At 35.6% G+C, this 72089-nt stretch overlaps 4 protein-coding genes and 1 pseudogene across 11 annotated transcripts in view; 2 read left to right on the top strand and 3 right to left on the bottom strand.

The window, feature by feature from the left end:
• The first annotated feature begins 257 nt into the window (after nt 1-257).
• On the top strand, nt 258-1642 carry LOC132166112 (transcription factor MYB93-like). Its single transcript, XM_059576877.2, has 3 exons — nt 258-390; nt 491-620; nt 862-1642. Exons 1-3 carry the CDS (start codon nt 258-260, stop codon nt 1592-1594), a joined length of 996 nt encoding a protein of 331 aa, XP_059432860.1. The 3' UTR covers nt 1595-1642.
• A 15433-nt stretch (nt 1643-17075) lies between these two features.
• Nucleotides 17076-18432, top strand: LOC132165997 (protein SENSITIVE TO PROTON RHIZOTOXICITY 1 pseudogene; annotated as a pseudogene).
• A 12990-nt stretch (nt 18433-31422) lies between these two features.
• Nucleotides 31423-32642, bottom strand: LOC132171817 (uncharacterized). 3 transcript variants are annotated; one of them, XR_015909491.1, is made up of 3 exons: nt 32465-32555; nt 31927-32097; nt 31636-31726 (listed from the first exon to the last, which is right to left on the bottom strand). XR_015909491.1 is itself a non-coding variant. In XM_088511928.1 (2 exons), the coding sequence occupies exons 1-2, from the start codon at nt 32588-32590 to the stop codon at nt 31508-31510; spliced, it is 345 nt and encodes a 114-aa protein (XP_088368054.1). In that variant the 5' UTR covers nt 32591-32642; the 3' UTR covers nt 31423-31507. The 3 variants fall into 3 exon arrangements, 1 of the variants encoding a protein (XP_088368054.1); XR_015909492.1 differs by lacking the exon at nt 32465-32555 and adding an exon at nt 32244-32348; XM_088511928.1 differs by lacking the exon at nt 31927-32097 and having other exon boundaries at nt 31423-31726; nt 32465-32642.
• Nucleotides 32643-45538: 12896 nt separating this feature from the next.
• On the bottom strand, nt 45539-66134 carry LOC132165494 (putative LRR receptor-like serine/threonine-protein kinase At5g10290). 2 transcript variants are annotated; one of them, XM_059576085.2, is made up of 13 exons: nt 65847-66134; nt 58915-59015; nt 56813-56942; nt 56586-56657; nt 55513-55656; nt 55335-55406; nt 55136-55201; nt 52961-53025; nt 52712-52855; nt 51613-51954; nt 47503-47897; nt 46542-46857; nt 45539-46147 (listed from the first exon to the last, which is right to left on the bottom strand). In XM_059576085.2, the coding sequence occupies exons 2-12, from the start codon at nt 58991-58993 to the stop codon at nt 46579-46581; spliced, it is 1788 nt and encodes a 595-aa protein (XP_059432068.1). In that variant the 5' UTR covers nt 58994-59015; nt 65847-66134; the 3' UTR covers nt 45539-46147; nt 46542-46578. The 2 variants fall into 2 exon arrangements, with proteins under 2 accessions (XP_059432068.1, XP_059432067.1); XM_059576084.2 differs by lacking the exon at nt 45539-46147 and having other exon boundaries at nt 46268-46857.
• A 1511-nt stretch (nt 66135-67645) lies between these two features.
• LOC132165486 (leucine-rich repeat transmembrane protein kinase family protein) overlaps nt 67646-72089 on the bottom strand; it is a 12607-nt gene continuing 8163 nt past the window's right edge. For 3 of the 5 annotated variants that reach the window (XM_088511626.1, XM_059576073.2, XM_088511625.1), the window contains 2 exons: nt 71014-71408; nt 70202-70834 (listed from right to left, as the gene is read on the bottom strand). In XM_088511626.1, the coding sequence (XP_088367752.1) occupies nt 70520-70834; nt 71014-71408 (710 nt within the window). In that variant the 3' untranslated portion in view covers nt 70202-70519. Of the gene's footprint in view, nt 68000-70201; nt 70835-70983; nt 71409-72089 lie in introns of those variants that run through there. The other 2 variants (XM_059576074.2, XM_059576076.2) reach the window with 2 other exon arrangements.

Consider the following 72089-nt stretch of genomic DNA (forward strand, 5'->3'; position numbering starts at 1 on the left):
TGGATAGAAAAGGCAGGATACAAGTGTCATTGCAGGAAGAAGAAAGGGTATATCTATATGGTTGTTTTTTAGCAAATGGGAAGCAAGCACGTCAGCCGCCTTCATTAAGTATGGCCTGGGAACAAGAGCAAAGAGTGTGTATATATATGGAATAGAAAGCTGGGGAGTTTTAGGTTGGATTTAAGGAAGGCAATCCAATCTTAAGATCAAGGTTGGATTTAAGGACGGCAAAAAGAAGAAGATCATAGAAAGTCAAAATGGGAAGGCCTCCTTCTAATGACGACAGTGGCCTCAAGAAAGGCCCTTGGACACCTGAAGAAGATCAAAAGCTTGTCAAATATATCCAAAAACATGGACATGGAAGCTGGAGAGCCCTTCCCAAACTTGCAGGTATGGAGATATATATCCATGAGTACACCTCTCCCAACTCTCTCTTCTCTCTATCTCTCTCTCTGATCTCTCAATTGAGTCTTCTTTGTGCTTTTTACAGGGCTCAACAGATGTGGGAAGAGCTGCAGATTAAGATGGACCAACTACTTAAGGCCTGACATCAAGAGAGGGAAATTTTCCCAAGAAGAAGAACAAACAATTCTGAATCTCCATGCCGTTCTTGGCAACAAGTAATTTTCACCAATATCCATTTGCTTTATAATTGGAATATATATATATATATATATATATATATATATATATATATATATATATTTTATGAATGATATCTTTTGTCAATATATATATATATATATATATATATATATATATATATATATATATATATATATATATAAGGAAATATAGATCAACTAGTGAATATCAGAATATATTCTAACAACCTCTCTTTTTTAATTTTTTCCTCTGCAGATGGTCGGCAATCGCAGGCCACCTGCCTGGTCGGACGGACAATGAAATCAAGAATTTCTGGAACACCCATTTGAAGAAAAAGCTTATTCAGATGGGTTTTGATCCCATGACTCACAGGCCTCGAACCGACATCTTCTCAAGCTTGCCTCACCTTATAGCCCTGGCTAATTTGAAAGAGCTTATGGAGCACCACTCATGGGAAGAACAGGCTGTGAGGCTTCAAGCTGCAGAGGCTGCTCAAATGGCTACGCTTCAATACCTTCAAACTCTCCTCCACCCTCCTCTACCTTCTTCCACAAGCAACTTAAATAGTACTACTTTCTCTCATGACATGTCTTCAGAGACTAGTACTATTTATAACCTTTTGAGCTCACTTTCTTCAATGAAAGATCAAGACTTTGGTCTTGGAACTTCCACCCTTCAACCAATACTCCATGATGATTCAATTCCTTTCCTTCATTTGCCTGACTTGCAATCACCATTAAAGAATGATAATAATATTATTGTTCAAGCTCCACCTCATGAGTTGACAGGGTTTAACCAAGGGGAATTAAGCTCTCCCAATAATTCTCAATGGCTTGCTTCATCTTCAAGCACTCCATCTCCTTCTGTGGCTCCACCCATGAGCAATTTAGGCGATGCATGCAGTACTTCAAGCTATGGAGGAGTGGCTCCTTTCGCTTGGCCTGAGCTTCTCCTTGAGTACCCTTTGTTTGATAATGAGATTTCTTAGTTTTAGATGTGTGTGAAACGTTTAATTTGCAGTTGCACCAACACTTTACTCTCTGTGTATTATTAGTTCGATATAAGCATATGATCTCTCTCTCTATATTTATACAGTACTCTTCCTTTTATGCATAAGCTTTCTCATGAACAGCCTGGTTCTAGAAGTACTTGATCCGTAGAATGTCGTACTCAAAAGGATGTACTTGAGATGAAATGACATTATGCTTGAGCAAAATTAGGTGGCAATTTGATCGCTCAAAGACCAACTAGGGTATGACTAGCTCGACAAAGAAAAAGAAGAAAGAGAAACAAAAGAGTGGATATGAAAAAAGAAAAAAGAAGGGCATGCATGTGCATTAACACAATGCATTATCACTTTCTTTTTCTCTTCTTTTGAATTTTATATCACACCTTATTATTCACTTAACAGTTAAATTTGATTGTGCTTATGTTATAAATATCACGTGAATTGTCATGTCAATTTATAAAAAAAATAATAATAAAAACGTATAATATTTCAAATTGATAAATGCGGTAAGATTATTACAGAAAATAAGATGATAAAACACCAAAAATGAGATGGTTTGATAACCCTTTTTTTTTTTTTTTTGTTAGCTCTCTCTTGGTCCTCCTTTCAAAACAAAAATATTAACAAATAACTTAAAACACTCACAAAATTTTAAAAACTAGGTAATTTGACTTTCATGTCACATAAATACATTTTTTTCAAACAAAAAATAAAAAATGCTCTCAAAAAAACATTAAAGAAAACAAAACTTTATGTTTTCCTTCAAGTCTTGATGTTCACACGGAAAAATTAAGCTTTTTATGTTTATTGTAATGTAAGCTTAATTATTTAATATTAGAATCCATTTATAATATTCTGGGGCAGCCATGAGCCAACCAATCTCGTGGAAGAGGGCTTCAAGGTCTATTTCACTTTCTTCTTCTTCTTCTTCTATAATAGAGAGAGAGAGAGAGAGTTGACCAAGGCATGCAATAACGTCAAAAAAGTGACGTCGAAGGATTCACAATTATAAGGGGGACCAAAGTAGTTAGGAAGAAAACACAAGTGTTTCAGAATTTTGTGAGTTGATGAAAGAGATAGTGGAGGGATTGTGGTGCTAACAGCTCTGCACTTTATGACCCTATTATTTCTGCATGCGTATTCTACACAATCATTATCATTTTTGGACCAAATGAGGCCACGTCCAACCCCATTGAAGAGAACGGGATAACAAACTAAATATATACAACACGAAACCATGGAAAATGTCGGGGCAACCACAGTCTAGTCAAACTTCATTTTTAGACAAATCTATATGTGTATATATATATATATATATATATATATATGCACACACTTGACTATATATAAGTATTTTAAGAAAACTTTTTTAGCTATAGATAAATATTTAACCATATATACATACATAATCATTGTAACTATATATTTATATATAAATTTGTAACTAAAAAGATCGAGGAAGGGTTCATGGCCCTTACCGGCTACTCTCTAATTTCTTCCCTTGGTGGTAGACCTTGAGGAGCTTCAGGGGTTGTGTGGCCACCCTGGTGACACTTGGGGTGGCCAAGACTACCCTCAAGTCATAAGGGGACCTCATGGTTCTGCTAGGGTGATCGACCACCTATATACAAAATGTTATACGTTTTTTTTTTTTTTTTTTTTTTTTTGAAAAACACATTGAATTCCTCAAGAAATAGTTATTCTTCTCTCTTTTTTTTTTTTTTTTAAAAGAAAAGGTGTTTCTCTTCATAAGAAAAATTTTCATGGGAATACTTATTCTTAAGAATGGTATGCACAACCAAACAAAAGAATAGCACTCAAGGGATCTAGTTTGCGTACAAAACATGCCATAAGTGACACAATTTGACAGATAAATTTAATTGTTTAGAGATTAATTAGAATATATGGTTAGTGGCGTGCAGACTGCCATTCAGTTTGCAAGAGATTTGTAATAAAAACAGTAATACACTTAATAACACTTGAACTAAGAAATTAAGAAAGGTTAATAATGAAAACAAGGTTCAAACTCAAACTTCTACTTGGATATCATGTTTGGACTTTCTATTTTGACGCTAATAGAAAAGGAATAAGAAGTAATAATAACTCGATCTATTAAAAAAAGTAACAATTAACATAATATAGATGGAAGGTAGATAAAATATTTGCAATTTTTTTTTTAATTTTTAATTTTTCAAATGAATAGGACATTTTCCTTAATATAAAAATTTTGAACACATATGATCAAATTTCATTTACACTTCAATATGCAATTATAAGTAAAGATCCATGTGCCTCGGACAATGCACTTACGCGTGTGTAGGACGTGATTTATTGCCTAGGCGAATTAGGCGGTCGCTTAAGGCCTCAATAGCAATAATATAACTAAGTTTCTTTTTTATTAAAAAAAAAAAAAAAAAAACACTTTAAGGCCCCATTTATGGCAAAGAGGTTAGTTAATACTCTTTAGTTAAGTCCCCAATTATGGTAGTAAATAGTTACAAAAAAAAAAAAAAATTGAATCCTAATTAAGATATTAAGACTTTAGAGGGAGGGAAAGAAAGAGAAAATTAGAAAGTAACAATAATATATAGCACACTAAATGTCTAAATTGGTAATTTCACTAAACTTAAAACTAACATGCATGTCGGCTAAGTTCCCTCAACAAAAATATGTCATCCGTTGAGGCTAAATGTCTCACAGAAGAGATAATTCTACATGTCATTTGGAATAAAAAAAGTGAGAAAAACAATTTTTAAATAATAAAAAAATATAAACTAAAGTTAATATTAGTAATTTATATATAAAATAGACTCTCATAATTATGGCCCATATCCATGGAGCCGGCGCTGCGCGTGTGACACACCTTAAATTAGTGTATATATATATATATATATATATATATATATTCCAAATTGCATTTAATCTAATTTGGCTTGGTTAAAAATTAATTGTATCAAGGATCCCATGAAATCAACTAGTAGGTGGTGACGTAGGGATGGGAACTAAACGGGCTGGATCAAATTAAAAAACCTGGCTTCCCAATATCAAAGTTAGGTTTGTGACAGATTTAGTATGACTTGATGCCATTATATATATATATATATATATATATATAGAGAGAGAGAGAGAGAGAGAGAGAGAGAGATTTGTGTTTACTCTTGTAATAATATGTTTTTCCAATGAGAAATACTTATTTGTATAACGGAGATATACGCAAGATGAACGACAAAATGTAAAGAAGTGTTAATCTCTTTTTGAATAAGAAAACGGGAGTTGGGAAGATCTTTGAAGTCCTGTTATTACACCAAAAGGGGGAAGTTTTAAGGCTTGAAAGTCAGTAAATTATCATTGTCATAGATGGGATAGTTAATTAATCAAATTTTATGAAAGAAAGCAAGGTTAATTAATTAATTTAAGATATCGATAATGACAAGAATGAATGAATTAAATAGTATTGTTAATTTATTATTAATTAATTAATAGTAATCTCTATAGGCCGGTAGAATAATGTTCTCACGCAAGAACTTTGACACAATGCACTATTTCCTGAGTGAGTAGGTGCAATTGCTTACTTTTCTAACAAGGGATTGACTGAAATTACTTCCCATTAATATCAGTAATTAAGGTTATTAATTTCTGCAAAGGGTAGAAGATGGGGGTGCCGTGTCACATAAATCAAAAATCTAATGGTGCTGGAGGGATCAATTAAGTCCAATTGTGAGTAAGCTATATTTCGAGCTGTTGTGGAAAATAGTGGAATTACATGATGATTAAAGTCAAAAGGGTCATGCTTGTCATTTGTCAAAGCAAAGGAAAAACTAATCCTACAATGAAAAACTTGTTAACAAGTCATAAAATAGAGCCCAAATGTTTACCACCTAATCCCCCTCTCTCTCTCTTTCTCTTTGGTTGGATGATGACCAAAGTTTCCATTATCATTGTATTTCCATCATAATTAACATCTAAAAGGTGCCTGCAGTTTAATTTAGTATTGATAGACTTATGTGCTAAGACACCATCAGATTCGACGGAGAAGGATCCTGTCCATTTCATTTGAAATGGAAAGGAGCGATTACTTATTTTATATGAATAAAATTGTCTTAAAAAAAGTGAAATAACAATTTTACCATTTTTAAAGTAACGAACCGGTAAATGAAGAGAATTCGAATTCCCATTAGACTTGGTGTCTGTTTAGGATTTCGTTAGAAAATATAAACTTTTAAACTTAGAAATAGTTTTTTAGGAGAAAAAAAATAATTTTTAAGCTTTTTTTAAAAGTGTGATTTTAAATTTCTTAAAGCAAAATGTCAAAAAATTACTTTCTAACTTTTTTACTAAACGAATTAATTTTTTATTTGACACGACTTTTATGTATTAAATGTATTTTTTTAAGTCTTCTAAGACAAATCCAAAAGGCTTATGTTATATATATGGCCTTGTTTCCATCACTATTATTTGATTTTAATTTGTTTGAAGTCTCTCTTCTCATTGTTTGAAGTAAAATAATGAAATTCAAATATACATTAAAGATTCCTTGTCATGAATAGATGGACTACAGACTAGGCGTGAGGAGAGCACAGATTAGGTGATAGAATTAAGAAAGTGAAAATATGTTTAGAGTTTGAATTCAAGGTATATATATATATATATATATATATTAAAAAAAATATTTACACATCTTTCATTGCAGTTTTAATATCTGATATAATTCTAATTAGTTCCTTCCTGTTAATTTTATTTCAAAATTATTGGTACAAGTAGCAGGTTTGTATGGGCCATGTATACAAGAACTATGCAACAAATATTTCCTTAACTTCAACCATGCATGCAAGCTATCTAGAAATGTGAACGGATGTCTTCAAGGGTAGTTCGATTGGCTAGAAAGCACGCCTCATGAAGCAGAGGTTATTAGAACTAATTTTTCTCTCTCATTTCTTTCTCCTTGTGCGGATATGTCAAAAAAAAAAAAAAACCGAAAAAGGATATGGTAAAAACATTAAAACATCTTGTCTCAAAAAAAATTTCGCCTAAGCGCATTCACAGTGATCTCACCAAATTTACTAACTAAAATAGCTAAAAAATCACATTTATTATTATTATTATTATTATTTTAGCTATCCATTTTTTCCAAGCACTCCCATGAGCTTCAATATTTTAGTTATCCATTTTCACTATTCAATTTAAATATTCATTTGTTTAACGATTTCTTTATTATTTCTCCAACAATCATATTTTTTTAATATTTGTATTTTCCTACCTGTCTTATTTTTTTATAGGGGTTATATTTTTGAATATTTATTATTTCCTAAGTGCCAAAATTTTGAGATATTTCTTTAATTAAAATTTTCCTCCTACCCGGTTGGACATGCGCTGCAAAATTGGGCCGCCCATTTATTTTTGTCCCCCGATGACCCAAAACCAAAGCCCACTTCCACCTGGACGATCTCTTTGTTGAAACTTGTCACATATCTGAGCAGAGAAATCAAAGAATTGATTCCATGCTTTTCTTTATTAATAAAAATAATTTTTTAGGTATTATATTTTTAATTATATTACCTTATAAGTAGACGTATAAAGAGATTAAAGAGAGAAAGTAAATAATCGATAAAAAAAAGAAGAAAAAAGATAGTCTTTTGGATAATTTATTGTTTTATATCTTCATTTTCTCTTGAACTTATCCACTAACTTTTTCATTATTTTAATTATAATTCATCCTTTAATAGTCAAATAATTAATTTTTTATTGTTGACTAAGTATTTAATAATTGGATCAAAACCCGTCTAATAATGCTCAGGATAATAATGGAATCAAATCAAAACTTGGATCATTGGATCGATGGACCTTTGTTGACATCTGATGCTTACTTGATGGACCTGCCCTGTTGCCCGCCGCTTGCTTTGATTTCTCGTCATACTTTCTTTTAATTTATTTGTGGAGAAAAACGGGAAAGTTGTGATCATGTTAACCATTTGTTTTCTTTGTTCCAAAATCAATTCTAAAAGCTCAACTTCTCTCATCTGATCTGAAATGTCTATATCTTTGTCTTTAAAAGCTCCACTTATCTCATTTATGTGGCAAGTCTTGGAACATCATGCACCAAAATGACAGTATGCTAGATATAATAGCTCCTTTCGGGTAGGAGAGACCACAAATACTCCAATCGGGACTGGAGATAAACCACAAATAAGCTTTAGCTTAATAATTCTCAATTGAATTTAAACTACAGCTACTATCCCCTATTTATACTAAAAGAATACTACTTAGAGGTGATCTAGTAAAACAAAATAACATAGACTTGCATAGGACTTAATAACTAGAAGACTAATACAAAAGAAAGAAGGAAAGGTGTGTTGTAGTAGGACTAGGCTTCTAGAATGACTAGCTAAGACTTCCACTTGCCCTTGGACTCTATTGCACGTGAACCTTCTTGGTGTGTTGTAGTAGAACTCTATCAGTTTACAATTAATCTTGGAAGACCTTTCAATTAAACAAGTACACAGTTTAACTCTTGTTTAACTCAGTGGGTTGTGGCTTTCAATCAGTTTTTGCTTTGACAAGACAAGATGTTCTTAGTGTATAGACTATCTAACAATTCTATCTCAATCGGATAAAAATAATTAAGGTGAAAAAAAAAAACAGAAACAATGGAAAAGGAACAACCTTTCTCATCAAACACCTTAAAAGATATTCACTCAAAGCTTTATCCATACGGCCTGATTAACTGAGTGAAAAGTATATATGCCCTCATCAACTTCAAAAAGAATAACACTTTTAGAACTGTCCTAGTCAAAAGTTTCTGGATTGGAAAGCAGAGGAGATTGTAAATCATAGAAGCAGCTAGCTATGGTTCCAAGAGTGGGGGCCATAATATAGACCCATAGACAGTAAAAGTCCCCAAAATAAGTTCGGGGCTTATACTCAAGGTAGTTCTGATATGTTTATGGCCATCGTGGCTTTAAAATGCATTGTATCAAGAAAGCTGCGAGTATACATATAAACACATCCTTATCTCATACTCAGACGACGTGAGACGCCACATTTATGCAGAACAGGAAGAAAATAATGTAGCCGTATATTATTGTGAAGAATCCAGTAAAAAGCACTTCAATCTCAACTATGCTGTATAATGGTTATTTCATCTAATCTATATGTATGCACCTTTATCTAGCACAAAACCGACAACATTGTCATTAACTAACAAAGCAGTTTGTCTGTCAGAAACAAGCTACAGAGCCAAAGGTCTATGGAAGTTGGTGCTTTTCTCTATACAAGAGCACCAAAAAGCCACTAAATCAATAAAATGTATACCTAAAGTTAAGAGCAGACGAAGAAGTTCTAAGAGACAAAAAATTTGATAGACTAGACAAATAAAAGCATAATTGAAATTGGTTTATTGAAACACATATGCAGATTGCACCACAATATACAGTATACAGGAAAAATACTAGCCTATATTGTTTAAAAAAGAAAAACAAAATAAAGCTAAAAACCCAACTTTTCAAAATCACCCCATATCTCACACTTTAAATCTTTCTCTAGTCTATTTCTTTATAAAAGCACTTCGAATCCATTTGAGAGGAGAGAAAGATGAGAAATAAAAAAAAAAAAATAAATAAAAAAATCTTTTTTTTTTTTTCTTGGCTTGTTGAGTGTCACATTATTCAACTAAATTGTGGCACTTGTTGGAGTATAGAACTAACAATGACCTCAAGCCGTCTTTCAGAAAGGAGCTCTATCTGTAAAAGAGGTAAAAAATGTCCGAAACCCCCTGGCCCTAAAGGACCGAAGGGATTTCAACACTCAAGTCAATAAAGAGCAAAAGTGAAAACTCTCTGGTAAAGAGAGTATTAGTAATAGTGTGTAGAGCATTAAAATTCTGCACCTTATGCCTTATATAAAAGCATGCAAAGCATTCTAGAGTTTTTTTAGAGTCATGGCTCTAGGTCGGTTGAATTGGAGGTAAGTCTATTCGGGCCCTTTCTATGTCGTGAACTTTAGGTGATTCCTAGGTCCTACAACACTAAACAAAAAGTCAAGCTAATTTGGAGAGCCAGATGTAGCTGTCTTTTTGGTAATTTTTTGCTACAGAGCAAGCCTAATTAGCTAAAAACATATGTGAATTGCAGCCTTTTGGTAGAAGTTTTTGATTTCTCTGTTTACATATCTTGTTATGTGATTTCATGGATTCTTTCTGCAGAAAACCGATTACCACATCATGGTGTCACCCAAAACATTCCCCCAAAAATGTCTCCTGTAGATTGTTTTGATAATGATCCTTCATATTAGCAATGAGATTATTACAAACCTTAATCAGCATAAACAAGACCAGATTTCTCTCCCTAGCTGTCCAGTAGTCCTTTAAGTGGACTGAAACATGAAATTAGCTGTCATTTTGGACTGGAAAACCATGTCTTTTGCCACATCTCAAACAAAGTCAGACTTTATATCCCCATCGCTTGCTGTGAACAAGAATGTAACATATTTTAGTTACAAATTTTAGTTGATCTGATGCCTCTACATGTTCTGCAGGCAAATGTCTAGAATGAGTAATTGGAGGACAATTTGTACTGGGTGACACCGCGAGCATGTATCTACCCAAAGGCCAATTTAACTTAGTAAAAGACAATCTCTTATAAAGCATCAAAAGTTCTTATTCAACGTGGGACAAAGTGAAATACACAAATAGAGAGCAAGTTGAAAATTTAAGAAAAAAGAGGGGAAAACTTTATTTAATTGAAATAATCTAACATGTCATGTCACAACAAATTAGCCTCCATAACACAATAAAGCCCACATTCGATTTGATGTTTAATTGTATTATGCACAAACGAATTACGTTCTAGCAAGAGTATTAGTGTTCTGTTTATGCAAGAACAGGACAGAGAAAGAGAGACAGCAGAAGAATTTTTTATACAGATTTTGCAAATGGGGTGGGCTAGTTATTGAAAAAAGATGCTTTTGAGATTCAGAAACCAGGATTTTGTTTTGAATTTTGGCTCAAAAGCAAGAAAAGCACATCTCTATCTTCTTTGATTGATTATATTAATACAATTTGTACTAAAGCAGTAGAGCATTATTCTGAAAGGGGAAGATTGCTCTCCAAAAGCACAGATGAGGTTGAGTGAGCAATCTTTTCATGGCAGGTATGGACGAAAATGTTCTTTGGAGTAGCTGCTGGCTGCTGCCACCCACCATTTTCTTTCTCAGATGCGTCATGCATGCAATCACCACCTTGTCTCTAGTATTAATTTTCTTCTGCGGATAGAACTCCAACACCTACTATTCAATTATATTTATTTATTAATTGATTCTCTTATATAAATCAGGACAATAATATATACAGTAATCGTCCTGTTTTCTTAATTATTGCATATCTGACTAGACTGACTTTTCCTACGTACTTTCATATCATATCTTACTCCATGCCAAAATAAATAAATAAATAAAAAGATGGTTCGAGTGTATTTTTGTATGTCCAATTATTAATATTCCACGAGAAGTTTACACCAATAATGCTGCAAAAGCCAAAAGGAATTTAAGTAAGTACAATGAATAATACCTTTGAGCTCAATTATAGAAGAACATAGAAGAGTCACTTGGGTCAAACTTGTGGCCTCTTAACATGAACCTCGATCTGCCAAGTTGTCAGTGCCAACAATAAAACAAACCAAAAACAAAACCCTTACGTTGCCGCACTGATCACTTGGCCTGAAATATCTTTGGCTTTTTTTTTTTTTTTTAAAAAAAAAAAAAAAAAAGAAAAAAAAGAAAAAGAAAAAAGAAATCTTCTATTGGACTAATGTAAAAATTAAAAAATATCTATTATATATATATATATATATATATATATATATATATTTGGAAAAATGCAAAATGGGTGATTTACAATTAGCTCATTGTGGTATCAAAATAAACTTAAAAATCCCTAAGGTATGCCAAAAAAATAATTTACTTCCTACAATCAAATTATGTCCCCCTAATCAGGTGGCCGCCAGCCGATCTTTCGACCAAATTCCCCTAAAAATCGTATGTGTGGGTCTCACCACATGTGGCTCACGCCATTCGAGGTGGCCTGTCTGCCTTGTAGCTAATCGAATGAGCAAATTTGACTTAAAATATGACACGTGTCATAATTTTGTTGGCTGTAACTTGTCACACTATCGGAATTTGTTAAGTAAGTGAAGACAAAATTTGATTGTAAAGTAAATTATTTTTTTTGGCATATCTTATAGACTTCTTAGATCATTTTTATACCATAGAGAACTAATTGTAAATCAGACAAATCATACTGACTGATTTTATATTTTTGTTTTTTTTTTTTATTTTTTATACTACTTTAGCCAATCCATTATTTTCGAAAGGTGATCTGTTTTTTTATTGATCTAATCTGTATAAATTGACAGTTAACAAACATTTGATTTAAAATTGAAGGAAATGACTCATCTAATAAAAAAGTTCTTAATTGAAGAAATAAAAAAATATAAATCCTTATTTGAGAAAGAGCCAAAAACTCAAACAGTTTGTGAGAATTCCCTCCTTATCTTTCGCTTTCTAGGAAGAATCCATTTTCTATTTGTCAAGGAGTGTGTGCAAAATGACGTGTCAGGCCAGCCTTTGCTCGTCATTGAGCTAGTCATGTCAGTCCAGCTTGCCAACTCATGAAAATGTTGTCATCCTTTTTTATTAATTTATTATTATTATTATTATTTAAAAAAAAAAAAGGGCAAAGTGCCTCGGATCGGGATCCCCAACAATGGGAGGAAAATGACTCATAAAAAATTTCTTTAATCTTGGTCATTCAATGTCATTCAAGAGTGTTCCTTGTAGCCTTTTTCCGCATTTAATTAGGAAAAAAAAAATGTCATTAAAGGGTCTACAACAAGTCACGTGTCTCATGGGTTTGGCCTTAGGGAGTGACCGAACCACCCCCTGTGGCCATGGGGATGGCCCCAACCGGCCCTCGAAGCCACCCCCATGGCTTAGCCGGCCACCCCATATTTTTTATTAGTTTATTCTATTATTTTGTTTTATATTATTTTGTAATTTAAAACATTATTTTATTATATTTATTATTAATAGGACACGTGGCATATTATATACCCCTTAGATGACATTAAATGGCCAAGATTAAAGAAATTTTTTATGAGCAATTTTTCTCCATTGCTGGGATCCCGATACCCCCAATTTGTTTAAAGTGGGATTATTTTTTATTTCATTATTTTATATTAGTCTCCGAAATCTTAAAGGAGGGATCGAAAGTACATCTCTTGTCCCCCTTCAAAGGAAGAAGTTGATTTCTCTTTGATATGAATCATATGAAACAACAAATTACAACAACTAAGGTTGTCACGTTCACTAATTTTCCGTTGCAAGCATGCTCCTATGTCTTTAAATCATTATACACCCGACAAATTATTAATTGGTTAAGGTTTTATAGTGCTGCAGTCACGTGTATATTTTATGTATGACAATTTTTATTATAATTTTTTTTTACCAAATTAATATGATAGTCTATGTTGGGCATGTGAGCCCAATACTTGATCATCAATCACCAACTCAAAAACTTTTAAACGGTTTTACATTGAATTCCTTTATAATCTACACCAATAATCGTCTGCATGATTCTTGACAAGAGGCAATACGCATGATGGGTCGTACGGTTATGGCAATATCCGTTGTAAAGAGAGGCGCCAACCATAAAGTAAAATGAGATTTTGGTCATCTTGCTTTCAACCTTATATTGCTTTCCATACAACTATTCTCTGTTACTTGCTCTGACAAGTTTTTTTACTAATTTTTTCTCTTCTTGCAGCTAACGATACTTCTAGTCGTTACCTTGGCACACAGTCAACTATTCTAATAGTCCATGTGATACTTATTATATTATTTACTAAAATTTAAATTATTACCGTCAACATGACATTCCATTGACTCTTATTTTCATAAAACGTGGATTGCCACGTAAGTTTTTAAAAGAATTATAATATCGGGCCAAAATGAAAGGAACTTAATAAAGTAATTAACTTATCACCATTGGATCCCTTCGATTGTTTGCTTAGAAAATAAAATAAAATCAAGAATACATTCGCCGCCTTGACCCTCAGGACAGAATATGTTTTAAAAAGTGTGATAATTCATACCAATTTTATTTTTTATTTTTTTTTTTAAAAAAATGCTAGTAATATGATGTCTAATCATGCTTGTTAGTAACTTTCGTAATCAGAGACCTTTATTTTATTTTATTTTTATTTTAGATGAATGATAAAAAGAAAATGCTATGATGTCAATGACTTTATTATAAAATAAAAAAATTTTAAAAATAAAATAAAAAATTTAAAAACTTACAATGTGGTGGGTTGTCACTTCAATGGATGCGCAAAGACTTGTAAAACCACAATTATTGATATTTTTTTAGTAGGAGATTATATAAAATATTACTACATTGCACCGATAATTGAGCCTATAACTAATACACTACCCCTTGATAAGTAGACATGTATTATATTACTCGATATATGCATTCGATTGAGCCAATAAAGAATGCCACTCACCTTGACCCACTTCCTAATCTTCTACTTCTTTGTAATTTCGAATGCCTTTTACAAGATTTGAATCCAAAAATTAGGTCATACAGGACTAGTGAAAAATTCAAATCAATCAATTTAGTGTGTTAAGATTTGATGTTTTTTTTTTTTAATTAATTAAATGGATCATATTAAGACTGATCTATATAGTCATTTACTCATAATTTAATATGAGTTGATCTCAACACGCGACATTTAAAACCTGCACAAACTTGACACAAAATTAACATTTAGATGTATAATTTTATACTCGATACTTTAATGTTAAGAAATCTATCATATTTTCTAGAACTGCTGAGACACAAAAATTAATAACGCAAAAAATAAACAATCACAAAATATAAAAATGTTCACACAATTTCAAGCTTCAGCAATGTTTTGCTACTTTCAAGAGAAATAATACAAGAAGCATCAGTAATACATTGAGAGGTACTGCTATATGCTGCCTTCCATTAAAATGATGCCACCTCAGATTATCTCAACTTACAAAATAAACTTGGTTGCACTAGATTATATACAAAAAAAAAAAAAAAAAAAAAAGCTTAGAAAATTGTCTCAACCAAAAAAAAATTTTCAAGCTTCACATCTGTTGCTCGAAGGACGCCACCACCTGCAGAGACGCTGCCCCCGCCCAGCTTCACCAAGCCCATGCAAAAGCCAAGGAGGAGATGGGGTGGCCGGCCAGCTACCCTAGATGGGCTGGCGTGGCCACCCCCAGGCCATCCGAGATGGCCACAGGGTGGCCGCGCGGTCCACGCCAGACCATCTGGGATGGCTCATCGGCCACCCCCATGGCCTGGGGTGGCCACGCCAACTCATCTCGCCGGCCACCCCAACCAGATTTGGTATGTCTTGTCGGCCACCCCAATCATGAGTCTCGCCATGACCCGCTTCAAAACTCGTCTGAAACCGTCATGACCTGCTTGAAACCGTCATGGTCCGCCTCAAAACCCATTTCTAATGGTATGTCTTGCCGGCCACCCCAATCATGAGTCTCGCCATGACCCGCTTCAAAACTCGTCTGAAACCGTCATGACCTGCTTGAAACCGTCATGGTCTGCCTCAAAACCCATTTCTAATGCCTCAAAATTCATTGTTGAATTCAAAACTAAAACGTAATGGTGAAAAGTGAATCCTTTAGGGGTTTTATCACTCTAAAGGCTAGAAAAATGAGCTCCGATGCCGGAGAAACGGCCAGACCCATGGGTCTGGTTGTGACCCGTCCCACCGATTAATTGGTTCTCAGTCGTGAGGATGAGGTTAGATTGTTTTAATTAGGTGTATTCAATAGAATTTTTTTAACTTGCTATAAGATGATGTGTCACTCAATTAATGGTTGGCAGAACATGGGGCTTTTACGCCTTCACTGAATTGAAGATATTCCCTAATACATTCCTACAAACCCTAATAAGAAGCGACTATAAATATGACTTCCAATTGAGTCAAAACACTAAATATCCCCCCAAAAAGAAAAAAGAGAAAACAAAAAAAATTTCCTTCCATGGAGGCTTGGACCGATACCATAGGTTAAACCGAGTCAAATGCGAATCAAATTGAATACAAAACCAAATTCTATATAGCCTCCGCTTAACACCACCCAAATGACAATTTGCCACCCAAAAGAAAAACTCACTTTATAGATGCAGCAGAACCATCGTGGAAGCAGCCGGAGACTTCTTGGCCCATTCTGCCATTGCTCTGCTGAAAATAATAATAAGAAAAAATAAATAAATTAAAATACTTGGTTGTTTATAAATTATAATCATACATTAACAAAGCGTCAAGAAAATGTCGGGTCCACTATCTTCCACTAACCTCGATATAATAAAGAAAAAGATTTATGATTGGTTGAGCGTGATGACTCGTCGTGTGACGATTGGTTCCTCACTTCCTCTCCCTAATTTCATGGCTCACACAGACAGCATTATGTGTGGAGCAAAGACCACGCTGAATCACTGATAACTGCGTCTTTTGCTTCTTACTTTCTTTCAACTCATCGTCGTATTTCAGCTTTACGTGTTTTTTTTTTTTTTTAATAATAAAAAATCTATTATTTATATATACAATTAATTATAAAGTTATATTACCTTAACGCGTAAAAGACCGCAATTAAATTAGTCAAAAGATTCGAAACTTGATCAATAATATTAAAAAAAAAAAAAAAAACATTATCACTTACTAAGTCAATTTCAAAAAACAACTCTAAGATTCCCCCAAAGGGTGATATGAGGCAACTTTTGACCCGTTCATTTGATAATGTCTTTTAGTAAAAAAATTAAAGGTATTAATAAATAATTTTATTTTTTACTTTTAATTTTAATTTTTTTAATTTTTTAATATGTTCACACAAGAGGAGAGAGAAAGATTCGAATTAGTGACCTCTATTTTATTAGGCGTGAAATACTTTTATATCACGTTTCCAGACAAATTGACATGTAAATTTTTGTATTTTATTTTTTGTTTTCAATAAATTATGTACATTGATAAAACAATAAATCCTACTCATTAAATAAATAAAAAAATTAATCTTTATCTTTTTTTAAATAATTTTTAAAAAATAATATTTACGGGAAAAAAAAAAAAAAGAGGAGAAAAACACTCCCTTAAATAAATAATTAATTGATACACATGATGGTAAATCTTCATTTCACTTTTCCCATTGGAGCAATATAAAAGGAGGATTAAGTGGGACCCACGATTTCATTATGAACAAAATGGCCATTGATGCATTTCACTCTCATGGCCCACAGCAGCTGTGTGATGTAGAAACCAGCGATTTGAACGGTTAGGATTAGCTAATCATGGAGCCACCGTGTCTCACACATGGTGGTTTTGTCTACTTGGCACACCATTTGGAGTATTTCCAATTTCCAAGTCTAATAAAGTCAATGCACGCAAGTTGATCTATTTCCGGTCCACCGCACTGTAACCCTCTCTCTATATCTCTCATTTTCGCTACCCTGGTACAAATCGAGAAAAAAGATGTTCAATAGCGGCGAATCTGTTCAGATTCCGGCGGAAAATTCCTCCGGCCAGGCTCGGGTCGGGGTCTCGGACCCACGCGTCCCGCTCGTGAACCTCTCCTTGGTACGAAAGAGGATGGATGGCCTGCAGCACTTCCTATCGGACTCGGTCAACCGCAACCAGCTGGTGAGCCAGGATCAGATGGACGTGGTCTCGTCAGAGATCGTGTCCGCCATCCACCAGATCATCGTCAACGGCGCCGCCCTCCTCGCCTGCACGCAACGCACCGAATCCGCACCATCCATCCCAACGGCCCATCTGAGAGTCCCGGCGGATTCCTCGGGTTTGTTGAAGGTCGAGTCTCTGGACGAGGAATTGAAAACCGAGAATTTGGTCGCCGAGTTGGACGATTCGGAGATTGTGGAGCTCGACGCGGTGGAATTACTCGCCGAGCACATTCACTTCTGTGACATATGTGGGAAAGGGTTCAAGCGCGATGCGAATCTGAGGATGCACATGAGAGCGCACGGGAACCAGTACAAGACCCCCGAAGCGTTGGCCAAGCCGGACCGGATGTGCGGCGAGGCGAGCCGCAAGACCAAATTCTCGTGCCCGTACGACGGTTGTAACAGAAACCGGCAGCACAAGAAGTTCAGGCCGTTGAAGTCGGTGGTCTGCGTGAAGAACCACTTCAAGCGGAGCCACTGCCCGAAGATGTACTCGTGCAATCGGTGCAACAAGAAGAGCTTCTCGGTGGTGGCGGACCTGAAGAACCACCTGAAGCACTGCGGGGAGGCCAGGTGGCGGTGCACGTGCGGCACGAGCTTCTCGCGCAAGGACAAGCTGTTTGGGCACATGGCGTTGTTCGAGGGCCACATGCCGGCAGTCGGGGACGAGGACGAGAGGCCCACGGACCCTCCGGCGCCGGTGGCGATGGAGGTGGAGGACGATGACGAGGACGTGGGTGTTGGGAAGGGGGTTGAGTTAGAGGCGGCGAGTTCTTCGGATAACGGGTTCTTCGATGGGATATTTGATGGGTTTGGTTCGATCGAGAGCTATGCTTTTCATGATGTGTTGGCTTCGCCGATCGGATTTGATGGTTATTGATTTTGGGTGACGGTAGGTATTATTATATCTTGATATTTTCTGTGCCTTGGTGCTGTGTAGATTTTGTGATGAGATATTTATGGAGTTCGTCTCTGTTGTTGTTACTTCTAATAAAATTATTTTTCCCATTTTGAGTTGCAATAAAGTTTTTGTGTTGGATAATTAGGTAAAAGTTTTGTTATGATTATTTTTAATCCCCTATGTTGGAAAATTGGAGCAAAATTATTATCTCAGAAAGTGAATTTGGGTTGAATCAAGATCCTCTGTTTCCCCAGCCCCTGTTTGGGTGATGGGAAACATGCTGGGCTATGAACATCCCCAACAATGTTGGCATGGATGCTGGAAAAGAGTACTAGGATTGCCATAGAATTTGGTCCCCGTCTCTCCTCTGACTCCGTAGGTTCTCTTCTCCGAAGCCCCATCCTAATCCTTAATACAAATATTGAGCAATAAGATTTGGAAGATGCCATTGTCCATCCACAACCTAATAGCTGATTTTATCTCATCGAATGAAAAAACCTGCAATGATTCTACAGATGCAAATTTTCTGATGATGGTGACCTAATAAGGTTCGTCTCATAAGTAACACTACAAGCAAACCAGGCCCAATTAAGCCCCGGACAATGGGCATACCAATCTTAGAAAACGTTTACAGAAGGTCATAATTAAGGAGCAATCGTCTAATGAAATGAGGTATAAGAAATCAAATCGGTTATTCCCAAACCCTTTTCCTCAAAATGACCATCGCATGAGAAACACGTTATAAAAGGAACGGGAAGGATTTATTCACATGGTACTTTTCATTCTTTCATCAGACAACCTTTTTAATTTCCTTCTATTCTTTTCTAAGCAAATCCTAAATTAAACATTGGAGTTTTCTCTCACGAGCACATTCAACAAGGTCACTCATGCTTGTTTTTCTTCTCATTGCCCATTCCAATTAATTTTTTGTTACAAGAATAGAGTTTTATGCGGAATAATTATTAATATTAGAATATATTAAAACATATGATACGGTAGAATGTTTTATTGTGTTTATTTTTATTTGATATTGTCTTTATTTTATTCCATATAAGAGTCTTGATGACTTAGCCTTAGAAAATATTGTAATAGTTTGCCTATTTAAAGGCCATTATGTTATGAATAAAGTAACTAGAAAATTAATCCAAACTTTTATGTTTAAAAAGGTTTTAGGTTCACTTCAACGAATCTAAAATGTCTAAGTTTCCTCAAAACCTAACAATCCATGAATCCATCCTGTTACGTGTATGTAAAAGTATTCACGCAACATTTTTCAACCCATATTACAACATCTTCATTTAGCTTATTCAAGATGCTTAATTATAACACACAATGAGCATAGTTTTAATGTAAAGATGATTAATCACAAGGAAATTAATTAAGCATTCTGTACGAAATTCTGTGTGCTGCTATGAAGTTGGGCTTACTGATCGCATAAAGTTGCCACCATGCATCTTCTACGCCAATAGTAGCTTCTCCTCTTCAACTTTAATGTCGGTGCGCGCGTTTTCACAACTTTTACAGAAACAGGAAAAACTTTTTGAGAATATCTCGAGAAGAATACGCGAATTGTGGGGTTAAAGTTGTTGTATATGTTGTTTTTTTCCTTTTCTTTTAAATTTCCCACCAACCAAACACTCACAGTCACAGCGCACTGTTTCTGATCTTTTCTGCATATCTTACCTTTATACGAATGATAACATTATTGAGTTCTGAAATGACAAGCGAAAGTGAGAGATCCTTTTATTGGAACAGAAATATGAGAAAAATCGATTGGCATGGAACAGAATAACTTTTTTCGAAACTTTATTGGACTTCACTAAACGCATTTGACTTATGGTTAATCGGAAACCCTTTTCGTAATTCTTTTTCTTGTATCTGAAGATTTGTGGGGGTAATGAAAAGATGTGCCTCTCATGAATTCAAGAAAAAAGTAGAATGAATTTTGGGTTCTCTCACTCATGCTTCAAAGATTAGTGTAGAACATGTGAGAAGCAGATTCCCTTCACAAGCAGATCCCGGACTCCTCTCATGATCAAGTACTTCACGAGAGCCAATAAAGTATCTTTCCTCTTTTTTCCAGCGGCCCTTTTTGTTTCGTTTAAGATTAAGATTAGTGACTTAAAAAAAAAAAAAAAAAAAGATTAAGATTAGTGGTTTTGTTGTGATGAGAATGATGGATAAAAGGGAAAGGTGTTGAAGAACATTTACATAGGCCCGATTAGGACTCCAGAAAAACACTTACTGCCTCCTTCTGGGAAGGGATGGGTAAAAATTTGAAGCTGCTATTGGAGGAAACTGTGACTTAAAAGCTTTTTTTATTTTTTATTTTTTATTTTTTTATTTTTTTTACTTAGAGCTTGTTTGAGATTGCGTTTAAGAAATAGAGTTTTTAAGTAAAAAAATGTTTTTAGGCAAAAGCCAAAAATGTGTTTTCAACCATTTTTAGGCTTTTTGGACTCTTAAAAGCGCTTTTAATTTTTTTGTACCAAACAATACATTTTTGCTTCAAATGAATTTTTTGAGTGTTAAATACACTTTTACGTCCATTAAACGTAATCCCAAACAGACCTTCAAAAGCTCCATTTGTAAGCTTTTGTCAAAAGTGGGTTTAAACAAATTTTAGATTAAAAAAGTCAAGGAAGTACTTTTGAAATTTTTTACCAAACAAGCAAACTTTTACGTAGCATAACTTTTTAAGTACTAAAAGTACTTTTTAAGCTTTCTAAAGCAATCTCTAACAGATCCTTAGTATATTTTTGCAATTAATACAGTAATGCACGCCCCAAAACTCCTATTCGCCAAAACCCTCTGTGTGACAAGGATTCTTTCTTTTTTATAATCAGAATTTAAAGTTGATAAATCTAGCTTTATACATGATTTTCACCATTAAGAGCCTGTTAGGAATAACATTTGAGAAATAGAGTTTTTAAGTTAAAAATAGTTTTTGGACAAAAACTTCATTTTTAAGCTTTTACCAAAAGTGTTTTTTTGGCCTTCTTAGGATTTTTGAATCTTTAAAAGCGCTGTTAATTTTTTTACCAAACGAGTATTTTTTTTATTCAAATAGAATTTTTGAATGTTAAAAGCACTTTTAAATTTTTCAAAAGCATTTTTATGCTTTTTGAATCCATTAAGAGCCTATTTGGAATGACATTTGAGAAATAGAACTTTTAAGTTAAAAATAGCTTTTGAATAAAAGCTTCATTTTTAAGTTTTTGCCAAAAGTATTTTTTGGTCATTTTTAGGCTTTTTGAATTCTTTAAGCGCTTTTAATTTTTGAGAAATTATATATAAACTCCTTAGGTCAACGCGCTTTGATTAAAAACTCCCTAAGTGTTTTTTCTCAGAAATTGACTCCCTAGGTTAATCGAAACTACAATAAACTCCTTACCGTAAAAAATTATTAACAACTGTTAAGGCCACTCAAAACTCTCCATTTTATCTGATTAAAATATAAATCTAATTTAAAAAATTAAATCTTAAAAAAAAAAAAATTGAAAGGTGGCCAGAGATGGTGGTGCCACCCTGGCCACCCCCCAACCCTTATGGGGTGGCCGCAAGCCACCCCCAGGTGGTTTGGGGTGGCTCGCAGCCACCCCTTTCCACCCATGGGGTGGCTGCGAGCCACCCCATGGGTGGAGGGGTGGCCTGCGGGCCACCCCAAACCCCCAAGGGGGTGGCCGCAAACCACCCCTGGGTGGCTCGCGGCCACGACCAGGTGGTTTGGGGTGGCCCCAAGCCACCCCTTGGGCTTGCGGCCACCCCATGGGGTGGAAAGGGGTGGCCCCAAACCACCTGGGGGTGGCCGTAAGCCACCCCTAGGGGTGGCTTACGGCCACCCCATAGGGGTTGGGGTGGGTGGCCAGGGTGGCACCGCCACCCTTCAATTTTTTATTTATTTTTTTTTTTTTAAGATTTAATTTTTTAAATTAAATTAATAAAAAAATAATATTTTAATTAGATAAAACGGAGAGTTTTGAGTGGCCTAACGGTTGTTAAAATTTTTTGACGGTGGGGAGTTTATTGTAGTTTCGGATTAACCCGGGGAGTCAATTTCAAAAAAAAAACACTTAGGGAGTTTTTAATCAAAGCGTGTTGACCTAAGGAGTTTATATATAATTTCCCTTAATTTTTTTACCAAACGAGTATTTTTTTTCTTCAAACAAACTTTTTAAATGTTAAAATCACTTTTAGATCCCTTAAACGTAATCCCAAACAGGTCCTAAATGCGACACTTTTAATAAACCAATATAAGAAACGTAAATCGGGTGATAATGGTCAGAATATAATTTTATGATATAATCAAATTGTGATATCATTTTTGTTTTAGGGGAATATTTCATATTCATTCATTGAAAAAAGATCAAGAGCATAAAGCTCTTACATTACATGCATAGCATAAAAAGTTCTGATAAATCATAACCAAAGCTACGAGGTTACAACGTTATAGAGACAAACATAAAATCTTACAATCAAGTCCTATCTATGACTTCAACATCCGCTAACCCATGTCTAAACTTCAGTTATAGAATAGATCTGTTTCAGGCAGACTCAATCTAATACATAGGTAACCCATATTCCCAACTTTTCTTTTCCCAGCCATAAGAGCAAAACCCTTACATAAAAACTAATCCTCCTCGACCCAAAGGCCATGACAAAATTCTTCACTCCAAAGATCGCTCATGAAAGCAGATCTAAGGAGAAGTCAAACCCTTATTAAAAAAAAAAAAAAAAAAACAACAACAACAAAAACACAATAAAAAACTAGCAAACAGCTACAACAACAGAGGAGAGGGAGGCGAAAAGCCTAACCAATTCCAGGAGGTGAAGAGCGGCACAACACAGTGAAGAGCGAACGGAGGCAACCCAAGGGGTATTGCCGGAGCAACTGAATTGGTTGGAAAAACCAAAAAAACATACTGAAAAAAGAAAGGAAAAAACAAGAAGGGAAGGAGGAGGAAAGAAGGGGGGGGGGGGGGGGGGGGGGGGGGGTGTGATGGGGGGAAGAGTAGGTAGGAGGGAGCAAGGTCCGGTTTTTTCTCTCTAGGTTTACTTTGTGATATCATTTGATGAGGAAAGATTATCAGTTGGATCAGGGCAAAACCACATCATGCGTACGTTAGGGGTAGTAGCCCCCCAAAAATGTAAAAATGTCCCAAAAATTATATATTTGTGGTAACTTCATCAAAAACTTATGAACTTTCACCTGATTTGACAAACTCTCCAAAATTTTAAAATTTTTCAATTTAGACTCATGAACTTTCTATTGCTCTCAATGTGGACCCCTTCATCAATTTTAGCCATTAGAAATACAAAAAAAGACCAAAATATTCCTGATTTTCGTTTTTTTTTTTTTTTAAAATAAAAAACGTTTTGGAATTAAAGGTAAAGTTGAAATTTTATACAAAATTCAGGGGTTATAAACGTCAAGTAACGTTTAAAATCTGACGGGGGGGTTCACATTGAGAGCAATTGAAAGTTCAGGTGACCAAATTGAGAGATTTTGAAATTTGGGGTTGAGGGGGGGGGGGGGGGGAGGGGGGGTTTATCAATTCGGGTGGAAGTTCAGGGGTCTTTAGAAAAGTTACCCCTATGTATTTTTATGGGATAACCCCTCCAAGGATTTGTTTGGGATTACGGTTTCAATAAGTGCGATTTTAAAAATTGTATTTTAAAAAATTGCGTTTTTAAAATCACTACTTTTTAAAATCGCAAAGGTGTTTAGTAAAACATGTTAAAAAATACTTTTATATCAAATATTTGTTATGCGAAGTCATGATTTTGGTTTAAATTCGCACTTTTTCTAATAAACACCCCTTAACCTGCTTATAGAAATCATAGATTTTTTTTTTCTTTCCTATTTTAAATTAAATGCTTTTTAAATCGTAATGTCAAACGCCTTACGTTTTGCGATATCTTTTAAAAATACAGATTATTCTTGCGAAATCGTAATCCCAAACACACTCAAAGACTAATTTTCTACCCCTCTTATAATGTTTTTTTATTTGTTTTTGTTTTGCCGGTCCACTTTACTAAAAGTCTATTCCACCACCATTAGTTGGATTCTAACTCTGCCAATTGTATATGGTTGATCTGGCACTACAAATTTGTGACGTGCCCCTATGTCATGTTACCTATTTATGATGTGCGCCTATGCCACATCATAAGAAAATTTATATTTCGGTTTTTAAATTTATTTTTACTTTTTTTAATATTATAGTGACGTGTCACTAATGACACGTCACAAATTTATGACATGTTAGTTCTGGCATGTCACTAAAAAAATAAGTGATGTGTTACAAAGTAACATGTCATAAATTGGTGACGTGTCAAAAAACCCCATCACTAAATCCTTTTTTTTTTTTTTTTTTTTTTTTGTAGTATGGGTGTTGTTTAATGACACATAAAAAATTAAAAATTTCTATAAATGAACCTTTTTTTAATTTTTTTTTTCTCATTTCTTCTATCTAATCTATAAGCTGCTTTTTTTTATTTTTTTTTTTATTTTTTTAATTTTTTAATTTTTTTTTTTTATTGAAAAAAGAAAAAAAAATTCAGGTGGAGCATAAAATATAACGCCAGTTTGTCAGCTACGAAGCTCATGTCATGGCTGTAATCCTAAGCAATATAATAGCACGAAAAGCATGACACAACATCATTCGTAAGCCTTTTATTCTGTACGTATTGAAGAGGAAGCACAAAAAATATCTCGAAGGATGCTCACGACACGAGAACACTGCTGCTTCTCTTCGATATTTATATAGAAGCTTCAATATATATATATATATCCCGTGAATATTGTAGAAATCAAAAATGATGTGCTTCCTCATTGGTTCTTCCCGCTATATATAAAAGTCATGTAGGGAGGAACCTCGTCATCAAAACACTCGCACAATCATGGCTGTTTCATTAGAAGCTTTGGCAATGGCGGGCGCAGATTATCTTGAATTTTCTTTGGATGCTGAAGAATGGGAATCACAGGACCTGATGCAGGCTGAGACTCCACCCTATTTACTCGTAGAAGAAGAAGAAGAGCAAGGTGCCTTTCCTACCACCCATTTCTTCCGGAGTCTCCATGCGAAAGACGGCAATGCCCCCGACGCCGATGATAGGATCGCCGTAAAATGTAAATCAAAAGTCGGTGGAATTATAGCTGAGAGTATAGAAAAATGCTTGAGTTCGATAAGATTAGTGGTGAGAGCCATTATAAGGTTGTTGCTGATGGATTTCAAGTCCTCTTTCTAAGCTTATAACATTCATGTGTTTCTTATATTTTCCGATAATGGAAATTAATTTCTGTGTATATATATGTATGTGATTTTTATTAAATTTATCTCGATCTCTTGTGTTTTAACGTTAAATCAACATTTATTCTAAAATGATTAGCTAATAAGGAAGAAATGAAATTAATAATTTGATTTATTCTAACACTACTTCTCCTCAATAAGTAAGGCTCAAAAATATTTAATAATTGAAATGTGAAATTAGTATTCGAACTCATAATTTTTTGCTCTGAAACCATGTTAAATCGGATTTCAATAAAAAACTCAAGGTTGAGTTTTTTCTTATTTCACTTCAATTCCTTAATTGGTTCTTGGTTTTAAGAAGAGTTCTGAGTTTTTTGTTATTTGATTTTGCGATCCACTACACATTGTGTTGTATCACATTTATCCATACTTCTCATTCAAAACTTGGGGTCTCAGCCCTTAGAGGGGGAGAGGAGGGGATGAAAATATTGGAAAGATTATAGCAGAAGTGGAGAGAAAAGGACAAAAGGATTTTGGAGTTGTTGGGATCTGGATCTCTTATAATTTCAAATGCATTGTAAAATATTTTTAAATTACAGAATTTGAGCCGTTTCGTTACATCGAAACGCTTGAAAAATCATATCTATTAAAGATGTGCCATATTGCAGCTGAAAATTAAGTATGTTTTTATCATATTCTTGCTCTTTATGCTGTAAAAAAAATTGTCTCTTAGTTTTCTAGATAATGTAAGTGTATATGTAAAAGTGAAGAATAAGCCATTTCGGGAAAAAAGAAAAAAATCTCTTTCTACTTGCCTCGATAACATGCTACAATTTTAATAGGCTTTATTTTTCAAGCGTTTCAATGTATAAAAACAGCATAAATTCTATAATTTAAAAAATTATAGGAAATCATAACATGCCTAAGATGCCTATTTATCCACCACTAGGATTTTATTACAATCACCCATAATTAAGCTAGCAGTAAGATTCATGCATGCATGCTTTAATTTGGAAGAATATTCAAAAGTAGTGTGAACATATTATTGAAGTTCCGTTCTGACTATGAAATTCAATATCGTCTTTCCATGGTTTAGATCTCCGTACATTGTAGGTGGATATATTTTTCAATTACAAGGTTGTTAACGTACGGCAAATTTAGCAACCCGTGATGATATATAGGGTATACTTGACTAAAAATTCACGACTCTTTTTAAAACTAAAAGAAAGAATTTTTTTTTAATTTTTTTTTTTTTTTTAAGTTACTAAAAGAAATTAGTAAATTGAGGAGAGATAGAAAAAATAAAATAAAATAAAATAAAATAACAACAACAACAACCTTATTCAATTTCTAGTTGAAAACAGATGAAAATAGAACATAATTCGCGTTGTGGCCTAAGTCGTCCTTTTTAGGTTTATATAGAGAAAAGAGTTGTAACCCTAGTAGAAAACAAAATAATAATAATAAAAAAAATCAGCTATCATCTCGTTCGAACAAGATTAAGTCTCATTCGAATGAGACTTGTGATCACCCCCACAGTTGAAAGAGGTTTAACTGTACCATTGATCGAAAGCCTCAATTTTTGTATGATGCAAAACCTTGTACAAATGAAATGATGTCTTGTTTGAACGGGAAATGTGATGCAATACGTTGATTGAACAAGAATGAACAGATTCTTCAACTGAGGCTCTTGGGAATTTCTACCAAAGTTCATTTAGCATGCTATTTTTGACCTAGTAGTAAACGTTAAAATTGGAAAATATTTATGAAACATGAATTTTTATCCCTTTTACTAAGCTTCTCAATTCCACAAGGATTATCTAAATTCGATATTTGAATCCCAAAATATGGATGTTTCAGTAGAATTGGTCATAATTAAATAGGCTTTCATCATCCCTAATGCAACACACTTAGCTGTGATACTAACTGATGCAGTGTGAGTTTAGTGGATTGCAAATCAAACAAACACCAAATTCATAACTCTTCCCAAAAACAAGAAGAATCAAGGAAAAATTATATTTTACTCCCCTCTTTCAAAGTTTGGAGCGATTTGCAATTCAACCTCTAAAGTTTCAATTTTGGTAATCCACACCCTCAAATTTTCAATTTTTTGCAATTTGACCAATTGTATCCAAAACTTCTCATATTGCCCATTTTTTATTATTATTTTATTTTTTATAAAATTTTTTTTAAAAAAAATCAGGGTGGCTAATCTAGGCATTTTTGCCCCCCTAAATTTGTTCTTTTTTTTTTTAATTTTTTTTTAAAAAATTAGGGGCAATATGAGAATTTTGGGATAATATTGGTAGAATTGCAAAAATTTGAAACTTTGGGCCGGTGGATTGCAAAAATTGAAGCTTTGAAGATCGAATTGCAAATCGCCCCAAACTTTGGGGGGGGGGGGGGGGTTAAAGTGTAATTTTCCAAAGAATCAATGAATTGAAGGAAAAAAAAAAAAAAAAACCTTAGGGAGTCTCTTATTGAAAGCTGATGAAAAGTACAACATACATTGTGGCCTAAACTGTCCTTATTAGGATTAAAGAGAGAAAATAGACGGAACCCTACTAACAAAAAAAAAAAATTGCTGAGATCTGGTTTGAACAAGACTTGCGATAACTCCCTCAGTTGTACGAGGTTCGACTGTGCCATCGATTGAACGCTTTGGGTTTTTGTATGATGCAACACCTCTTTTGAATGAGACTTGTGATGCAACATCTTGGTCGAATGGGAATTGCCGACTCTTCGACCGAGGCTCTTAGAAATTTCTACCAAAGTTCATCCAACAAAATAATTTTAACTTGATAAATGTTGAAATTGGAAATTTTTTTGTAAACTATGAATTTATAGTCCTTTGAATAAGCTTTCTAACGTCACTAAAATTGTCTTCATCCGATATTTGAATCACAAGATATGATCCATACGTTTAGTAGAACTAGTATGCTCATAATCGGGCCTGGATTATGTGATTACACGGAAAATGAAATAAAAAGAGTTGTAACCCTAGTAGAAAATGAAATAAAAAAACAATCAGCTGTTATCTTGTCCGAACAAGATTAAGTCTCATTCAAATGAGACTTGTGATCACCCCCCTCAGTCGAACGAGGTTTGATCGTACCATTGATCGAAAGCCTCAATTTTTGTATGATGCAAAACCTCGTACGAATGAGATGATACCTTGTTTGAACGGGAAATGTGATGCAACCCCTTGATTGAACAAGAATGAATCGATTCTTCAACTGAGGCTCTTGGGAATTTCTACCAAAATTCATCTAGCATGCTCTTTTTGACCTAGTAGTAAACATTAGAATTGGAAAATGTTCATGAAACAATATGAAATTTTATCCCTTTTACTAAGCTTCACAATTCCACAAGGATTGTATAAATTCGATATTTGAATCACCAGATATGAATGTTTTAGTAGAATTGGTCGTAAATAGGCTTGCATCGTCCCTGATTGTGATACCAACTGATGCAATATGGGTTTAGTGGATCACAAATCAAATAAACACAAGATTCATAACCCTTCCCAAAAGAATCAATGAATTGATGGAAAATAAAAGAAAACTTAGGGAGTCTCTCTTATTGAAAGCTGATGAAAAAATACAACATAATTAACTGTGGCCTAAGCCGTCCTTAATTATGCTTAAAAGAGAGAAAATAGTCGTAAGTTATCCAACAAAATAGTTTTAACCTAATATATTTTGAAATTGGAAAATTTTCGTAAAATATGAATATATAAGCCCTTTGAATAAGCTTTCTAACGTCACTAAAATTGTCTTTATCTGAGATTTGAATCACAAGATATGATGGTTTTAGTTGAACTAGTATGCTAGTAATCACTACAAGAAATTAGGTCTTTAGGGGCGACTCAAAGTCGCCCCTAAAGGTCCTAAAGTGGACGCTATTGCCAACAGCGTCGACTTTTCGACCCTAAAGGTGTCGACGCTAATAGTCCGACCCTAATGATCAAATGTTTGATTATCAGGGTCCACTTAAAAGTCGACCCTAATGATCACTTTTAGCGTCCACTTTATCGACCCTAAAAGTCACAATGTTTTGACCCTAAAGATGATGTACACGGAAGAGAAAGTCGACCCTAATAGGCAAGCATTAGCGTCCACTTTTAGTTAACCATTAGGGTCCACTTTGTCGACCCTAATGGTCCTTAAAAAAAAATAATAATAATAACTATCAGCGTCCAAACTAAAGTAGACGCTGATAGTTAACCATTAGCGTCCACAAAGTGGACCCTAATGGTCCTCAAAAATTAAAAAAATAAATAAAAAATAAAAAATAAAAAAAAATAAAAAATTAACTATTAGCGTCCAAACCAAAGTGGACTTTAATAGTTAACCATTAGCGTCCACAAAGTGGACCCTAATGGTCCTCAAAAATTAAAAAAATAAATAAAAAAAAAAAAAATTAACTATTAGCGTCCAAACCAAAGTGGACGCTAATAGTTAACCATTAGCGTCCACAAAGTGGACCCTAATGGTCCTAAAAAATTTAAAAAAAAAATAATCTGCGATCGATCGCACTTGGAGTGCGATCGATCGCAGTACCAGTAGGTTTTCGACATTTTGCGATCGATCGCAGTTGGAGTGCGATCGATCGCAAAATATAAAAAACCTGCTTGAAAACCCTCTGGTACTGCGATCGATCGCACTTGGAGTGCGATCGATCGCAGAACCAGGGAACACTGGTATGAGTAACATACATCGGCTAACTCCTAACCAGAATACTTCTAACATATATCAATAACAGTCCCACTAATACATGTTAACTCCAATATAATGAAGTAACAAAGTGAGACATCTACAGTCCCAAGACAATCATTGAAAAAATGCCCGCTAGCCCCCATTAAACATGACTCTTACAAAGGCTATCAAGTCAAAATCCCATTCACAGCCAAAATAGTGAGCTGGTCAAGAGTTGGGTCTACAGGACACTAATTTAGTTGGTAGGAAACAAGTCGGACCATCAGAAAGTAGAGAATTATTGCACAAACATTTGATGTAAATATGCATAATAATATTGGTAATCAATAACTCAATAATAATTAATAGTAAAATGGGGAGCAAAGGGAATGTTAAGCTAATAGTTTCAATGGCTTCAAGGTATAATTGATGTAAAAAACAATTCATTTCACATATGAAAAAGACAGTTAACAAGGCTAGGAAGTTTAGTTTTTCCAATGGTTTGATCCAAAAAGCGAATCAGCTGGGAGACATGTTCATCAGTCCAAGCACCTTGTCAGGTTCTGTTGTCATTACAGCGAATTCAATGGCAGTACCTTTTACTTTTCTATTGTATATTTTTCGTTTATATTAATGAAATAATTATCTCCAAAGATGAAAGATAAGCGTCTGCTTTTCATATAAATGTAGATTTCCCGCAAGAAGATTGCCACCAAACTAAATTGGCAAGCAATAAAAAAAGGTGGTCCTCTCATCCAACCTAGCGTTGGGCAGGTTTCAAATCATCTCTTTTATATAATTTTTGGTGAGTAGGGGGAAGGGTGCCTTCCCTGTAGATTTTGACAGTTACAGGCAGCAAAGAGACATTAAAACAGCTACAATATAAACTTTCTTAACCCACATTTGCCTATATTATAACAAAAACCTACTATCATTGTTTGTTGAAACTGGCACCACAATCCCTATGGACCGCCAAGATTAAACGACCACACACACATGTATCTACTGGAAAATATACCCCAGTTTCTGGGTATTTGGTCAACTTCAATTATAAATAATTTCTGGCACTGCACCTCCTTTTGACATTCAAAAGTGATAATGATTCAGATGAAGAGCAGCTTTTCCTTAATAATTCACTCTCCCATAATAATTTAGTGCATGCATGTGTGTTAAAGGATGAAAAATGAGCATGAATAGTGCTTGTCTCTTCAAGATATCAGAATAAGAATATCAAAAAATATGGGAGAGTGAGAACTGAGAACAGAATGCTTACATAGCAATGTTGAAGAAAACAACAAAACTGGCGCTTCTAAATAAGGCACTTTGTGGAACAGATTTTCCTTTGTAAGGGTAAAACAGAGACAAAAACCCAGCCACAGTAGTAGCAATGAGAAATGCTACAGACAAATACCCCAAAACGACAGTTGGATCAGAGGGGTTCTTGCAGATAACAACACCTTTCCCTGTTATTGGAGTTCCAGCTGCTGGCTGCAGAGATCAGAGAGAACAAGACGAATACTCAGACAGCAACCAAGAAACAATATAACCATTAAAAGAATGGAGAATATTTAGCTTCAATGGACAAATCATTCAAAGCATAAAAATAAGTAACTAAAGGTCAGAGCAAGTTGTGCTCCACTTCTTGGACTCCTATAAAATGTAATTTTTAATACATTTTATAACTTTACCGGAAATGGGTGTCAAGTTATTCATCAAAAGGAAATGGGTGTCAAGTCAACCGGTGCTACTCAGCTCTTCTCCTTGTACAATCCATCGTATGTGTAAACTTTACCGGTGTAACTGCTTTTAGATTCATGGCCACGAATGACTCTAACAGGCACATGTTGCTCCACACAGTTCTGCCATTGAGCACATAGCAGGTACAAGTCAACTAATATGATTTCAAATTCAGAAGGCATTCAACACACTCACTGATTCTTGTGCTAAACTGATTCTTGCTCATAATATCACTTAGAGCTTCTGGGCTAAAAGCAGAATGACTTACCCAACAAAATTAAAAATAAAAGCAGAATGGATCAACAACTAGTGAGAGTGTGTTGATCTGATCCACACACTCTCACTGGTCAACATGACAACAATATCACTTTGAGCTTCTGGTTAAAAGGAGAACAGATCAGAAAGTACCATTGCAGGTAACAATAGAAAATCACTTTTTTTTACAAGTAACAATAGACAAAGGACTTAGGAGAGCTATAAAATACACACCTTGAGCGCCAAATTTCCACGCTCCATCTTTTGGTCTTGGATCTGATGCTTATTGCCAGTTAAATTATGTCCACCTTGACCAGTATACACAACATCATCAGCATTATCAAGGTCATCTTCATACATCCCGGACAAAACAATGGCAACTGCAACTGGGAACGTGTAGTTCCTATACTCCTATTTAGGAAAAAAAAAATTTCCTCATCAATTCTAGTTTAATTCTGATTACTAAGTGGAAGAACATTAAATTTCTAACTACATCAACAAGAAGAAAGACTACTCAGTCAGGAATAGCCTTTAATTATTCAATCCTTGGTTTACAGAAAAGCAGCATTAACACAATAGATAACATGACACACATTAGGCTAGAACAAGAAAAACTTATACACCAAGAAAACTGTAAATAGGTTGGCCTTGTTTTCTTTTGATTGTTATATGCATACAATCAAGTTTGGGAGAGCAGCGGTAGAGAGATTGAGAGTGAGAGTGATGAGGGAGGTGAGTGAGAGGGGTGTTAGGAGGATTCTGGTGTTTTGAAGGTTTGGGGAAAAAAAAGACGCGGTTTATGAAATTTTTGATCCGAAAATTTCAGATACCCGCCACTGGCTGGCGCTTATTTTTCGCACTCAATAGGGGCGACTAAGTCGCCCCTAATGAGCCTCAAATTTATTTTTTTAAAAAAAAAAAAATTATACTTATAATTTTTTAATTTTTATTTATTTTATTTATTTTTGTTTTTCTTTATTTTCTCCTGTAATATGTTTTTATTATTATAATATTAACTAATAATTTCCGTTTAATAAATTTTTATAATAAAGATCATTAAGTTGATATTTATCTTATAATTAATTATAAGATCAATACAAAATCCAAAGATAATATAACTAATGCACTAAGATAATATAAAAAGCTTATAGTTCAATTGAATGTTCGATTGAACCTTCAATTGTATTCAGTTTGATCGATCAATTGATCTTATCATGATCAATCTAACTAATTCATTAGGATCAATCGGATGTTTGATCGATCAATTGATTCTATTACGATCAATCGAACTAATTCACTAGGATCGATTGGATTTTCGATCAGATGCTTGATCTTATCACGATCAATCAAACTAATTCACTAGGATCGATTGGATGTTTGATCGATCGGATTTTCGATCGAACATTTGATTGATCATTTGATTCTATCACGATCAATCGAACTAATTCACTTGAATCGATCGGATTTTTGATCAGATGTTTGATCCTATCACAATCAATCGAACTAATTCACTATGATCGATCAGATGTTTGATCGATCATTTGATCTTATCACAATCAATCGAACTAATTCACTAGGATCGATCGGATGTTCGATCAAACATTTGATCTTATCACGATCAATCGAACTAATTCATTGGGATCGCTCGGATGTTTGATCGAACATTTAATCCTATCACGATCAATCGAACTAATTCAGTACGATCGATCGGACATTTGATTCTATTATGATCAATCGAACTAATTCATTACTATCGATCAGATGTTTGATCGAACGATTGATCCTATCGCGATCAATCGAACTAATCTATTAAGATCGATCGGATGTTTGATTGATCATTTAATCATATCACGATCAATCGAACTAATTCATTATGATCAATCGGATGTTTGATCAAACATTTGATCCCATTACGATCGATCAGACTAATATGTAATAGTATCGATCAGAATTGATTTTATTAAATGTTTGATTGAACCTTCAATCATGTCAAGTTGTATTGATTGTATCCCGATCGATTTAAGTAATGCACTAATATAATATAAAATGCTTAGACTTCAATTCAATGTTCGATCGAACATTTAATTTGTTTGAATTTTGTTCGATCATTTGATCTTATCACGATCGATCGATCGAATGCACTAGGTAGGACCAATCGGATATTTGATCAAACCTTCAATTTCAATTGTTTCAATCATTTGATCTTATCACGATCAATCGAACTAATTCATTATGATTGATCGGATATTCGATCAAACCTTCAATTTCAATTGTTTCAATCATTTGATCTTATCACGATCAATCGAACTAATTCATTATGATTGATCGGATATTCGATCAAACCTTCAATTTCAATTGTTTCAATCATTTGATCTTATCACGATCAATCGAACTAATTCATTATGATTGATCGGATATTCGATCAAACCTTCAATTTAATTGTTTCAAGTTTCATCGATCATTTGATCCTATCATGATCGACTGAACAAATGTACTATGATCAACCGGATATTTGAATGAACCTTTAATTTCAATTGTTTCAATTTTGATTGTCACTTGATCCTATCATTTCATTGTATCACTATCAAAGTTGTTGTACATTATTCAATAAAAATTAAAATAAAAAAATAAAATAAAAAATAAATTCTGCCTCTCTTTTAACATTCTGTTACTGCGATCGATCTCATATTGGGTGCGATCGATCGCAGTCACAGAATGAACACGTTTGTACATTCTGTGACTGAGATCGATCGCAAATTGGGTGCGATCGATCGCAGTCACAGAAAGTACACGTTTGTACATTCTGTGACTGCGATCGATCGCACATTGGGTGCGATCGATCGCAGTCACAGAATGTACAAACGTGTTCATTCTGTGACTGCGATCGATCGCACCCAAGGTTAAAATTTTATTTCGTTATATTTAACGGTGCATATTGTGTCACTTTATTTGAAAATTTTAAACAATGTAGTGATATATACAAAATTTTAGTGGATGCTATTGGGCATCAAATTTTTATTTTTATTTTTTTAATTTTCCTGCATACTCTTTAGGGTCGACAAAGTCGACCCTAATACTTAAGCATTAGGGTCGACTCTAGAGTCGACCCTAATGATCACTCTTCAGCGTCCACTCTTAGTGGACGCTATTGGTGGTTAAATGTATTTTTTTTTAATTTTTTTTAAATTCCTGCACACACTCTTTAGGGTCGACTTTGTCGCCCCTAATACTTAAGCATTAGGGTCGACTTGAGAGTCGACCCTAATGATAACTCTTTAGCGTCCACTAAAAGCGGACGCTATTGGTTATGAATATTAGGTTTTTTTAATTTTTTTTTTTAATTCCTCCCCACACTCTTTAGGGTCGACAAAAGTCGACCCTAATACGTAAGCATTAGGGTCGACACTCAAGTCGACCCTAATGATAACTCTTTAGGGTCCACAAAAAGTGGACGCTATTGGTGGTTAAATGTATTTTTTTTTTTTTTTTTTTAATTCCTCCCCACACTCTTTAGGGTCGACAAAGTCGACCCTAATACTTAAGCATTAGGGTCGACACCCAAGTCGACCCTAATGATAACTCTTTAGCGTCCACTCTTAGTGGACGCTATTGGTGGTTAAATGGATTTTTTTTTTTAATTTTTTTTAATTCCTCCCCACACTCTTTAGGGTCGACTTTGTCGACCCTAATACTTAAGCATTAGGGTCGACACTCAAGTCGACCCTAATGATAACTCTTTAGCGTCCACTCTTAGTGGACGCTATTGGTGGTTAAATGGATTTTTTTTTTAATTTTTTTTAATTCCTCCCCACACTCTTTAGGGTCGACAAAGTCGACCCTAATACTTAAGCATTAGGGTCGACACCCAAGTCGACCCTAATGATAACTCTTTAGCGTCCACTCTTAGTGGACGCTATTGGTGGTTAAATGGATTTTTTTTTTAATTTTTTTTAATTCCTCCCCACACTCTTTAGGGTCGACTTTGTCGACCCTAATACTTAAGCATTAGGGTCGACTCTCAAGTCGACCCTAATGATAACTCTTTAGCGTCCACTAAAAGTGGACGCTATTGTTGGTTAAATGGATTTTTTTTTAATTTTTTTTAATTCCTCCCCACACTCTTTAGGGTCGACTTTGTCGACCCTAATACTTAAGCATTAGGGTCGACTCTCAAGTCGACCCTAATGATCACTCTTCAGCGTCCACTCTTAGTGGACGCTATTGGTAAATAAAATGATTTTTTTTTTTTTAATTTTTTAATTCATCCATACACTCTTTAGGGTTGACAAAGTCGACCCTAATGATTAGGCATTAGGGTCGACTTGAAAAGTCGACGCTAATGATCTTTTTCCCGCCTTTTGAATATTTCCCGCGAGTATATTAGGGTCGAGTTATTAGCGTCCACCTTAGAGTGGACGCTATTATTCATCTTTTGGGTCGACTATTAGCGTCCACTTGGATGTGGACGCTAATACATAACTATTAGGGGCGACTTTCAAAAGTCGCCCCTAATAGTTGAGTATTAGGGGCGACTTTATAGTCGCCCCTAATGAGTCGCCCCTGATGACTCAGTTTCTTGTAGTGTAACCGGGCGTGGATTATGTGATTACAGGAGAGAGAGAGAGAGAGAGAGAGAGAGTTCTTTGAAAATAGTCTTGACCAGCTGGCAGCTAGCGAGAGAGAGAGAATTCTTTGAAAATAGTCTTGACCAACTAGCTACTCGCAGCAAAATACACAAAGTCACGATTATCACAAGCATATATAATTTAGACTTGACAGATCAGGTCAATTCAACACATATGCTATATTCAGGGATCGATATATGCCATTTAATTAGGCTTGTAATTAAAGAGAAGAAGCTCAGCTTGTCAGCCATCTTGTTGGGTCTTCTGGCTTCTATCATCATAAACAAGCAAAGCTCCGTCTTGGTCATGCACAAAATTGTACATGTGCTCAACACATGCAATTCTCCGAAGATGTTTGACTTTCTTGATCATGTTTGATTTTGATGGTCCGATTTCTGATGAGCGTAGACTAGTCAATTAATCTTAATCATTCAAATTGCTTTCATTAATCCTATTACATATTATTCATGATATACAAAACATTTTGTTCACATTTGGAACAACATAAATCAATCTGCCTCACGTACACTTTGATGCTGACGACTGCTCGTATGATCATATATATGCTTCATGACATTTGCACTGACACCACACAACGTAGAGAGAGAGAGAGAGAGAGAGAGAGAGAGAGAGAGAACGGGGATAACGATATTACATAAAACTTGATGATGCATATTGCATGCAATGCCCGTGTATTTTCCACTTTTCCCGTGTCTATGAGATGAAGAATCCACCTATAAATATTGTTGCCATTTATCTTTCTTTGGCAGCAATCATCAGCGGGTTCTTTTTTTATAAGCAAACTCAAGTAGATATATATATATTTTTAGAGAGAAGCAATGTCTATTGAAGCACTGGCAATGGCAGGCGTGGATTACTCAGAAAGCGGCCTCAGGCTTGAAGAGTGGCCGGAGAAGAGTAGTGGCTTGGAACAGCCGCCACTCCATCTGCTAGCTGAGCAGAATTCATGCATTGAAGCTGAGAAAATGGGTGGTGATGTAATGCTTGTGGCAAATGGAGAATGGACGAAAGCCAGGATACGAGAATGGGCCAAAGCTGTTGCTGCATTAATGAAGGATAGAGGCTCTGCTACAATTTCAAATAAAAATTGTATACTTGTTGATTGTAAAGCTAGATTTGATCAACGATAACTATGTCATATTTTGGAGGAACTGTAATATAGAGGTCAATTTTTAACTCTCTAAGCGATGAGTAATTGTTAAAATACTGATTAAATGATTAAATTTATCTATTTTTTATTAGTTTAAGCTTTTGGAATGAGTGATAATTTAACATAGTCTCTGATACAGCATGACGTTGTAGGTCGTAAAGACAAACAAGTAATTCAATTCACTACTCTTCAAAAAACCCTTAAGGCCTCGTTTGGTTCGAAAATGTTTAGTTCATGGGAAAATGAATAGCTAGAAATAGAAGAGTATGAAATCGAATAGCTATTCGTATTTCTTTGTTTGATTGTAACGTTGGAATAAAACACTGAATATCTGTTCTTTCGTTTGGTACAATGCAATATATGTTAATGAATGGAATTATATTGTGATCAAATTTTCCAAAATACCCTTATAATACAAATATAATTTATATTATTAAGGATTTTCTTTCTTTATTTTTGAAATATAAACTACTATACTATAATTTTTTTAGTTTTTAATTATGTCAGATATATGGTTTTTTTTTTTTTTTTTTTTTTTTTTTTTTTTGCAATTATGCTTATATATATATATATATATATATATATCACATAATCATCATATTACCAAAAAAATTGGAGAATCAAAACTGGTAGAGAAATACGGAATCAAAAAACAGAAGAAAAAAAAAACTGGTAGAGAGATCGAATAGAGAAGAAGAAAAGAGAATCGGAGCAGAGAGAAGAGATATCAAAATAAGAAGAAAAGAGAGATCGAAACAGAGAGAGGGGGTGAGAGATAGAAGAGATGGAGAGAGAGATACCTTACACAGAACACTTTGTAGTTTGAGAAGACAGTTGTGGGTGTCGAGAGGGTGGGGGTTTTCGTGGCAACTTACACAGGTAATTTAATCCCACAAGGCAAGATTAGCTAAGTTACTTATTTTTGAGTGGCTTAACTAATCCTATGTGTATGGGATTAGTAGTCCCATGTGAATAGACTATTTCCAGAAATAATGTGTTACCAAACAAAAGAATAACTATACATATGATTAACTAGTACTCCATTCCATGGGTACTCTATTCTGCAAACCAAATGGGCCCTAAGTCTATAAAGGATTCAAGGAAAACATAAAAGTAAACTCAACCGGCCTACCTCTAAGTATTTCTCATTGATAAACTCATCATAAACATAATTCAATTCTGCCTCTTACATATTATGTGTGTTGTATCTATAACAATACGCAAACTTGGAGCAAATTAAAGTAAACCTAATCCTATTAGGGAAAGTTCTAGAATAATAAGGACAGTTTTCCTCCAAACTGGGTTGGAGGAACTTCTTTTAACATAGTCTATAAAAATGATATATGTCCATTTTTTTTAATAACGTGTGAGATGCACATGAGTTTTTAATATTATTTATTCTAACTTTGTCCATACTATTAAAAAACCAATGGCATCCACTACAAAAATTTATTTTTTTTATCACGGGTTATTAGTGAGGTGTCAAGGCTGTTGACACGTTACTAACGGTTAGTACATGTCTAGCGGATTAAAAAATTGATCGTAACTACTGGGAATTTAGTAACATGTCAATTAATAACACGTTACCTGTTTGTAACGTGTCAATTTTGACACGTTACTACTATTTTTGTAACGTGTCAATGTTGACACGTTACCATTTGGTCACGTGTTATAGTTGACACGTTACGTGTTTAGTAACATGTTTATCTCACATGTTCAAATAACACATCATTTTTATAGACTGTGTTGGAGAAAGTTCCTCCAACCTAGTTTGGAGGAAAACTTTGTCCGAATAATAAATGAAATATTACAATTAAATAAATGATAGAAATTTCCTCCAAACTAGTTTGGAGGAAATGCCTATAAACATTTAAAAGACATATTAAATTCTTAATGTCATTAATAACAGTTTACTAACTAGACTAAATTTAATGTGTCGTTTATGTCCTTAAGTAAAATCCTAATTTGAAAACGTAAATAATAGAATATATTTGATTGCTCGAATACTGATTTGCTTGAATAAAGTCTTCATTAAAATCTGCCCTAATAGAGCAATAAGTTTTTCTTTCATGGATTCTTGCATTTAATACGACAGCTTCTACGACCTTCGTTCGGACGACTCAATTGCTCGTCCAGACAAACATGAGAAAAATACAACAATTTAATCCTCGTTCACAATCTCATTTGGACGAAATAGTGGACGAGCTTCCCGGTGGCTCATCATCCGCAATCTCGTTCAGATGAGATAGCAGATGAGCTTTTCAGTGCTCTTTTTGTCGTATCTCGTAGCTGCTTGTTTGAACGCCCCAGGAGTGAGACAATTTTTTATTTCTCGTATCAGCTCCCCATTCCCATGCGCACCAACCTACATTAGTATCAGAGTCACCATGACTCTATCAATTCAGTCTCATTTAAATCGAATATTTCACATGCTGAGCCTCACCTATTAAAAAGGAGTTTAAGTTTACACATGAGGGGAAAGTGTTGAAGTATTTACACCTTGAAATTTATTATAAATTCATATAAACTGAAATTATGACCCATGGACAAGCTAACATCAATTGGTCGAGACTTGCTCAACACGTAAGTTTCATAAGGAGCTCTCTCACAATAGCCCAACCGGAGATATGGAAAAGAATATAAGGGGCTTTCTCACAGTAACCAGCCGGAGATGTGAAAAAACGGCAGAAAATGAATCTATACATACATGCATATTCCTTTTATTTATGATCGGCAACTACTGTAGAGACTAGAGAGAGCATCTGATTCTAACAAATCCTCCTCTTTGACCCCAAGTTGTCATTTTTTTTTTTTTTTTTGTTAAGTACCCATGCATGCTGTCATATTCATTCATGCATGCTTTGATGGAATATTCAGAAGTAGTGTGAAAATAATATTATTGAAGTTCGCTTCCTACGTCTATGATGACTATTAAAATTAAGTTGACATATCACATTATTCTATGCATTCATGAGAAATAAAAAATTAAAAATTTTTTAAAAAAATCTCAAAGGTTATTTGGTTAATTAAGGAGAATTAGCATAGCGAAAAGTTGTTAGATATCGAATTAATGACAATAATTTGGCATAATATTTTGAGATTATTTTTAGAATGCTATCTTTAAGTACAAGTATTTTGCTTCAACAACTCTTAAAACTTAGCCTATATATATAAAGGCATCTACTATACTATGAGTCATTTTTCAATTCAGTTTTAAAACATCAATAAAATTTCAGTCCTTGAGAGTTATCCTCTCATTTTCTTTGGAACTGCTAGAGTCATTATTTTCTCTATAATTATTATTTTATCTCTTTCTAGTTTTCAATTCTTAGACAAAACAATCTTAGTCCTATTCAGTGTCACGATCACGCCAAGTTTAGTGCCACGATCATGCCAAGTTTAGCACCGTGTGAACACAAGAGAGAGAGAGATAAGTCCTTGAAAATAGTTTTCTCTAGTGACTAGCTACGCACTACGTACGCAGCTAGTCAAACGTACATCACGGGTATCACAAGCATAATTTAGAATTCTACTCTTGACTGATCATCTGGTCAATTCAACACATAAGCATCACAATTCTCCCAAGATGTTTGAGTTTTTATTGATCACGTTTGATTTTGATCGTCCAATTTCTGATCAGCGTAGACAAGTAAAATCTTGACCATTAATTGCCCGATCATTCAATACAAATACTATGTTCACATTTGGGATAACATAAATTAATCTCACGCCGCCTGTTAAGGGTTTCTGCCTCACGTGCACTTTGATGCTGACGACAGCTCGTACGATTATATGCTTCGTGACATTTGCACTGACATAACGATATACAAAACTTGATGTATGCATGCAATGCCCGTGTATCTTCCTGAGAATATGAGATGAAGAATCCACATATAAATATTTGTTACCATTTATCTTTCTTTTACGGCAATCAACAGCAAACCCAAGTGGATATATATTTTAGAGAGAAGCTGCAATGTCTATCGAAGCTCTGGCAATGGCAGGCGTGGATTACACAGAAAGTGGCCTCAGGCTTGAAGAGTGGCTGGAGAAGAGTGGTGGCTTAGAACAGCCACCACTCCATCTGCTGGCTGAGCAGAATTCTTGCATTGGAGTTGAGAAAATGGGTGGTGATGTGATGTTTGTGGCAAATCGAGGATGGACGAAGGCCAGGATGCGAGAATGGGCCAAAGCTGTTGCTGCAATTAATGTAGGATCTAGGCTCTCTACACCTTCAAATGAAAATTGTAAATTGTAAATTGTAAAGCTAGATTTGATCAACCATAATTATGTGATATTTTTGGAGGAACGGTTATATATAGAGAGGTCATCTTTTATCGGTCCAACCGATGAGAATCAGTACGTTTAGAGTTATCAATTATGAAATAATAATATCACATACAATATTGTGGCATTGAAATACTCAAATTGCCATAAACTAAGATTTGGAAAGATACCCTCAAATTGGTTTTGGAGGTAGCCAAACACTGCTCTTTAAAGCTAAGAGGTAGTTTAGACCCTTAAAAGCTTATAGAGCGGCCACCCTTGTTTTGGGACCGGCCGAACCATCCTTATGATCGACCACCCCCTATAATCTTCTAGGAATGGCATTTGTTGACCAGTCGTCGTAGCATGTATCCGATTAGTTGTTACTCCAAGGTAGGGATAGATGGAACTAAATTTTGTCATGCCTTGATTTCAAGAGGTTCCCTTGCATTTTGGGAGTCATGTTTGTGAGTCATTTTTGAAAATTTTCAAATAGCAAATCATCACACTTCTCTTCCTTTTGATTACTTGATTGTCTCTTGATTAGCTTGTTACCCCTATTTCACCGGATGAGCCTCTCGAAAAGCCGAAATTTGCTTTTGATAAGCTGACCCTATAGATGGAGGAGCCAAGCTCATATTTTGCGAGAGTTGTTTCAATTCGGTTAATATTCTACATGTTGAGTCTCACCTATTAAAAGGAAGTTTGAGTCTAAAGATAAGGAGAAAGTGTTAAAGTATTTTAACCTTGGAATTTATTATAAATTAATTTAAATTAACTGAAATTATGACCCAAGCACAAGCTATATAACATTAATTGCCCAAGAGATGCTCGGCATGTAAGTTCTATAATGGCCCCTAGAGATGTGGGAGAGCGGCGGAAAATGAATCTATGCGTATATATTTCTGTTATTTCTGATCGGCAACTGCCATAGAGAGAACATCTGATTCTAACAAATCCTCCTCGTTGTCCCCAAGCTGTCATATTCATTCATGCATGCTTTGATAGACTATTCAAAATTAAGTCGTGTGAAAATAATATTATTGAAGTTCCGCTAATGACGTCTATGATGACTATTAACATTAAGTTGTCATATCACATTATTCCATGCATTCATGAGAAATAAAAAATTCTCAAAGGTTATTTGGTTCAGAACAATTTATTCGTAAAATAGTTTTCGTCAAAAAATATTTTTAGCAAAGTCATTTTCGCTGAAAATATTTTCAGTCGAAAAAATTTTACGACGTTTACCGTGCACACGGAAAATAATTTTTTTTAATTTTTTTTTATATATATATATTTTTTTCCAATAAGGTCCACGTCGGGACCTGCACGAGACTTGTTCAAGATCCCGCAGGGACATGTCCTAGACCCCGCCGGGACTTGATCGGGATTTGTCTGGGGCCTCGCCGGGACCTGCCCGGGACTTGATCGGGACTTGCCTGGGACCCTCCCAGGACCTGACCGGGACCCCGACAGGACTTGACTGGGACCCACTTGGGACTCGACCGGGCAGGTCTTGGGTGGGGTCCCAAGCAAGTCTCAGGCGGGTCCCGGTCATGTCCTAGTCAGGTCCCGGGCGGGTCCTGGACAAGTCCCGGGCGAGTCTCGTTCAAGTGCCAGGCAGGTCCCGAGCGATTCCTAGGCAGGGTCCCAGGTGGGTCCCAGTCAAGTCCTTGTCAAGTCCCGGTCAGGTCCCGGGCAAGTCTAGGGCGGGTCCTGGTCAAGTCTCAGTCAGGTCCCGGTCAAGTCCCGGCGGGGTCCCGTTCAAGTCTCGATCAGGTCCCGGGCAAGTCCCCAGCGAGTCCTAACCAAGTCCAAGGCGGATCACGTTCAAGTTTTGGGCAAGTCCCGGCGGGGTCTCTGGCGGGTCCTAGGCGGGTCCCAGTCAAGTCCCAGGTGGGTCCCGGTCAGGTCCCGGGCTGGTCTTCGCGCAATCTCGAGCGGGTCCTGGGCGAGTCCCGGTCAAGTCCCGCGAGGTTCTTGGCGGATCTTGGCAAGGTCCATCGAGTTAAGAATGAGATGCTCATAGTCGGAAAATGGTTTACGGTTTTCAAAACCGTAAACTATTTTTTGAAAATTAAAGAAGAATTTTCGGTCAAAAGAAAAATATTTTATGTTGACCACTATTTTACATCAAAGTAAACACCGTAAAATGTAGAAATCATTTTCTGAAAATCATTTTACGTTGAAGTAAACGGAGCCTTAGCATCTTCACACAAAAGATATCTACAAAAATTGCAAGAATTGGGCATGATATTTTGAGATTATTTTTGAAATAATATCATTTTGCTTTATATACGAGTAATTTTCTTTTGTTTCTTTTTTTTTTTTTTTTTTTTTTTTTTCTCAAGTGCTTTGCTTGGGGGTAGTAGTCAAAACTTAGCCCATATAAAGTGAAAACAAAAATAAAGCATGGTGGGTTGCAATGTAAACAATAATAAAGCAGCGGATAGGTAATTCCCAACGGATGGGACTTCGAACGGGAGTCTTCTGCCAGCCTTCCAGAACTGCACGTTCAGACGGCCGTCCGAATGCCGCTGCGAATGGACACTTCTGTCCGAATTCTTGAGCGACCCGATCTGCATCATAAAGTCATTTACTATGGGTCATTTTTCAATTCAATTTTAAAACATCAATAAAATTTTAGTTTTTGAGAGCATCCTCTCATTTTCTTTGGAGCCTCCATAATTATTATTTAATTTTTTTTGAATTTCCTTTACAATTTTCAATTCTTACGCCATTATTACAGAACCTAACTAGCCAAGTTTAGTACCCTGTGATCACAAGGGAGGAAGAGAGAGAGAGATGAGTTCTTGAAAATTGTTTTCTCTAGTTAAATGCACCAAGTCAAATGTACACCACGGGTATCGCAAGCATAATTTTTACTTCTACTCTTGACTAATCATCTGGTCAATTCAACATATTTTTTTGCCTAAACATTTTTTAGCTCAATCTTTCCGTCTTTGGTAAGTAATGATGGAAAAAGAGAGATTTTTTCATTGAACACCAAAAGTGGCATATGCTATTTAGCCATTCAGGGATATGCATGCATTGAGGCTCCTCATGAAGGTTGACTCAGCTTGTCAGCTATATATCTTGTTGGACCCTCTTTCATCATAAACAAGCAAAGCTCCGTTTTGGTACTTATTAATCGAAGCATCACATGCAATTAATTCTCCGAACGAACATGTTTGAGTTTCTTGATCATGTTTGATTTTGATCGTCCGATTTCTGATCAGCGTAGACAAGTAAATCATGATCATTAATTGCTCGATCATTCAATACAAATATAATGTTCACACTAGGGAGGTTTCTACCTCACGTGCACTTTGATGCTGACGAGTGCTTGTATGATCATATGCTTCATGACATATGCACTTACACAAGGTCTTGAGAGAGAGAGAGAGAGAGAGATCACGTGTATGACAATCTTATATAAAACTTGATGCATGCAACGCTCGTGTATTTTCCTCTTTTCCCCTGTCTAGACTGTGAATATGAGATGAAGAATCCTCATATAAATATTGTTGCCATTTATCTTTCTTTTGCGGCAATCGACAGCAAACCCAAGTGGATAATATTTTAGAGAGAAGCAATGTCTATCGAAGCTCTGGCAATGGCAGGCGTGGATTACTCCAAAAGCGGCCTCAGGCTTGAAGAGTGGCCGGAGAAGAGTAGTGGCTTGGAACAGCCACCACTCCATCTGCTGGCTGAGCAGAATTCATGCATTCAAGTTGAGAAAATGGGCGGTGATGTGATGCTTGTGGCAAACGGAGGGTGGACGAAGGCCAGGATGCGCGAATGGGCCAAAGCTGTTGCTGCAATTAATGAAGGATCCAGGCTCTACCACACCTTCAAATGAAAATTGTAAATTGTAAATTGTAAAGCTAGATTCGATCAACCATAATTATGTGATATTTTTGGAGGAATGGTAATAGAGAGGTCATCTTTTTAACAGTTCAACGGATGAGAATCAATTTTTAGAGTAATCAATTATGAAATAATAATATCACATACTAGATTGCCCAGAAAAACGCAAGGTCTCTCCGATAGTTGTTGGCGTTAAAATGGATGAAAAATTGTGTCACACATGACCTACACATGCATATTTTGGACTTGAAATACTCAAATTGCCATAAACTGCTATTTGGAAAGACACCCTCAAGTTGGTTTTGGAGGTTCAATAAGGATCTTACATGCCTATAATCTAAGGGCGAATGATTGGCCCAGACTTGTCTGTTGTTACCTTGTCTTCTCACCGTCATTTCAATAGCATCTTGGTTTTAAATCGAAATTTCTAGCCAGTTCAATCCTCTGTGTAGTCTCTCGTACTCTTGCCTGCGTGCGACCTCAATATGCTGCCATTCTTCCCACCTCTCAGCCAGCCCCTCTCCTTCCAGCATCCGTACCACTTCTGACATTGCTGGGCGGGCGTCTGGTGATGATTGGGTACAAAGCAATGCAACTTGAATCATCCTTTCCACCTCTTGAATCATGTAATTTTTATTTAGGTTGGGATCGACAATAGCATCCAGTCTCTTCTCCCTTTCCAGCTTCTTGACCTTCACAAGAAGATAAACACACAACTTACTAGTTAGCAATCAAAATGTCAAAAAGAGTGCAGAACTCAAAACTTGAAAAATATGCTGAACATTTGTTGTGTGAAATGGAGTCACCACACGTTCTTTTATATATGTACAAAACATGTATAGTCATCTTGAGCCTTGTCAAAATTTGGGGTCATATGATGTAGCAATCATCATTCAACAGTAAGCAACTGAACTCCAAGCTTGAGTAAGCATGCAATTCTCTAAATACAACAAAAGGAAATATGAAAAGGCATGAAAATAAATAGGAAGCAGTTCATCCTTAAATTGCTTGCTACACTGGAAGTTTAGACAATGAAAATGAAGTGAATGAGACATTTCTACCTCTTAATTGTTTAAGCATAGAACCATATGTACTGAGATATACAAGATGAAGCATCCTTAATGGCAATGAGGGTACAAATGATTTTCTAGGTCTCTTTCAGAATCAGGAGCATAATGCATACATCAATTTTAAGACTAGTGATTCTCCAAGTAGTAGTTCCATTATAATTGAAATCCTTAACATATCACCCATATATAAAATCACATGATACCATGGAGAGAGCACGAGATATATGCACACAAAAACAAAATACTGTCCTAAAAAGGTTATCTTACATGGTCAAGTAATAACAAATCATCTTCTTTTTCCACGCGTGAAAAGTCAATCGCCCTTTGACCTGTCACAAGTTCTAACATCATGACTCCATAACCAAAAACATCAGTCCTTTCTGATGACTTTCCAGTTGATAAGTATTCAGGTGCTATGTAGCCCATTGTCCCACGAACTTGAGTTGTCACGTTAGTCTTTCTAACATCAACCAATTTTGCGAGGCCAAAATCACCAACAACTGCTTCAAAATCTTCATCAAGAAACACATTTGCAGCCTTAACATCCCGATGAATAATTTTTGGATTGCAATGTTCATGAAGGTACTCTAGCCCACGAGCAGTGCCTAAAGCAACTTGTTTTCTTGTAGGCCAATCTAAAACAGGATCCCCAGACTTAACTTCTGCATCAGTGCTCACAGCCAGTATGATATCATCAGAAAGGCTGCTAGAAATTAATAGCAGACTGAGATTCATATAAGGAATATGGCTCAATAAGCTACGTAAAAAGTGATGTAAAATCCTACAAATCAATAAAAGACGATGGTGCAAATGATTAGTAACACAGGACTTGTATGATTGAAAACCAGCAATACTTTTTGCTTTTTCAGGACACAAAAAGAGGCAGAATCAAGAACAATTTGCTTGGTACTCAAGAGTTTGATGATGACAATGCTAACGAAATAGACGCTAATTACCCACTTTCCCACATTTAACATGTTCTCATTTCCATTCCATGAGGTTTAACATGAAAAGAACTGTAAATCCATTATAGCATAACAATCAACATCTTCGAATGACCGAGTTTTGTAAAAAAAAGGTACTGTGTGCTCTTGACATATTTTGTCATTGCACTGTATTTAGAGGGCTTAGTGATGTAATATAGGATATATCTCTAAGCAGAATATATTACTGCTGAAAAGAAATTAAAGAGTTCTAAAAGGAATCACTCTGCATGCCCAATTTAATCAATTCAGCTCCCTTTCTTAATCTTTCCAATTCTTATAACCTAGAGATTGACTCAAACTACTTTTTGTACCTACAGTGGAGAAGATATTTTCATCAACGGATAAGTGAAAATTTTAAATATCACTTGGTTAGCTAACCCAAGGTTTGCTCTCCTATTTCTGAGGGAGGCTTGAGGATTCAGAACTTGAGGTTGCTCAATACAGGGAAGTGTTTGTGGCATTATGTGCATGAGAAAGAGATATGGTGGAAAGCTGTTGTGGGCGTTATATTTGGTAGTGTTTGGGGTGAGTGGTGTTCTATTAATCCCCCCGGGGGCACGGGGTAGGGATTTGGAAGAATATTATGAGAGGGTGGAGGTTGTTTTTTAGCCATACCAGATTTGAGCTAGGAGATGGGTTTAAGATCAGATTTTGAGATGATGTGTGGTGCGGAAAGATGACCCTCAATGAAGCTTTCCCGAATTTATATAACATTGCTCGGGTGAAGGATGCGTTTGTTGCAGTTAATTTGGACTTTTCTAGTGGTTCCCTTCAGTGAAATGTTAGCTTTATTCGTATGGCTCACGATTGGGAATTGGATGTCTTGGCTTCCTTCTACACCTTGTTGTATTCCCATATAGTGAGAGGGGAAGAGGAAGACAAGCTTTGGTGAGCCCCATCTCACAAACGGAAGTTTAATGTTCGTTCCTTTTACAAGATTCTTGTTGGTAAAGATGCTTCTCCTTTCCTTTGAAAGAGTATTTGGCGGACTAAGGTTCCTTTGAAAGTGGTTTTTTTCGCTTGGTCAGCGGCTCTAGGGAAAATTCTTACTATGGACAATCTTAGGAAGAAGCATGTCATCGTGGTTGATTGGTGCTGCTTGTGCAAACGGGATGGGGAGTTTGTGGACCATCTTCTTCTCCATTTTGAGGATGCTTGTGCCTTATGGAATGCTATCTTCAGTCACTTTGGGATGTCCTAGGTTATACCTAATCAGTTGGTGGATTTGTTTACTTGCTGGTGGACGGGTGGTCGCTCTCGGAGTGTTATTGTGTGGAAGATGGCACCTTCTTGCCTTATGTGATGCTTGTGGAGGGATCAAAATGATAGAAATTTCGTGAACCAAGAAAGGATGTTGGAGGAGCTTAAGTCCTTTTATTCCCCCTTTATTTAGACAACTGCGTTTTTAACTCCCTTAGTGATTAGTTTTAATGATTTTCTTTTACTTTTTTCTTCTTTTACTTGGGTGTTCTCTTGTAGAACTGGCAATTTTTACATGACTTGTGAACATGACACAAAATATAGGGTTAGGGTTTGCCATAATCGGGTCCGATTCATAAACGGGTTGACCCGCTTGACCCGTTTATCAAATTATATATTTTTCTATATAATAAATATATATTGAAGCAGATCAAATGTGTCAAATGGGTCGCATTCAAGTAAAATGGGTCAAACGGGTCGACCCGTTTATGAAACAAGTCAAATGGGTAGTGTTCAGGTTTAATGGTCTGAACTGTTTAGCTAAACAGGTCGGGTTCGAGTTTGCCCTTATCGTACATATAATTGTAAATGTAGTAATCAAAATGAGGCAGGAGCACTAATGCAAAACACATCACAAAGGTTAGGTGCATTTTCTTTTTAACAGTATTTCCATCATAATATGTTAATAGGAGTCTTTAAATTCTTTATTTTAAGAAATCCTTATTCATTAAGTATTAGGAGTCTTTACTTAAAATAATTAGAAATCCTTGTCCATTAATAATTAGGAGTTCGTACTTAATTCCATTAGAATGTCCTAGTAATCTTAGGATTAGGATTTGTAACCTATTTAAAAGCAACTTGTGGCTTTGTTTTGTAATTGTATTTTGGTAAATAAAATTTTTAGATTGAGGTTTCTCTTGTTCTCCAACTTATTGGTGTTTCTCTTGAATCAATCAATTGTTGATGCCTTTATTCTTGGTATTCTAAGTGAATCAACATGTCTGAAGAAAGATTTTTCTTTTGGTATTTGTGCACAAATCAACTGAATCAATATCATTTTGTCTTTTCGTTTAATCTAATTTTCCTACACATTTCCCTGCCAAAACACAAACAGATTGTTGTAACAAAGTAGAAACATTTTGAATAACTATTCAAAAATAAAACTACTTCAGTGGCCTGCCAACCCCAAAGGTATTCACTATAGAAGATTTGTGTTACAAGTTGATCTTACTCATAAAATCTTTGTAACTCTCAAGACTTAATATGCAACCCCAACAAGCGACCCGTTTACCTCCCACCACAGTGGCTCCAAAACTTCTGGCCTTCTTCTATAAGAAGCACCTTCACAAACAAACCTTATTTGCTACAAACCAGAACCCTAGTTGTTGGAAGCTTTTCAGTGGTTTGATTGATGAAAATGAAGGAGAAGAAATAAATTTTTTAAGGCTCAAAGATGTTTAGGAACTTGTCCAAGAACAATGAAAAATAGTCTCGGCTCTTGCGAAAATTGTGGGCTATGATGCTTATAGATGGGTAGTAAACTTAAGTTTTTAAGGCTAAGTCAGCTAAGTTTAAAATAGTCTGCTGCAGCCTCGTTCAAACAAGCTTCGAACAAGGTTCAAATGCCCAATACTGTACAAGTCTCATTCAAACGCCTTTCAAACGAGATTGCAAACAAGCCATTCTATCCAAATTCTCAGACTTCTATTGGAAGCCTGTTTTGACCTAGTAACAATCGGAATTGGAAATTGTTTGCAAAATACAAAATTGTAGCCATTTAAATCAGCTTTCCAACACCACCAATCTTGCCTCAATCTGATGTTGGAATCAAAAGATATGGTTGTTTTACTACAACTAGATCTTTGTTAGACATCATTCATAAATTTGACTTTTTATGTCTTGGACCAACTTTTACACTTGCTTAACCCTTAACATAAACATTACAACCCAAAAACATGTTTTGACACATGAATTTTCCAACAAAAAAAATAAAACCTAACACTGCAGATGGCGGCCAGCCACTCAAGCATACCAGCCACAAAAACCAAGTTCTACATCCATTCAAATCATCTGTGTGCGCGCACGCATGCATGATATTCAGCTATTAACAGCTCCCATTGACATACAAGGCATAGTGTGTGTGTTTGTATTAACAGCTTCCATTGACATACACGGTGTAAAGAACTCATACCTTGTAGACGATAGGCAACACTTAAGTTCTGCATGAAAGGGTATACTAAAATGCGTTCTGTTGGAGTTGTGCAGAACCCAATCAGCCGTAAAAGATTCCTGTGAATGGCTACACTTATCATCTGAACTTCCCGCTGGAAAGCAGCATCTCCGCCAGGACTTCCATAGTTAGTTAACCGTTTCACAGCAACTTTTGTTTTATCAGCAAGCACCCCTTTATAAACTTTTCCAAAACCTCCCTGTCCTAAAAAATTTTTCTCACTGAAGTTGTCCGTAGCTATCTGCAATTCCCTCCATGCAAATCTTTTCACTTGATCAAATGCAATTCCTTGGTCAACTTCACCTAAGCAATGAGCACACAGTTAAAAATATCAAAGCAAAACTTTCAAAAGCAGATTCCTGAGTTAAAGTTCACATCAAATACCAATTCTAACCTTTTAAGAACAAATACCCAAATATTATTGAAAAATGAAAGCATGGCATAGAATTAAAAACATTGACAAAGTAAACAGAGAACACAATGGAGACTAAAATTTATTAAATAAAGCAAACAGAGAAATCAACTACATGATTCAAACAGATTCGATTAAAGAAGCCCGTTCTTTTCATGAGAATATGCAACAAAACACAGAAATATGCTTTGCAGGAACATGTAATTTCAGTATCGACTAGAAGATATTGCAGCACGAGAAATCAGTAACTCAGAAAGTATACATAATTCTGTGCCATACTATTTGTTTTTGACCTTTCATTTAATTGTTCAAAAACTTAACCAAATTTAATTACAGTTCAAAACTAAGTCAACCTAGTTGAAAGATATTTAATGGGACAAAAATGAAATGTCATTAAGCCAATTCCAAACTTCGCTAATTTAATTGAGTTTTTAGGAATACCGTGTTGATTTATTGAAATTTAGAAAAATGTTTTAACATAAAGGCTTCACACCGGAAATGTCTCCTAAAAAGAGGTGGATTATAAGATCCTGTATTATTTATGTTACCCTAGGTAACTCAAGATGAAAACAAGTACAATTAACAATGTGAATGAAAAAATTAATTGCAGGCCAGTAATCGGTTTAAGAAGTAAAAAGGAAAACAAACCTGCAACATCTACAAAAACTTCACGCCTGTAGCCTGTCAGTCTACCTCGATATAGAATAAACAGCAAGCCCACAAGAAGTAGGACAACAGTACATCCTCCAACTATTCCAAGTATAACTCCTATCTTTGGCTTATGCAAAGTACCTGCCAAGAGAAGGAAAATCTTCGCATTAAGGTAGTAAATAAAGGATTAACTGCACCCCTGTACTTTAGAAAACATCATCTATGTTATAAATCCGATCCAATAACCTGAATCTTCACTTTTAGATTCACAAGGTTGAGAGATGCCACAATTCAAATGGTTTCCTGTAAAGCTGCAACAAACAAGAACCAGCTGCATAGTTTAGAATAAAGACGAATAATTATAATAGTAATAATAACAAACATCTAATATATTCTAAAAAATTTATTATCTGATACTCCTAGATACTTTGCATTTCAATGACACCCAGAAAGAGGAATAGCATCCAGAAAACCCAAGTACCCAAAACAACTTTAGCTTCTGTGTCCTTAAATGGATAGCAAGATGAGTGTTACATTAGTACAACGGCTTTTTAGCAGCTCAATCCGTTGCTTAATTAGACTCATTACGCTGTTCAACTGACCTCGTTGGCTCTGCGTCCACCGATAGTTAGTGACGAAGAATGCCCTTTATCATATAAATTTCTACACCATTTCAACCCAATCATTGACCCAAACTTCTCATTTCTATTCTGGGAACTTGACAACAGTTAGCAAGTTAACAGATGATGAGATTGTGGTAGCTCATCTCTCTCATACGAAAATAGGAGTCACTCAAATAGAATCATGAAGAGTTGTGTGATTGACAGGTAAGCTGGAGAGCTTGGCCCGATCTTACTCAATAAGTTTTTCATTGACGATTAACTCCTATATAGCTTTATCCCCTCCCAAGAGTCAAAATCAACCTTGCTAGCGGCTGAGCTTGCTTGCATCTGATCTAAGCCTATTGCACCACCCTAATGACTATGAGAAAATGGGATAATTCCTCTTTTCTTGGATTGTGTTTCTTAGTTACAAAAAAATAGAGGTCGTGTTTCTCAATATTGATAATGGAGCAATGCAGTTCAATTTAAGAGTAGCAAATTATGAGAACTAGAACTAATAAGAGTCTGTTTAAACACTTATTGACTACTTCTAGATGAAGGGCTTTAAATGGAAAGTGAAGGGTCAGGGTGGAACCTCAAACTAAAAAGATTGTTAAAGACCGTAGTCTACCTTTTTTACTTGTAATGGATATTGAAAGACAATTGTGTACCTGTGGTTCATTGGATACATCATACATGTCATCACCACAAGGGTTTTATTGAATATTAATTAAATGATTAAATTCACGATTTTCTATCAATTTAAATTTTTAGGATAACTGTGATCTAACATAATATCAAAACAAAGATCTTGAGTTTGAACCTTGATGCCACGATTTATCCTCCATTTCAGTTTAATATTCTAATACATATTCCAAATATTAGATCTCACTTAGTGAGGAGGAATTTGAGCCCACACAAGATGGGAAGTGATAGAATATCAATTAAATGATTAAATTTACAATTTCCTATTAGTTTAAACTTTTGGAATAACCAGTTATTTACAAGTTCAACTTATATAAAAATTACAGTTCACATGGTTTTTTAAATAGACACATGGATTTCAATCCTCTCATGTTTATGGCAGAAACATGACTCAAGTTGGTGGCATCCCAACTATACAGTGTAAATGGGTGGCACTAATCCTACCTATGCAAATGGGTCCCACTGTTCCCATAGTTACTAAGAAGGATCCCACATTTAATTGTGTATTCCTGAATTTTTCCTAACATGAGTCATTTTATACACATGAACATGAGAAGATGTAGGGCCAACAATAATCACAAAAATAAGACAGTCAAAATAGGGAAGAGAGGAGAAAGAAGCCAAAAGGGGGAGAAAGAAAGAAGAAGCTAAAAGGGAGAGAAGAAAGAAGAGAAAGAAAAAGCTAAGAGGAGAAAGAAAGAAGAGAAGTTAAAGGGGAAAGAGAAAAAGATCAGTTCCACATTTTTTCTTCCATCACAGTCTCCCTCCATTGGAGTACAAAAAACATTTAAATAGACTCCAACTAAACCCTAATCTAGGGCAAAGCCCATTTATTGCATTACCAAAAACACCCATTGACTCTTGAAAATTAAACAAAATATAAAACTAAATACTAATAACCCAATTAACTAATAGAACTTAAAATAAAACTACATAGACCAATATTACCAGAAAATAAATTAAATATATATAGAATTGATCTCTAAAATTAAATAAGACTAAATTAAAGTAAAATTCGTGTCTCACCCCTTGCATCATGAGAGGATCCAAATACTAGAAATATATTTTTCAATGGTTAGATATTCAAACTCATAAAAATTTAAGTTGTTCATACTTGTAGTTTTGAACTTGGAATAAATGCTCAGGAATCTGACCCCTGAAATCATTTGAATTGAGCAAACTGCAAAAAATGTTTCAACCAATCCATTAAATACTGAAAAACTTTCAGAGTATTTAAAATTTTGAATATAAATCAAACAAATAAAAGTTTGAATTTATTATATTATCTCTGCATCATACAAGATATCACATACAGAATCTTTAATTTTGGAAGACTTGAAAGAGACTTGGGAATAGTCCCAGTGAGTTTGTTTTGACTCAAAGTCCTGCTTGCATAATGAATAAAATCACACTCTTAAGAAGAGATTATGAATGATGAATATACTTGTTAATATCTTCAAAGCTGAAGACAGTGTAGAAAGAAACACTTACAAATACTGGAGCCTTTTAAGTTTACCAAGGGAAGATGGTATTTCACCAGTTAAGTTATTATTTGCCAAATCCAAAGTGCCCAAGCTTGCCAGATTTCCAAATTCTTTAGGTATCTTACCAGTTATGTGATTTCCCGACAAATCACTGCATGATGAATGAAACATGTGCACATTAGGGTTACACTTCAAAGCATATTGCTAGATATGTGTCACAGACGGAGAATATTATCACCCAAAAATTTCAAACTGAAATCTCTATCATGTAAGAACTCAAGGAGCCATGACCATTAAAAAAATATTTCCTACACATTATTTCGTTATGGCTATAAGTTCAACACAAGTCAGTATGACAAAAATTCATTCCAGGAGTGATGATTATTATTCTTTCTTTAAATAACATTTAAAGTATTACTATATATTTAAATCATGCATGGAGCAATCCATAGAATGATAATGGCAAAAATATATTGCTTAAAAAAACAAAAACCAACAATAGTTCACATCCATCAAATTCCATTTTGAATTTCCTTGGAAAGTGAAACACTTGCACTGTAATGATTTGATTCAAAATCTAGTTACCTGAATTCAGAAAAATCATTTTGCCTCTTGCTCAAATGATTAGAATGTATCAGATAATTAGATTGTTTTCAAATATAATGGAATTATTCTTTTTCTTGTTCTTTTTATTTATGAATGGAATTCTAAGTTTTCATCCCAAAGAATAATTAAAAATATCTATATCTCTATGTTTTTGTCTATTCTTGTTGAATTTTTGTGGAAATTATTTTATGATAAATTAAGGTTGATTGGCGCATACAGCATTCAATGGCAGTTTGGTTAAAGAACTTTTTGAACGAAGTTTTCAAATTTCCCAATTCTTTGCTTTGTAGCGATCTTTATCTCAATGAAATCTCAGTTCTCCATAGAAAAAAATAAAATAAAATAAAAAAGAAAACAATAATAGTACTAAAGCCTACTATAGCATAAAGAATTAATACATCTTCTACAATTGATATTGGCAAGCTTGCATGCTTTAGAATTGACATTGGCTGCACTAATACTTCTCATACTTACAGAAACGAAAGAGATTTTATAGTTCCTATATCTGGGGACAAGGTTCCATTAAATCCCATCGAAGATAATGTTCTACAAAGAAAGAATTTGTGTAAGTATAGACCAGACAAAAGGTATTAAGATATGTTAGTAAGGAATAAAACATTGCACGAATGAAAAGGTTGTGATTTGTTGACAAAACCATCATATGATTAGGAGAAGAAAAGGTACAGTAACCAGTATCTTACACACGAGTAACACTTTCATTGTCACAATGAATTTCGGGCCAAAGGCAAGGGTTAACTGCGTTTGTCTGCCAATCTGTGAGCTGATCAGACAAAGCATTCAATGAAGTCTTCAATGCATACAGGGCATCAACTGATACAGAACACAGGAAAATTCACCACCCAAACAGTCTAATGTGTTAATGTCAGTATCAGCACTCGCAAACAAGCAGAAATAGGAGAAGAAAACCAGATAATTCAATATCAAGATACCCTCATTACACCCCACTAAGAGCACTAGCAGCAGACATCCTATAGTCCATTCAATTCCCTATATTTAGGGAAAATCTCAAAAAAAAATCACAAAAACTCAACCACATCAGTTTTCCTAAATTTAACCTACACCCTTGGGTAGCTACAGTGTTTCCCAATGCATTGGGAAACACTATAGCTACCCAATGCCTTATTATAATCATAAAAGAATTTCTCTCTCCTCTCACATGCCTTCTTCTTTGTTGAAGCATTTTCCCATGGTTTCCTTAAAAAGCTCTTTCTCTTTCTCTCTCTCTAAGCTCAAGCCATCGTTCAAGATCTTGTCTTCCTTTTCTTTTTACATCTTTGTGCACTCCTCTGCTATTCGTCCTGAGCGCTTCCAACTCAAAATTCCAAGATCTTGATTGCTCATAACAAAGCTCTTGGATGGGAGGATAAAAAATGGGATGTACGGATAAGAAAAAAGAAAAATTCCCCATCCCTGTTGGAATAAATTCTGGAAAATCAATATACTAATTAGTCTTATGTTCTTATTGGTAAGATCTTAGCTCTCGATCTTGCAGGAAGATTGCCAGAGGACAAAAAGGGCAAAACAGAATGAGGGAGAGTGAGATACAGTGAAAGGAAAAAGAAATTAAAAATAAAAAAAAAAAGTAATATTTTAATAGTATAGGGAAAGATTAAGGAAAACTATTGTGGAGTACATTTGTATAGGGAAGCAAAAAGTAGTTTTAATCCGTAAATTTAGAGAAAATGGTTGGGTATCTGCTGCTAGTGCTCTAACCCTCAGAATCATCAGAAAAAGGATTCTTTGTTTCTTCTTTTTCTTTTTTTTTTGGGTGGGGGGGTTGAGCAAAGCAGAGAATTGTCATATCAGAACAAAAGAACTGCACATCTGACTAATGTACATTATTTTGACATGAAATCAAAACAGTTATATATGTGTTAGCATTTGAAATACATGCTTGATCAGGATCAAACTAAATTAACTAAATAATGCATATCCTGCCTGCACTAATTAGACAATTCAAAACAAAATTGAAAGGAGTTAAACTGTATGAAATGTTTCAGGCACATCAGGCTAGTAATACTACCTCTCAGTCACTTTAGTTCAATAATTGTTGCCATATAGCAAAGTATGTTTGCCACATGAATATTATCACTGAGCATATATGAGATCAACCTTTCCAATTAACTTGACAAAGAAAAGAATACCCACCTTCTCAACCCAAAAAAGATCTACTATTTTACTTGATTCTTCCCTTTCTAATCAATAACTCACACTTTAAATAAAAAGCATAATTGATCAATGAGTCAGCAGTTCAACTGTAACAAGCCCCAAAATAGATTGCAGTTCAATGCCAATGTTTGAGAAAGAGAAAGAGAACAATTCAGTAGATATTTGATGTCTTTTTCAATAAGAACTTAATTAATATAGCTGAAGGGGCAGCAGCCCGTGCACAAAAGGTAAAGAAGGAATGGATGAATTTGATCAACTAATTAATATTTTAACACACCTCTCACGTGTGGGCCCAACCCGAAGAATATTTAACTAAAATAGGGGTGAATTGTGGAGTCAGGGTTCAAACTCATAATCTCTGGCTCTGAAATCATATTAAATTACCACTTATACCAAAATCTTAAGTTGATAAGAATGGGTAAATTTGATCATTTAATTGATATTCTAACAAATGAAACATTTTTGTTCGGGATCTACAGTGCTAGACTCATTCAACTTAGCCTTTTACTTTGATGAAATGTAAACTGCTACTGAGAGTGAAATCCATGAACATACTTAAGATTGTTATATGCTGTTTGAATGAATTAGATGTCAGGTGGGTACAGCATCATACCCTGAGAATCAGGCATTACAAAAGACTGCAAGTAAGCCAATATCAAAACAGTGAAAACCAGTTCCATCTTCAATGACATCAATTCTGGATGAGAGCCATCGCTGCAAAGACATCCCAGCTTTTAGACGTGAACTTTTAGATTTACAATAGACGCTATATAATATGACAAATAAAAGCAAATTGATGTCAGAGGTCTTTATGTGGGGAGAAATCAGAAAACCAGTAGCAACTAGTATGCTTATGCTTGTCCCAGGCAACTAGGTGTGTGTCTACGACTACGAGTCTATGTGAGAGTAGTCTTCTGCTGGTGGTAACTACAGAAAGATTATACCGCAATCCTGAACATCTTCATCAAGCCACATAGAAGTAAACTGACAGACTTGAACGGGTAACATTTCTCATCCCCATATTTAGAATATGTTTGAGATTGCGTTAGAAAATAGAGCTTTTTTAAAAAAGCTTTATTTTTAAACTTTTTCCAAAAGTACATTTTGGCCATTTTTTAGAGCAAAAAAAAAAAAAGTACTGTTTGAGTTTTTTCACCAAACGAACCAACTTTTGTTTAGCATAGTTTTTTATGTACTAAAAGTACCTTTGAGCTCCTTAACGCAATTTCTAATCGACTCTTAGAGCATGTTTGGGATTGCATTGAAAAATATGGCTTTTAAAGTCAAAAAAAGCTTTTTAGAAAAAACTTCATTTTTAAGCTTTTCCCAAAAGTACTTTTGGCCATTTTTAGAGTGAAAAAAATCAAAGAAATTCTTTTGATTTTTTTTACCAAACTAGTCAGCTTTTTGTTTGGTGTAACTTTTTAAGCTCTATAACGCAATCACAAACAGACTCTAAGTCTTTATTTTATGCCATTGTGTATCTTAAAATGATACTTTCAGCATTCCTCATCGGAAAAAAAAAAAAAAAATCAATGCTAATTCATCACTTGTCCCAAAAAGTTAAGTTTATTGAAAAAAGTAAATTTAATTATTTAGTTAATACTTTAACGCACTCCCTAAATTCAGTCAACATGCTGACTCTTTTTAATTGAAATTGGGATAAATAATAGACTAATTATTTAATTAATAGTTTAACACTCAAACCAGTCAACACGTGGACAGGGACTTCAACTCTCATATCATATTAAATTAATACTTCTCCCAAAAAGCTTAACTTTTAAAAAAATGGTAAATAACGTGCAGCATGCCCGTTAAGGGTCTAGGACATACATGACACGAGATGAATTAAATTTGAAAAACAAAGCAACTCAAATCAAGTGGATTGATTATAATTGCCAAGAAAAAGAAAAAGTGGGAAAACAAAAGAAACCAAACATTATCTTTTCAGCTCTTTTACATTATGAAAAGAGCAAAGACCTAAACTGTCACAGGGAGTTCCTAACAGAAGGTAGGCAGTGAAGTGGAGCTTAGAAGATGAGCTGGAAAGGAAGAGCAGTTGAAGTCTGTTATGTAGTTAATGTAGTTAATTCTGTTAGGAGATTATGCACGTGTGGATATGGTAGTTAGTTGGAACTGAAACTGTAAACAGAATTGCCACAACTGATTAAGCCTTATAAAGGCTGGTGGAGTGCAAGGGAGGGGAGTCTTTTTGCATTTGGCAGAAATTGTTGGAGATTAGCCATCTCGAATTGGCCAATTCCATTCAATAAAGAAGTTGATTCTTTTCTTTTCCATTTCCATTCTTTGTTCTAGAGAAGTATTCTGTTACAAGTGGTATCAAGAGCCATTTGTTTTCTTTTCATGAAAACTAGATCTATGGGGCAAGAGTCTGATTTGGCGCAATTCAGGAAGGAGTTTAGAAAGTTATAGGATGATGTATCGGCTTATAAAACCATTCAGGAGGAGTTGAATGTAAGAATTGATCGTAATGAGTGGAAGCATGATGAACAAGCAAGAAAGCAGGAGGAGCATATGAGGCAGCAGGATGCACAATTTGCTCAATTACTGAAATATTTCCAGGAGACAACGAAGGCACCAGAACAGAGAGATAAAAGTTCCTCTTTTGATTCTATGGAGGCCTATTTTGGCTCAACCTCAAAAGGAAGGATTCATGCAGCAGATGGTGGAGGGTTTCAGGCAGGAGATGGATTTCACACTAAGTCCATTCGGTTGGAGTTTCCTAAATTTGATGGGGAGGATCCATTGAATTGGTGTTACAAGGCTGAGCAGTTCTTTGATCACTACTCTACACCAGATTGTCAAAGGTTGAAGATTTCTTCTTTTCATATGGAAGGTACAGCCTTAATTTGGTTTCAAGAATTGCATAAATCAAATTCTTTTGCTACTTGGGATGATTTTGCTAGAGCATTACAGACTAGATTTGGTATGGGGTCTTATGATGACCCTATGGAAACATTGTCAAAGTTGAAACAAGAAGGATCTTTGCAAGAATATAAGAAACAATTTGAAGTATTAGCTAATAGAGTAGCTGACTTACCTGAAGCACATAAATTGAGTTGCTTTTTGGTGGGGTTAAAAGATGAAAATAGATTGGCAGTAAAGATGTTTAAACCTAAGGCCCTAGTTGATGCTTATTCTTTAGCAAAAATCCAGGAGGATTATGTGTGCAATTTCAGAAAAAGCACCAAACCATAGTGGAGTACACTCCCTTATAATAATGCTGCAAGAAGTTTTGGGGGAGAAAGTAAGGGTAATGGGTTTTTGGGACGAAAAACTAATCTTTTTGGTCAACAAAAGAGTCTTGAGTATGCTGTGAATGGTAACAACCAGAATAAGGCTACTCTTCTTGTTTTTGGTAAAGCAATGTTGCCAGTTCAAAAAATTTCTAATGCTGAGATGATGGATAGAAGGAAAAAAGGATTATGTTACAACTGTGATGCTAAGTGGAGCCGTGGCCGTGTTTGTGCTTCACCAAGATTGTTCTTGATTGAGGAGATCGAAGAGAAGGTGAACAAGTTGAAAGAGGTTGAAGAAGAACCAGATCCAGGTGATTTTTTTTTAGAAGAATTTCCTGAAATCTCTTTGCATGCCATTATTGGAAATCCTACTCCTAAGACTATGAGGATTGTAGGTATGATAAACAATCACAAGATAATAATTTTGATTGATTCTGGAAGTACACATAACTTCTTAGATCAGGAAAGGGTTAAGGGAATGGGAATTCAGCCTGTGAATAATGAATCTATCAAAGTTAAAGTAGCAAATGGATATGAGCTTGTAGGCCCTAGTAAATGTAATAACACAAAGGTGAGGTTGCAAGGTTATACTTTTGTTGTTGACCTTTACATTTTACCTTTGGCTGGTTGTAATATGGTACTTGGCATTCAGTGGTTGAGGACTTTAGGGCCTATATTGTGGGATTTTCTTAATCTCACTATGCAGTTTGTGTATGAGGAAAGAACTTGTTTGCTGGAAGGGTTGGCTGCTAATCTAAATCTATGTGTAGAAGATGATGAATCTTTTAAACTAAGTAGAGGTGAGAACAAGGGTGTCTTGTTGCAGCTTCTTGGTGATGATAGTAACCAGATGTAAGGGGATGAAGATGGAAGGAAGCAAAACAAAGAAGTTGGTCCTATGGCTCAGTTATTGGAAGAATTTGCAGATGTTTTTGCAGATCCTAAGGAGTTGCCTCCTAAAAGATCTCATGATCATGCAATACATTTGAAGGAGGGTGCACAGCCTGTTTCAGTGAGGCCATACCAGTACCCTTTTTACCAAAAGGAGGAGATAGAGAAGATTGTCAAAGAGTTGCTGCAGTCATGAGTAATTAGATGCAGTCAGAGTGCTTTCTCTTCTCCAGTTTTACTTGTGAGGAGGGCAGATGGCAGCTGGAGGATGTGTATGGATTATAGAGCCTTGAATCAGGTAACTATCAAGGACAAGTTTCCTATACCAGTTGTGGATGAGCTGTTAGATGAGTTGTGGGGAGCTCAATGGTTTTCTAAACTGGATTTAAAATTTGATTATCATCAGATAAGGTTGGTAGAGAAGGATATTCATAAGACTGCCTTCGGCACTCATGAGGGCCATTATGAGTTTTTAATGATGCCATTCGGCCTTACTAATGCTCCATCTACTTTTCAAAGCCTTATGAATCAGGTTTTTAAACATTTTCTTAGAAAGTTCATCTTAGTTTTTTTTGATGATATATTGGTTTTCAGTAAAGATTTGGATACTCATAGGCAGCATTTAAGGATCACTTTGGATTTATTGAGGAAGAATCAGTTATATGCTAAAATGTCTAAGTGTACGTTTGGTTGTGAAGAGGTGGAGTATCTTGGACATGTGATTTCTGCTTCAGGTGTTAAGGCTGATCATGAAAAGATTCAAGCTATGGTTGAGTAGCCTTTTCCTAAAACTCTTAAGTCTTTGAGAGGGTTTTTGGGACTCACGGGTTACTACAGAAAATTTATTCAGGGGTATGGATCTATTGCAGCCCCATTGACAGCTATGTTAAAGAAAAATGCTTTTTCTTGGGATGAATCAGCTATTGGTGCATTTAACAGTCTCAAGGCTACCATGACAGCAGCTCCAGTCCTAGCTCTTCCTAACTTTTCCCAGCTATTTGTGATTGAGTGTGATACTCGTGGTATTGGAATTGGAGCAGTGTTAATGCAAGCTAGTAGGCCAATAGCATTCTTGAGTAAAGCCCTCAAAGGGAAAGCTGTTCATATGTCCACTTATGAGAAGGAGTTGTTTGCCCTAGTAACAGCTATTGAAAAATGGAGACCTTATTTGGTTGGGAGGCCATTCATTGTCAAAACAGACCATCAAAGTCTGAAATTCCTTTTGGAGCAGAAGGTGGGTACCCCATTTCAACAGAAATGGATCGCTAAGTTGATTGGCTATGACTTTACAGTGGAGTACAAAAAGGGAGTGGATAACAGAGTGGCGGATGCTCTATCAAGAAGGGAGGATTGGGAACCTGAGTTGACTTTGCCTCTTCTGTCCATACCTACTATCAGTTAGGTTAAGGATTTAAGAGCTGAGTATCAAACTGATTTGCAGTTGAAAGCTTTATTGGAGCAATGGGATAAAGGTGAGCTGGATTCAAAAAAAATTTCCCTTAGGGATAATCTGCTGTTCTATAAAAGAGGATCTATATTGGGAGTTCTCAAGCCATAAGAGCACAAGTGTTACACTTTGTTCATGGTGGTCCGATGGCAGGTCATTCAGGGTTTGATAAAACTTTACAAAGGGCCAAAAGGGATTTTTATTGGAAAGGGATGACTAAAGACCTCAAGAAGTTTATCAGGGAATGTGAGGTTTGCCAACAATCTAAGTATGAGAATATGTCTCCTGCTGGACTGTTACAACCTCTTCATATTCCTAGCAGAATTTGGGCTGATGTATCTATGGATTTTGTTGAAGGGTTACCTATTTCTCAAGGGCAATTAGTGATAATGGTGGTGGTGGACCGATTGTCTAAGTATAGCCATCTTATTGCTCTTTCACATCCCTATACAGCAATTAAAATAGCTCAAGTGTTTGTTCAAAATATCATAAGATTACATGGAATGCCTACTTCCATAGTATCAAATAGAGACCCTGTTTTCACTAGTGCTTTCTGGAGGGAGTTGTTTAAACTTCAAGGCACTACTTTGCAATTTAGCACTAGTTATCACCCTCAAAATGATGGGCAAACTGAGATTGTGAATAAGTGTATTGAGTCATATTTGAGGTGTTTTGTGCAAAATCGACCTAAACAGTGGCTGCCTTGGCTGCCATGGGCAAAGTATTGGTATAATACTACATGGCATGCTTCTACCAAAATGACACCCTTTGAAGCTGTTTATGGTTTACCTCCTCCACGATTGCTCACTTATATTCCAGGGACAACAAGATTAGAAGCTGTTGATGAAGTTCTTTGTTCCAGGGAGCAAATTTTGTCTTTGTTAAAGAACAATTTGCAGCAAGCTCAGCAGAGGATGAAAAGGTATGCGGATTTAAGGAGATCTGAAAGAGTTTTTGAGGTGGGGCAGATGGTTTATCTAAGGCTGCAGCCTTATAGACAACAGTCAGTGGGTATTAGAAGGTCTTTGAAGTTATCTCCTCGGTTTTATGGACCCTTCAAAATTATCCGCAAAGTGGGGAAGGTGGCTTGTGAGTTGGATTTACCATTGACAACTCGCATACATCCAGTTTTTCATGTCTCTCAATTGAAACTAAAGCTTGGCAGCAGGAATTCTATTCTTCCTCAATTACCTCCTGTTGATATGCAGGGGCTTATCTTATCTGATCCTTTGAAAATTCTGGCTCGAAGAAGTAAAAGGAAGGATAATAGAGCAGTCACTGAGGTTTTGGTTCAATGGGTGGGTCAAACTGAAGATGATGCTTCTTGGGAGGAATTGTTTCACATGCAACAGTCTTATCCGCACCTTGTGGGCAAGGTGCTTTAAAGGGAGAGGCTATGTCACAGGGAGTTCCTAACAGAAGGCAGGTAGTGAAGTGGAGCTTAGAAGATGAGCTGGAAAGGAAGAGCAGTTGAAGTCTGTTATGTAGTTAATGTAGTTAATTCTGTTAGGAGATTGTGCACGTGTGGATATCGTAGTTAGTTGGAACTAAAACTGTAAACAGAATTGTAAACAGAATTGCCTCAACTGATTAAGCCTTATAAAGGCTGGTGGAGTGCAAGGGAGGGGAGTCTTTTTGCATTTGGCAGAAATTGTAGGAGATTAACCATCTCGAATTGGCCAATTCCATTCAATAAAGAAGTTAATTCTTTTCTTTTCCATTTCCATTCTTTGTTCTAGAGAAGTATTCTGTTACATAAACCAAGTCAAATTATTTTACTTTATTAGCTCTTTTGCCACTACTTTTTCTCATTTTCTTTTCCAGAGCTTCGAAATAATAATTAAATCAAATGCAAATTACTTCCATTTCTATTTCCAACAGTTTCTGAAATTGAGAAACTCAAGACAAAACTACAAAAAAGAAGAAGAAGAAGAAGAAGAAGGGAACCTGTTGAGAGGAAGCACAGTAAATCCGAGAGAGAAGCTTGGGACTTTTTTTGGTTTCTCGCTTCCTTTCTTTGCTCTCTAAATCGAATTGTCGAAGATTTTGGGGTTCAGAAGAATGAATAACAGCTTTGTAGAAGAATGTCGCTACAAATACAATTGCTGGTGAGTGAAAAATGGGTTTGAGCTCTGGAAGGGTCCACTCTGCTCTCTACCGGCACGGACATGGCTATTGCCTTGCGACTTCCTCGCGCGCGTCCCCGAGTTGTTTTCTCGAGACAGTGACTGAGAGCGAGCGACCGCGCGTTCCTTCCACTTTCTACTTTTTCTATAAAGATTTCCACAAATTTCAAGCACGTGGTTATACAACTTATACCGCAATCACAAGTGGCACACCGTACGGTGCGAGGTGTGGAATTGTGTGACACAAATGTGATGTTATAAATATCGTTTCAATTTTATTTTTTTTTTTAATTTATTTAAGAGAAATGTTATTCACCTTCCTTTCATCTCACTTATTTTATGTGGTTTTTTGTTCATCTGTTTTTTCAAAAAAATAATAATAAAAATGGCTACTTCACTTCAATCTGTTTAGGATTGTGTTGAAAAAAAAAAAAAAAAAAATAAGTAAAAAATGGCTTTTTAGAAAGAAAAAACAAATCATTTTTTAAGTTTTTTTTTTTTCTAAAAGTGCGTTTTTGTTATTTTTAAAGTAAAAAAGTCAAATAAATATTTTTGAAATTTTTTACCAAACATGTCAGCTTTTTGTTTGGCACAACTTTTTAGGTACTAAAATAAATACTTTTTAAGCTCCCTAATGCAATCTCAAGTAGGCTCTCACATGTTGCACCACATCAACAAAATGAAGTAAAAGTATGGTGTATAGCATTTCTCTTTATTTGGAGAAGATAGGGGCTAATATCTCTGTTTTTTCAAGTGATATGGAGATGAGTCATTTCATAGTCATAATTTAATGATGTTTCTTTAATGGTGTATATGATGTCATATCATTTAAATGTTTTAAACGGCATGTAGATATATTTATTATGTGATATCATCAACATCATTAAATACAAAAACATTAAATCATGACCAAGAAAATTACTCATTGTCATTTTACTTGAAAAAGAGAAGAGAGGATCCTTGTCTTATGTGGGCTGATGCCCCCGTTCTCTTTTGAAATCTCCCTTAAAAGAGGTGAAATTACTTTGTCTTTAGGCCAAATTTTAAAAGCTTGGCCGCTGCCCATCAAAAGCTTATTTATAATTCGATGTAAGAATGCATGTGGATATCACTGCATAGAGAAAGCATTGAGGGTAGTGAAAAAGAAGAAGCTGCTGCGCTTGCTCAACAAGGTAGAGAGCTCAGCTTATCAATGTCACGTATCTTGTTGCCTCCTCGACCATTACAGACAAGCAAAAAAGCTCAGTTTTTGTGCTCAACTCAATTGTAAAAGCGTCAAATTCTCAGAAGAAGATCTCTAAGTTTAATGTTCTCCATTTTTTATTCTAATGGTCCGGCCAACTGCAGATGACAAAACTCACGAGTCAAATAATGTCTTGTTTTTAAAAGACCATTGAAGTTTCTGCTCTCACGGGTACTTGATCAGTGTGAAAAAGCATAGAATCCAAGACATGCTGACGACTGATTTTATTATGCTTCATGACATATGCACTGACACCATTGTGTACAGAGGAAGAAAGATCACGGGTACAACGATATATAATTGATACATACAACTAATGAAATGCAATGCCCGTGTATTTTCATCTTTTCCCTGTCAAGAATCCACATATAAATGTTACCCTTTATGATTTTTTGAGGTAAAAAGAAGCAGTAGCATTGTAGCAAGATCTTTTTGAACAAAACACAAGTAGATATTTATATATTTATATTGTATATTGGAGAAGCAATGTCTATTGAAGCTCTGGCAATGGCGGGCATGGATTACACACAATGCGACATCAAGCTTGAAGAGTGGGAGAAGAAGGTTGGGTTCGAAAATCCAGCACCACATCTGCTTGCTGACCAGAGTTTTAGCATTGAAGTGGAGAAAATGGGTGCTGATGTTTTGGTGGCTCATGGAGAATGGATGAAAGCCAGGATGCGTGAATGGGCTAAAGCTGTTGCTGCAATGAATAAGCCTCTGCTGCACACCTTGAATGAGATTTGTATTAGATAGTTGTAATTAAACCCAGATTTCATAATCTAAGATCCGTTAACTATTACTTTTTAGATTTTCACACGTGACGTGTTTTAAGCGACTTTTTGGCTTCGATTCTAATAGAAATCTGGCCTTACTTGTAAATCAAAGTCAAAGAACAAGTCCAGTGAGCTTTTCAATCCAAAGTCATAAGCGGGCACCACCCAATCTGCTAAAACAGATCAGGAACAACGTTGTTCCTCAGACAGCACTGTCAATTGACTGAATTCATATGTGTGACATTTTCTTTTTCGTGAATGATTTTGAACAGAAGCTTTGGGAAAATGAAAATGATAAAACCTTATTCAGAATCATTTCCAGTTTAGGAATTCACTGAAAACAAACACTCAACTAAACTAGAGGAAATATTTCAATGATTTGAGATCATTAGCATATTTAACCTTTAGCTCTGGTGAAGATGGGGGATGGAGGATGGAGGATCCATCCCACACACTTGTCACCTGCGCGTCTGTAAGTAGACACAAGAGACAGAAAATGAAGCCATTGCTGACTTATTCTGCCACCATTATTTGTCTAATTCTGTCAAATCAGATTAATTTTCCCTATCTTTCCCGATGGAAACCCTCTTTTTTTTCTTTTTCTTTTCTCTTTTCTTTTTCTCTCCTCTTTGTTTCTTACTTTTTTGTTATTGGGGTCTTGGGATTATCTCGCATCGAATGTGAAAGGGGTTCATGGTCAATTTATAAGTGTGAAAGAAAGCATCACTTCTTGAGCTAACTTTGGAGTGAAGAGATGTCCAAGGCCGCCCAACACTGGTATTAGAGTCCAAATTCAACCAACAAGTCTTGGCCCAATAGTCTATAGAAAAAAGGGATTGTTTCTACTCCAACCCAAAGCCCAAAGTGTGAGGGGGAGATTGTTTGCCACAACTCCAGCCCCAGGCCCAAAGTATGAGGAGAAGATTGTTGGCGTTTTGCCACATCAGCTCTGAAAATAGCTAATGGTCAATTTATAAGTGTGAAGAAAAGCATCACCTCTTGAGTTAGTTTATAGGGGTGAAAAGAGGCCCAAGACCACCCAACATAGGGCGTTGACGTAAGAGTTTCAATTATGTTATGCTGATGACACTTCTACTTCGATGACACTTCTACTTCGAAACGAGAAAAAATTAGTTTCTCATTTTCAATAAATAAGTGGTAATTTAAATAAAGAAATTCATTTATTGCTATTTGCTTAAACTTGTGGGACCGACAAACATTGATTTAACACTCGCTATCTCTTCAAACACTGTAACTATATATCACACGTATTCATATGCATTGCATCTACCAAATTGAAAAAGTACATCTATAGACGAGCAACGAGCAATGAGTGGCAACATTATATTTGATTAGACATCCATCGCACATCAAACACACAAACATTATCTCATCTGCTTTGGAAAGATATTTAGTTACAAAAGTGAAAGACTTCATAATAATGAACAGATAGAGAGTCAAGCATCACGGGGAGAAAAACTACAGGAACTTAGCACATGTAGCACGTGACCTTTGTTTTCACATAGTGAACACCTGAGACTTCACATATCAGAGGGCTCAGATCACCTGGTTAATTTTCTTTGAAGTCAATTCCGAAACTCTCCTCAATTTAATACACCGCAGACAAAATAAATCGAAGGACAAAGGTTGTTTTGAAGGGTAGGGAAATAATAGGATCCCCTTAATATTTCTATAATATTTTTCTGATTGGCCCATAATAATAATAAATGTATTTTACTGCAGTCTTTATACTTTTATAGGCATTATTCTGTAATAATTGCATGATTGCAATCTTTTCTCACTAGCAAGTGATTTTGTAATAGCTATTTTTCTAGAATAAGTTATGATCCTCTCTATGAAAGGATATAGATGTCATATGGCAATTCATGAATAAAATTATCATTTACTTTTATACTACATTTAGAGTCAATCCCTTTCGAAGTGATCAATTGGAGGTATGATCTCTCAAAGTGGTCGATTTATCCTTTTGTGTGTGTGAGAGAGAGAGAGAGAGAGATCAGTAGATCACCATATTTGCGTAGGTACATATATGTCGCTCTAACATGAGATGCAAATTACAAGACCAGGTTATTATATTATTATTTTTCTTTGGATGGAGATTACTGAAATCAAAATGGTGGAAAAGACATTCAGCAATAATGAGAAAAGTATCATTTTATAAAAATGCATGGTCTTGATGAGTTTGATCACAGACCCAAAGGAACATAAGAAACATATAAAAATAACAAAGGAAAAAAAAAAGGCATGAACCAGCAAAGCATCAATATCAAGTTTGAGAGCCATGATTCTTTCAATTGGGTATAAAACTAGGCATCATTAAAAAAAAAAAAAAAAAAAAAGGAAGCTATACCCTACCAAAAAGGAAACTATATGCCCTATAATTCAAGAGGGGGGGGGGGGGGGGGGGGGGGGGGGTGTGGGTGGGGTGGAATGGACCCAGACTTATCCATTACCTCATCTTCCACCAGACAATTCAATGGCATCTTGGTTATACACCGAATCTTCTCCCCAGTCAAATCTTCTCTGCAGTCTCTCATACTCTTGCCTGCGAGTAACCTCAACATGCTGCCATTCTTCCCACCTCTCAGCCAGTCCCTCTCCTTCCAGCATCCGTACCACCTCTGACATTGCCGGACGGTCGTCTGGTGATGATTGAGTACAAAGTAATGCAACTTGGATCATCATTTCCACCTCTTGAATGAAGTAACTTTTATTTAGGTTATGATCTACAATAGCATCCAGTCTCTTCTCCCTTTCTAGCTTCTTGACCTTCACATGAAGATTAATACAGAACTCACTAATTAGCAAGTAAAAGCTCAAAAAGAGTGCAGAACTAAAAACTTTAAAGATGATGAGCACAGGGGACCAATAAGCATAGACAGAAAGATAGTTCACTTTGTTGTGAGAAATGGAGTCACCATATTCTTTCTTCAAGATGATTATCTTACATGGTCAAGCAATAAAACATCATCTTCTTCTTCCAAGCGCGAAAAGTCAATTGCTCTTTGACCTGTCACAAGTTCTAAAAGCATTATTCCATAACCAAAAACATCAGTCCTCTCGGATGACTTCCCAGTGGACAAGTACTCAGGTGCTATGTGGCCCATTGTCCCACGAACTTGAGTTGTCACGTTAGTCTTTCTCACATCAACCAATTTTGCGAGGCCAAAATCACCAACAACTGCTTCAAAATCTTCATCGAGTAACACATTTGCGGCCTTAACATCCCGATGAATAATTTTAGGATTGCAATGTTCATGCAGGTACTCTAGGCCACGAGCTGTGCCTATAGCAATTTGTTTTCTTTTAGGCCAAACCAAAACAGGCTCCCCAGGTTTAAGTTCTGCATCAATGCTCAATGTCATTATGATATCATTAGAAAGGCTGCTATAAAATGGCCCAATAAGCTACATAAAAAGTGATTTAACATCCTACCACCCAACAAAGCACAATGGTGTAATTATTGACAAAGGACTTGCATGTTAATGAAATACAATGACAAAGCACAATGGTGTTATCAACGTTATTGAAAGTCTTTGATTTGATATCTTCCTAAACTCGAGTCTTGAAATGGCCAAATTAACAACTGGGGCCTAAAAGGCAAAATCGAGAAAAGAACCGGAGGGTTTTGGAACATTTTTCCTGAAATTAAAGAATTTTAAAAGGCATCATTCCTCAATCCCAATTTAATCAATTCTTCTACCTTTCTTAGTTCCTTTTTTTTTTCTAATATTATAAAGATCAACTTGAACTACTTTCCGTAACCGCAAACATAGAATATACTTCCATCAACAAAGAAAACTGTGGATTATCTCCTTTGAAATGACTTAAAAGTTCTGAATGAACTTTAACTTCAGGCACTTAAACAGCCTCAATGATTTTCATCTGTAGATGTAAGACACACATACATACACACGAAATTCATCACTGGCTGACTCAAGTTTGCTGCAGGCCACCTCAAGCCTGCAGATGGTGGCCAGCTGCCCAGGCATGCCCACCAACCAGTCAGGTTGTTCAACATTTG

The sequence above is a fragment of the Corylus avellana genome, chromosome 11, assembly GCF_965113065.1.
Source record: "Corylus avellana chromosome 11, dhCorAvel1.hap1.2, whole genome shotgun sequence".
Taxonomy (NCBI): Eukaryota; Viridiplantae; Streptophyta; class Magnoliopsida; order Fagales; family Betulaceae; genus Corylus; species Corylus avellana.

Excerpts from the sequence above, each read along its gene's own strand:
- LOC132166112 (XM_059576877.2), top strand. The coding sequence starts at position 258 with ATGGGAAGGCCTCCTTCTAATGACGACAGTGGCCTCAAGAAAGGCCCT. Across the intron at positions 391-490 it reads AGCCCTTCCCAAACTTGCAG|GGCTCAACAGATGTGGGAAG; the intron begins GTATGGAGATAT and ends TGCTTTTTACAG. Across the intron at positions 621-861 it reads CATGCCGTTCTTGGCAACAA|ATGGTCGGCAATCGCAGGCC; the intron begins GTAATTTTCACC and ends TTTCCTCTGCAG.
- LOC132171817 (XM_088511928.1), bottom strand. The coding sequence starts at position 32,590 with ATGTATGAAGATGACCTTGATAATGCTGATGATGTTGTGTATACTGGT. Across the intron at positions 31,727-32,464 it reads GTGGAAATTTGGCGCTCAAG|CCAGCAGCTGGAACTCCAAT; the intron begins GTGTGTATTTTA and ends TGATCTCTGCAG.
- LOC132165494 (XM_059576085.2), bottom strand. The coding sequence starts at position 58,993 with ATGTCATTGAAGATGGAACTGGTTTTCACTGTTTTGATATTGGCTTAC. Across the intron at positions 55,202-55,334 it reads CTTCCAAAATTAAAGATTCT|TTTGCTCAATTCAAATGATT; the intron begins GTATGTGATATC and ends CATTTTTTGCAG. Across the intron at positions 46,858-47,502 it reads ATTTGTTATTACTTGACCAT|GTCAAGAAGCTGGAAAGGGA; the intron begins GTAAGATAACCT and ends CTTCTTGTGAAG.